At 36.2% G+C, this 70,274-nt stretch overlaps 9 protein-coding genes across 55 annotated transcripts in view; 6 read left to right on the top strand and 3 right to left on the bottom strand.

Annotated features, from left to right (window-relative positions):
• Nucleotides 1-436, bottom strand: part of LOC129576082 (probable serine/threonine-protein kinase DDB_G0282963) — a 71,690-nt gene extending 71,254 nt beyond the window's left edge. For 16 of the 32 annotated variants that reach the window (XM_055460566.1, XM_055460564.1, XM_055460568.1 and 13 more), the window contains exon 1: nt 94-373. The gene's annotated coding sequence lies outside the window, so the exon portion shown is untranslated. Of the gene's footprint in view, nt 1-93 lie in introns of all 32 variants that reach the window. The other 16 variants (XM_055460570.1, XM_055460596.1, XM_055460569.1 and 13 more) reach the window with 4 other exon arrangements.
• A 181-nt stretch (nt 437-617) lies between these two features.
• On the top strand, nt 618-4,787 carry LOC129576084 (probable Ufm1-specific protease 1). Of its 2 annotated transcripts, none has more exons than XM_055460599.1 (5): nt 618-2,081; nt 2,322-2,522; nt 3,035-3,082; nt 3,182-3,343; nt 4,121-4,787. In XM_055460599.1, the coding sequence occupies exons 1-5, from the start codon at nt 1,956-1,958 to the stop codon at nt 4,259-4,261; spliced, it is 678 nt and encodes a 225-aa protein (XP_055316574.1). In that variant the 5' UTR covers nt 618-1,955; the 3' UTR covers nt 4,262-4,787. The 2 variants fall into 2 exon arrangements, with proteins under 2 accessions (XP_055316574.1, XP_055316575.1); XM_055460600.1 differs by lacking the exon at nt 4,121-4,787 and adding an exon at nt 3,410-3,933 and having other exon boundaries at nt 1,377-2,081.
• A 15,458-nt stretch (nt 4,788-20,245) lies between these two features.
• LOC129576081 (SET and MYND domain-containing protein 4) lies at nt 20,246-23,638 on the bottom strand. The gene is made up of 7 exons (XM_055460563.1): nt 23,114-23,638; nt 22,857-23,049; nt 22,360-22,689; nt 21,903-22,145; nt 21,371-21,718; nt 21,036-21,251; nt 20,246-20,908 (listed from the first exon to the last, which is right to left on the bottom strand). Exons 1-7 carry the CDS (start codon nt 23,424-23,426, stop codon nt 20,590-20,592), a joined length of 1,962 nt encoding a protein of 653 aa, XP_055316538.1. The 5' UTR covers nt 23,427-23,638; the 3' UTR covers nt 20,246-20,589.
• Nucleotides 23,639-25,703: 2,065 nt separating this feature from the next.
• LOC129576080 (stress-activated map kinase-interacting protein 1) lies at nt 25,704-28,712 on the bottom strand. The gene has a single exon (XM_055460561.1). The coding sequence runs from the start codon at nt 28,399-28,401 to the stop codon at nt 26,803-26,805; it is 1,599 nt and encodes a 532-aa protein (XP_055316536.1). The 5' UTR covers nt 28,402-28,712; the 3' UTR covers nt 25,704-26,802.
• Nucleotides 28,713-29,136: 424 nt separating this feature from the next.
• LOC129576079 (cyclic AMP-dependent transcription factor ATF-6 alpha) lies at nt 29,137-36,687 on the top strand. Its single transcript, XM_055460560.1, has 3 exons — nt 29,137-29,463; nt 32,975-34,293; nt 34,367-36,687. The coding sequence occupies exons 1-3, from the start codon at nt 29,451-29,453 to the stop codon at nt 35,717-35,719; spliced, it is 2,685 nt and encodes an 894-aa protein (XP_055316535.1). The 5' UTR covers nt 29,137-29,450; the 3' UTR covers nt 35,720-36,687.
• A 735-nt stretch (nt 36,688-37,422) lies between these two features.
• LOC129576078 (cysteine-rich PDZ-binding protein) lies at nt 37,423-38,276 on the top strand. Its single transcript, XM_055460559.1, has 2 exons — nt 37,423-37,813; nt 37,883-38,276. Exons 1-2 carry the CDS (start codon nt 37,641-37,643, stop codon nt 38,010-38,012), a joined length of 303 nt encoding a protein of 100 aa, XP_055316534.1. The 5' UTR covers nt 37,423-37,640; the 3' UTR covers nt 38,013-38,276.
• Nucleotides 38,277-38,591: 315 nt separating this feature from the next.
• LOC129576076 (translationally-controlled tumor protein homolog) lies at nt 38,592-41,181 on the top strand. Its single transcript, XM_055460558.1, has 3 exons — nt 38,592-38,761; nt 39,888-40,146; nt 40,618-41,181. Exons 1-3 carry the CDS (start codon nt 38,734-38,736, stop codon nt 40,847-40,849), a joined length of 519 nt encoding a protein of 172 aa, XP_055316533.1. The 5' UTR covers nt 38,592-38,733; the 3' UTR covers nt 40,850-41,181.
• Nucleotides 41,182-41,483: 302 nt separating this feature from the next.
• LOC129576075 (glycerol-3-phosphate dehydrogenase, mitochondrial) lies at nt 41,484-55,913 on the top strand. Of its 11 annotated transcripts, none has more exons than XM_055460554.1 (9): nt 41,484-41,721; nt 41,856-41,900; nt 49,140-49,258; nt 49,748-49,907; nt 50,144-50,253; nt 50,330-50,442; nt 50,579-52,040; nt 52,592-52,693; nt 55,262-55,913. In XM_055460554.1, the coding sequence occupies exons 3-9, from the start codon at nt 49,157-49,159 to the stop codon at nt 55,394-55,396; spliced, it is 2,184 nt and encodes a 727-aa protein (XP_055316529.1). In that variant the 5' UTR covers nt 41,484-41,721; nt 41,856-41,900; nt 49,140-49,156; the 3' UTR covers nt 55,397-55,913. The 11 variants fall into 11 exon arrangements, with proteins under 11 accessions (XP_055316529.1, XP_055316528.1, XP_055316522.1 ...); XM_055460547.1 differs by lacking the exon at nt 52,592-52,693 and adding an exon at nt 53,329-53,430 and having other exon boundaries at nt 41,493-41,721; XM_055460549.1 differs by lacking the exon at nt 52,592-52,693 and adding an exon at nt 53,329-53,430 and having other exon boundaries at nt 41,496-41,587.
• Nucleotides 55,914-62,693: 6,780 nt separating this feature from the next.
• LOC129576074 (transcription factor Sp4-like) overlaps nt 62,694-70,274 on the top strand; it is an 18,360-nt gene continuing 10,779 nt past the window's right edge. For 2 of the 5 annotated variants that reach the window (XM_055460542.1, XM_055460541.1), the window contains exons 1-2: nt 63,003-63,380; nt 64,639-65,648. In XM_055460542.1, coding sequence (XP_055316517.1) covers nt 65,559-65,648 — 90 coding nt within the window. In that variant the 5' untranslated portion in view covers nt 63,003-63,380; nt 64,639-65,558. Of the gene's footprint in view, nt 63,381-64,638 lie in introns of all 5 variants that reach the window. The other 3 variants (XM_055460545.1, XM_055460544.1, XM_055460543.1) reach the window with 3 other exon arrangements.

Genomic DNA, 70,274 nt, shown 5'->3' with positions numbered 1-70,274 from the left:
GAAAATATAAGCTGATCAAATGTAAAGAGTAGCCCAAACTTGACAACAGAATTTGTAAGAAAAAAAAACTGAATAAAATTGAATTGCAATTACTTTTGATGATAAACTGATGCGATTTTGACTTTTTTCTTCTTCAAATTTTGTTCATAATAACGAACAATTTTTTGTGTCTCGAAAAAAAAAAACTTTTGTTATTTCAATCGATTCACATTAAAACACACGCACACTTTGAATGAAATGTCTATCAAAAATTTTGGTGATTTCGGTTGTTTTGATCACTACTCACTTGAACAAATTTGTATTTCTATTCGAACAGAAAAAAATCCGTTTCGTACGAACCTTCACCGACAAACGCTACTCATTGACTGAATGGGACACCGAACAAAAAACGCCGTACACAACAATATCACCAGAGAGAAAGACAGAGAGAAACAACACGCACATCGACAACATACAACAACACAGCGGCAAGAGTCGCTCTACACACCGATAACTAGAATCTATCGCTGAGCGCAAAAAAGCCGCACACATACACACACGTACCCAGTTTGAGTGAGTCTCGTTGAATGCGCACACAGAACCACAGATCGAATACGATGTCGGTTGTCGACTATGCTGTAGTAGTGTGTGTGTGTGTGCCGAATTTAAAGAGAGAATAAAACGAAAAAAAAAAAACATTCGCAAATCAGCATACGGTTCTATTCGATAAAAATACAATTTGCTTAGAGAATACATCATCGAAACACGATTTATTTGCACAATGTTGCTGTTTTGCTTCGCAACCGATGTTCATCTTCCACGCATCTTTTTCTCAACTTTAGACGAAGTGTCGATTTTTCAAACGTTCGGCGAGAGAGCCAGAAAAAAAATTACCCAATTTGAATTCATTAAACCAAAACCACACGTTGAAATTGTGTGTAATCAGTCGTGTTCGTGTGATAATTTTGCATAATTTGAGACACGCGGCAAAATGATGAAAATTTGGAATTTGAACCGTAATTTTGTGCACGAACACATCAAATCGTTGATAATTCGAAAATAATGCATCGCAAAACTATGTAAACATTGAATTTTCACGTGATTTTTTTCAATATCCTATCAAATTACATCGTTTATTTCATTTTCCCTCTTCTTTGTTTAATCAATTGGAAATGCTCGATTCATATTAAAAAAAAATCTAATTTGAATTTTTTGCCAATGACCATTAAACGCACTCGATTCACGTCTACGGTCGCCATATTTGTTGTGGTGCATGTATCATTGAACGAAACAGATGGTTTTCGCTATATATTTGTTATTTACATAGTCTGTCGATGATTTGATCTCTCTGTCTAACCCATCAACTCTATCGTTCAAACTCGTTTCACTTGTACTGCAAACTGTGACCAAGTTCATGCGATACAATTGACATATTGTCAAATCAGTTTTTTTCCACACTAGTTATCAAATGTGTGAACTTGGTGTGCATGCAAATAGGTGCGAGTAGAAGAAGAGAACCAGAAAAAAAATTGCAAATTCAAGAAAATAAAAGTGAATCATCTCGTTCTCTTCGATTTCTTAAATAGGATCTTATCTATAAGAAAAAACACAATAATTGTTGGGAACCGAAGAGCGTGCGATTGAGTCGCCATAAATTATCATCAACAATGTGCTAAATCAATCAATTGGACCTCGAATTTTTGGACAATTTCCAACCAAAAATTTCGATCGATCATCAGAAACAGAAAAAAAAAGTTTTTTTCGTGTGTTTTTTGATACGGAAATAGAATAAAAACACACCAACACACGCACAAACATCGATTCATCTGTTTTTGCTGGAGGTGCTTACATTTCAGACTGTGCTCACAAGTTGCAGTGTTCAGATTTTTTTTCTTTTCATCTAAAAAATACCAAACAAACGAAAAATAGAACCAAAACCCAGAGAGAAAGAGAGAGCGGAATAAAAACAACCAAAAATGACTCTCGATCTACTGCAAATTGTGCCATCAGAAATTCCCAGACCCTCCAAACATGGTAAATCGTATTTTAGCAAGGGCGACTTCAAATATTTTCACTATTGTTGTGATAACTATAATGATGTGGTGAGTGATGATTTGACTTTTTTTTTGAAGAAAATTCATTTTTTTTTATTAAAAAAACTTTTTTCCTTTGAAGTTAACAAGAAAGTTCTTATTTTCCGCTTTTGCAATGTTTTTGTTCTCGTTTTTGTAAACAATATTGAATTTAATACGAAAAACAACAACAAATAAGATTGCGAAATTAATTCAAATTTGGTATAATTGAGCAATTCACTTAATATTTGCGCTCCTTTTTTGATATAGGGATGGGGCTGTGCTTATCGGACACTTCAATCGATGTGCTCGTGGATAGCGAAAAATCGAAATGCAATGGACGTCGATGCTAATCATCATATTGGCACAAATGATATTCCCTCCATCGAAGAGATTCAACAAACACTCGTCAATATCAACGATAAACCTCCCGAATTTCTCAATTCAACGGATTGGCTTGGTGCATTAGAGGTAAATCGAACGATAAAATCGGTTTTTGATCGTAAATTGGGGATTTTGAATCGAAATCGGGCACGCATGAATCATGTGACATTGATATTGTGTGTGGATACCCGTGTGAAAATAAAATGACTAAAAGTCACACAGTTGTATGTAACTGTATGTAGTGATACACAACTAAAACTGGCTAAGTTGATTGAAATCATGCATTTTGTATGGAGACAATCACGTTTAGTTATTCTTACAGTCAGTCGACTAATTTGGGACATTTTGACTAAGAGTGTTTTGTGATTAAAGTTAACTGCAGTTGCTTATTTTGTTCGAGACAATCACTTTTAGTCAGTCAAAATGTCCCAAATTAATCGATTGACTAGACAGTCAAAAATTTTCCACACGTCATTACCCGTGTGTGTCTGAAGAAAATCTCTGAAAAAAATGTGCTTTTTCATTTACACGAATTTTTTTCTTTAAATTTCTCCCATTAAATCTAAAATGCTTTTTGCTTTTTTCCCTTCTCCATACAGATCTTCTATGTGATTGACACACTGTACGATATATCATGTCGCATACAGGTAATCGATGATTTCGATTATTCTTATTTAAAGAAAATTTGTGTCTTTATATCAAATATCTTTGAACAAGCTTAAAATCTGTTTCCTTCTTATTTTCAGCACATCCCAAGTTGCCATGACATCAAAAAGTATAGTAATATATTGAAATTTTATTTCGAAAATTTTGGCGGTTTGGTGATGATGGGTGGCGATTTGGATGCATCCAGCAAAATGATTGCTGGTATTCACATAGTCGATAACGATGCATACTTGCTTGTTGTGGTAAGTGTAGTCGGTTGATGGCATTGTGCCACCTCTCTTGTGTTTTCACATTCTTGTGATTCCCAGAAATGCGTCTTATTTTGTCCAAAACGATACAAAATGTTGTCACAATTTGAACACAAACGTCCACATACACATGTACATGAATCGCAGGCAAATGGGCACTTATAGAGGCATTGATTAAGAAGCGACACACATTCAAAGCGAGTGAGGAAGACAATTTGACGAAAGGGAAAGTAAATAGGGAAAGGACGTACCGGTTGAGATCAGCTGCTGTTGAAAGGGAAATGGTCAAGATCTAGTTCTGATGTGTCGATGTTGGAATTTGGCAACGAGGACGACGGAGTGCCCAACATATGGACGGCAGCCATTTGCGTAGAATGCAATCCATCCGCATATCAGAATGTGTTCCGATAACAAAACTCTCTTCCATCCACATACGCATACAACCTCAACTGCAATGTCGCTCGCCTCACCATCTCCTCCGCATCAAATCGAATTGCCATTTGAAAACGTTCAAACTAATGAAAGAAAAACTTATAATTTGTATTTGAAGGTGCTATTATAAGATTTTTTGTTGTACCCCAAAGGTTTTTATCATATATTACTTTATTTCCATTAAAAACAAAAACAAATATTGGTGTTGCGAACATAAGAGCTAACATTAACTTGATAACTTTTTTTACATTTTTCCATAAATCACTTTGAATAACGCAAAATATTTCTTTTTCTTCTTCTTTTCTTCGGTCGGTGTCACACACACACACACACACACAGGATCCACATTATGTTGGTGTACCAAAATCGGTGGATGACCTTATTGATCAAGGTTACATACGATGGCAGCACACATCCGATTTTGTCGATAGTTCATTTTACAATTTATGCTTACCTCAATTGAAATTTATGAGTGACTAGTATTGCATTCAATCCGTTTACCAAATTCAATGTAAATGTATTTGTTGTGCGCGTCAACAGCGACGTCGACGATCTTCCAACGCCTATTTTAATATTGTACAAATTGTGTCCATTTACTACTTTCGGTTGTCATGACGCGCCATTTTATTTCCTCCGCAGTTCTTGAATTCTTTTTTTTTTTTTTTTCTCGTTATTATCGTTGTCGTCGTCGGAAAAGAGAAAGATCCGCGGCTGGTGCACAGTTCATTTAAAAACTCAACAAGCAATCGGTTTAACACAAAGAAACACAAAGCATTCATTAAATGGTGAGAAAAAAAATTGAAAAGAAAATTAATTGTTTGTAAAGAAAATCTTGTACGTGCTTTTAGTACATTTATTTTTAGAATTTTAGAATGAGAAAACAAACCAACACAGAGAATCTTAAAAAAATGACTATAAAGAGAGAGAGGAAATTTATTTTGACATAGAAAAATATAAATATTGTTGATAATGTTGAAATAAAGGTTTAAAATGAAAAAAAAAAAAACGCATTTTTTATTTGCCGATTAATCGGATTGCAGAAACAGATTCCTTTTTAAGGAAGATTTTCTTTTTTCTAGGTTTTGTTTAAGATATCGAAAATAACGATTCGAGATAATTTCTAAATCAACAAAATGTTTTCATTGGACTTCATTTATTTATGGTACGCTTCGCTCGGCTCTGCAGCTAGGTCGCTTCGCGACTTTCTTAAATAATATGGTCGTCTATCTTTATCATAATCAAATCGACAAAAGAACTTGTTTCATTTTCACCGTCGCTGCTTGACTGTCACTCAAACGTTATAAACAATACACATATTAAAAACCGAAAGTGCAATCCTTAAACCCGTTCTTTAAAATTTGTTGCTCTAAAATTTCTAATTTGAGAATTCGTCACTGAATTCATGTTCTCGTTTAATTTTTTTTTCTATAATCGACTTATCGATTACATTATGATGACTATCGAATGGATTCGAATTCGTTTTCATTTCATTTTAAGTCGATTATTTATTAATGATTCAAGAGTTTCAATTTAAACAACATATTCCGAGTAATCTATTACGAAATTTTAACACTTGCAATATACCAATTTGAATACCATTTCTGCTTGCAATATACATCAAAACATGTGAATGTTCACCATAATATTGGGTGTATGCATTAATTTTAAAGAATTTTTGAGTTCATAGATACATTTATTAAAATAATAAAATGAATGAGTATATTAACCAATGAATTCGCCATCGTTAGCTATGACTTCTAGCCATCTTTCAGGCAGCTTGTTGATTCCTCGCTTGAAGAAGTCCTCGTCTTTTGAGGTTATGTAGTCATCAACCCATTTTCGCACTTCTTCCTCATTTTGAAAGCGTACTTCAGACAGGGCAATCTGCATCGATCGAAATAGATAGTAGTCGCAAGGAGCAAGGTCTGGAGAGTACGCGGGCTGATCAAGCCGATCCCAACCGAGCTGCTCTACCTCATTTTTAAAGATTGTTGCACGATGTGGCTTAGCGTTGTCATCGTGGAACAAAACATTGTGGTGTTTTCGAGCTATTAATGGCCGTTTTTCATCCAATGCATGAGCCAAATCATTCAATTGGCGTCGATAGCGTTCCTTATTAATCGTTTGATCTGGTTTTAGCAGCTCATAATACACGACTCCTTTCATATCCCACCAGATGCACAGCATAACCTTATCGCAATGAATATCTCGTTTTGGCTGGGATGGCGCCGGTTGGCCGGGATCAACATACGCTACTTTACGCTTGGGGTTTTCGTAATGAACCCACTTTTCATCGCCGGTAACAATTCGATATAAAAAACTGTGTTTTTTGTGCTTTGCAAGATGTTTTTTGCATGTGAGGATCCGTGCTTTGCGCTGCTCTTCAGACAGTTGATGTGGAACCCACTTTCCCAGCTTGCGAATCTTTCCCATTGCATGCAAACGTCTTGAAATGGTTGCTTGGTCTACGTTCAACTCCAATGCAAGTTCTTTTTGCGTTTGACATGGATCTTCATCCAATAATGCTTGCAATTCGTCTTCTTCAAACTTTTTTGGCTGACCTGACCGTTCTTTGTCTTCCACGTCAAAATCTCCAATTCGGAAGCGTCGAAACCAGTACTCACATGTACAAGACGATGGAGCATTAGAGCTACCATAAGTTTCCAAAAGCAAACGATGACTTTCAGCAGCAGTTTTCTTCGAACTATAGAAGAAAAGTAATACTTCCCGCAAATGCTGTTTTTTCGGCACGTATTTTGACATGATTGTAAGTGAAAAAAATTATGTTGTTTACGCTTTGGTAAAATAAGACTTACTGAAAACTAATGTAAAATGATGTGGCTTTCACGTGAATATAGTTTCAGTATGGCCCGATGCGTTATAGTACAAGTTACGCCATTTGTAGTGGAAATTCTTTAAAACTAATGCATACACCCAATATATTGAGGGATCATAATAATTGAATGCTTTCAATTTTCATTTCCAACTTTTACTTCTTGAATAACTAATGCGTAGGCGAGACACTTTGTCCCTTTCTCTGTTCATCGGTTGATTGGGATCTTGCTCTCTTCTTACTTAAACGATCAGATTTTTGACGATTTTCACTTTGTCTGTGTATTCAACTAGTTACTTCTATACTCGAACTATCAGCTTCAAGACGAAGATAACTCTTTATTTTTTTCTTCTGAACGTCTTCTTATTTGAGTTCATGTTGTTGTTTTTTTTTTCAATTTATGGGTGATTGCGCGTCATTTTTCATCAAATAAATAATGTCAATTTAATCAAAATGCATACTATGATAATTCGCCTTGCATTTGAAATTAATTTAATCAGATTATTCATGTTTGATGCAGACAGTGCTTGTATTCATTGTTTAAGTATAATTAATACGTGGTCTAATTAAATTATTCATGGCTATCAGCTAAGGATACAAATGAGTGGTCAGGAATAAAAATGACTAAAGTTGAACCACTTATGGATAACCGCAACACAATATTCTTGATTTTTAAAAGTGCAACATAAATTCTCTTCGCTTGAAAGTGAATCGTAAAATATCTGTGGACTATAGAAATCGTGTTTCACTTTAATTGAAGCAAAAATGTTCGATACACTTTTGAGTCCATTGAAATGATGAATCATTTTAATGGTGGTTTGGGTTGTGATTTGGCTTCGGAGTGAAAATTAAGTGATAAGGAGCGCGAATTACGATGTACCAATGGTTTGGGCACATGAAATACTGTATGAAAATCGAAAAGAAAATTTTTTTAACTTTTTTTTTCGATTTTTGCCTGTTTCGGATCGTCGACATGGGAAGTTTGTATGAAAACCTCGGAGCGCCGCTGCTATTGTATTGGCTTCTATGGCCAAATGTACACATGGAAATATCTCGAAAACGGCTGGGTAAATCGGCAAAACGGTCCGTGATGTCACTCCCGAAGGGAGTGTTAACACCCGGCTGGTTTGACAGCCTAGAGTACAAATCCTAGAATACATACTCCGTAGATGGCTTATTAGTAGTATTTTCTGATAGCTAGGTGGAGAGGATAGAGCAGAAGACCTTCACAAAAATTATCAATTATGTTCTGTGCAGTGGGCGATAGTAACGTATAAATTACAAATTAATAGCTATCAGAAAATAACACATCGGTCAATAAGTCCCGAGCCTAACCACCAAGTGGCAACACTAATGTCAAACCCATATCATTTTCGAAAACTACAACCTTTTTTAGGAATCCAGTCAAAATTTGAGCCAAATCCGACCATCAGTTCGCTAATTACAGCACTTTAAATGAAGCAATTTTCCAATTTTCCAAAATCATGGAAAAACTGCATTTCTCCTCTCGATTTGACACATGTATTCCAGAAGAAAAACGAGCAGGAGTACCAAACCCATACTATGATTAGTTTATGGCATCCTTAGGCTTTCGAAATCAATCATTAGATATGGAAGAATTGAATTTATGCATAGCCATAAGAGCGATTTTGTCGATAAGCCTCCAAATTGTTCAAAATATGTGGTTTTGGAAGAAATCATTGCCAAAATCCGTTAAGTGATATCGGAATTCTCAAATGTGATAGTTCATAGATTTGCTAAGGCCATAGGGCAACTAACTCAAGCTATAGTTACAACTTTGCATGGATATATGCATATGAAATACTCAATCGAAAAAGCCTTGCCGCGTTTTTGGATATGGAGTAGATAGAACAGTTTTTTGGGGATTCGAAGCCCGTTTGGAGCTGTATAAGTAAAATTTGAATAGGGTTTTGCCTTTATATATTAGAATTAATGTATTTTGAGTTCATTTGAATAGATTCGATCTATAAATTGCGGGTAGAAATCGCCAAAAACGGTTTGTAGCGACCAAGGTCGCAAAATATGAGTTCGGGCATTATTAGTGGATTTAGGTATAGAAAAATATTCGCGAACCAGTGGGAAAGATATAAAACAACATGAAAAGTCACTTATGCATCATTTTAGACCTATCCGAATGTCAAATCTTGATAAAACATAGCAAATTTGGCGAAGAAAACTATGTTGTTCAAATGCGAGTTTCATCCAGGTCAAAGAACTGTTTATATGGTGATATAATTGAACGAAATTGGTTTCAAACTGCTTCACTAACCATTGTATTTTTTAGGTCTGGTCATTCTCTGAACTCTCCACATGAATATACTTGAATACAATGCATCAGAAGAAAGTTATACCGTTTTAACGGCAAAATTGAAGCATTTTCGGGAGTCTTTCTCTCGTATAGCTGTAACTAGCAAACTGATGGTCGGATTTGGCTCAAATTTTGACTGGATTCCTAAAAAAGGTTGTAGTTTTCGAAAATGATATGGGTTTGACATTAGTGTTGCCACTTGGTGGTTAGGCTCGGGACTTATTGACCGATGTGTTACTTTTAATAAGCCATCTATGGAGTCGCCGCCCTGATAAACTATCAGTGCATCTACCGCTTCAGTACAACAACAAATATGTAAGTATATATATTTACTTATATTTGTGCATTATTTGCAAGGTATTGGCGATATAGGTGACGAATGAATAGTATTTTCGAGCAATAGTATTACCCTCCGGTTCTATGGAATGGGACTTTGAACTAATTTTTCTGCGTTTTTGGTTTTCGGGATTTTGGATTCGGCATTTTGGTTTTCGAGATTTTTTTTCGGATTTTTTTTTTCGAGTTTTTTTATCGGTATTTTGGATTCGGAATTTTTTTCAGTGTTTTTTTTTTCGATGTTTTATTTTCGGCGTTTTGCTGTTTCGGAATTTGAATTTTCTTCATTTTGTGTGGTTACCCTTTGTTTCACTATTATTTCAAACCAACTTTATGTTTCGGTTTTATTTTATGGGAGATTGGCGGGCCACGATTATTGTCACCCATTCAATTTGAAATTTTCTCTTTTTTCAGGCTAGTGTTTGACTTTTCGGATATTTTTTCTATAATCATTAGCGGGTATTATCTATGGAGCATTTCAACGATATGCTGTGCACTTTTATTGACCCATTTTGTAATGGTGAATTCACAAATTGGAAATTGTGTCTAAAGAAAACAAAAATTTGGACATTGAACTCTTTCCATTTGCAGCATACCATTGCATTAATCGAGCTTCTAAATGCTTTAGTGCTGGGCTTTTGGGCTGTTATTCAACAGTTTACATTCTGCGAATTTGGTGTTACTGATCGATTCCGTAATACACTAAGTCAAAGTATTCTATCCGTATGCTTTGCATGCGGTTCACGCTAAAAATATGCCTTAAATATATCTTCGACTCTGTATTAAACTATGTATAAAATAAGCGTAGACGTGAAAATTGTATGAACGTAGCGTGCGCAGGGAATACACGCGGTATATTTGTAGCGTAGTTTTTTTTATTGTGTTAAGTGTACACGAGAAGCGTTTAAAAAGGCAATTGGCACAATTGAGTTCTTCAAAATAAAATAAAATCTTGAGCAATATTCTAATTTCAGGTGACTCAAGGGGGATTCTCATACTTTATGGCACTTCAACAATTTGCACATTGAATATGATATCAAATTAAACTTATACTCACACCACAATATATAATTTCTTTCTTAATCGATGAATACAATTTCAATGTAATTAGATCTAAGCGGGTGTACCAATTAAAGATTAATAAAAGATTAGCACTTTAATCTAATCATAGTTTTTATTATTCTCGCATCGATTCTTAATAAGAGTCACAATATTTTCTTCATTTTGTGGTAAAATCAATTCTTCTATTTTTTTATCCCACGTAATAATAAAATTAAAAATCGGAGGGGAACGAACAAAAAGTTGTGTAATAACATGTAATAATATCAACCGGTTTCGCCTTACTGAGCATGTTTGATGCACTCCAACACAGACGCAATCCGTTTTTTTTATTTTTCCGTTTGATAAGGCATACCTTGCGTTAGCAAATATTTATATTTATTTGTTGTGATCCTGAAAGTTTAAAACCAAGAGGATGTGAAGCTGGTCAAACATGTGAAGACAGAAGTGGATGTAATGTTGAGCGTGTAGCTCAAAATATGAAAACATTGATGTCCGCAAACTTCCAGAGAATAATGGCAATTAACATTAGTACATTGATGAAGTTGCATCGCCTTATAACATTTAAAATTCAGTGAACAGTCTTTTTTACACATTTTTCTGTTTTGTTTCAATTTCATAATAAATTCACTTATCAATAATAAATTGTTTCCCATTCGCATTGCTCATGGGTGCTTCTACGTATCATTTTGTGTGTAGTTTTTACTCGAATCGAATCGTAATCCGCTAAAGCAAAGCTGTTAAATCGATTTTGATCAAAATTCATTCATCTTCAAGCATATTATTGATTAGATCCGTACATGTAGATATATTTTTACAAGGAATAACTGACGTCTAACGCCACTGGATTTCTTAAAATAAAATTTAATTTCAAGAGCGTATTTTTTGTTCGAAAAATGTGGCTACCAAAATTGGCGGGAAAACTATGATTGTTGTAAAATTTAATTGGGAAGATGATTAAGTGCCGTCGATTCACTTGGTGATCAATTGGATGATCAGCGCAAGACAATTGGTAAAGTATTTAACACATTAAGTACGTTGCCAAAATGAATCAACCGAATTTTGAACACCTATCGCTCAGCGCTGTATTTTTCATAATTGAAAAAAAAAACTTTGATCAAAGATGAAAATGTAACTTCACATCAAATAGCAAGGGATATTAAGGAACACAAAAAAGAGAATAGTTTAACTTGTTGCTATTAATAATATTCAAATTTATTGTGACATCGATTCAAATAGAGAAATTGATTAATGCAATTAGCGATGTGCGTATGTAGAAACTTCATTGACTTTGAAATGTAGTCATTGGCTGTCAGATATTACAGCTTGCGATCAGGATAACCTTATTTATCCTCTACAGAATCAGAATCAGATCCATATGGGGGATTTGAATTTGGATTTGAAGTTGTGCCTTCTATGTTGGCAAAAGATCCACGACTATAGTCCTTTCCACTAGTACCAAATCCAAAGCTTCCTACTACAACGTATGTCTTAAATAGAAGAAATAACAAAGTTATTAAATATACGAATTCTGATTCAAGTTCGTATTTTACTTACTTGGCAGATCAACAATAGCAGAAATACAGCGTAGACTTTGAAATTCATTTTGCAGACTACTGTTACTTATAACGCTTGAATTTACTCTAGAATTGAGTCAAACAGTGAATGCCTTTTATAAAGAAAATCAATCCTTCGTATTTGAGAAATTGCGATGAATCTCAATTTAACAAAATGATAACACTACAAATTTGTTTCGAACGAATAGTCTCGTATGTGCTGGAATTCTACGATTTCAATTTCACCGATTTGAAATTTCTTCACAATAAACAACTTCAATCCTATTTCTTCTCAATATATGACTATTGCAGGCATTGAAATAATCTATTTTTACATTATAATCTATGACAACAATAAAAAAAAACCATGTTTTCAATCGACGAGACAAAAACAAACAATAGTGACTGTGATCGTGTTTATTGATAATCACATCTAACATGCATAGTTCAAACTACGTTAATAGTACTGAAATAGCAATTTCAACTTTTCGAGGTCATCATTTGATTATTCCACTGCACTGCAATGCCTCTAATTAGATTTTCAGTTTAACACATTCATCGAAGTACTGAAAAACTGTAAAGGACAAGTCCCAAACTTTTAAAAGCTGATCGTCTTATGTCAAAATCAACAATTCCAGAACACGCACTCTTGAAGTTCTTCAACATAAGAATGACATAAATACGCAGAACCTTCTGAGTTACCCAACCAACGCACAAACGAAGACACGACAACGGAGAAAATACAAGCAAGAGAATGTGAATGAAATTTGGATGAAGTGTCAATAAAGGATGTACCTTTCCAACGCAGGTCGCGATGGATCAAAAGTTCGGGAAATTTTGGGACGGACCTTGTATTTGGCTTACTTGTAGCAATGAGCTATACAACAACAATAACACGTATTTCACCACTATTTTCAAGCTAATCGCTCCGTCATTTTATCGGTCAATTGGAGATATTTCCCCCGATCCAATTGATCAGTGAGCCATTGCGATGTTTCTTTTTTATCATTTAGCACAGCCATAACATATTTTCCATATGCATATTCACATGTGTGTCGTACACTCTTCGTGTGTACTGTGTAGTGTCAATTTGACACTAACAGCGTTAATGTGATTTTTGCGTTTTCGAAAAACTGGCATATAATTTTTGAAAATGACTATATTTTTTGAAAAATTTATATACGATTTGCCCATTGAGCCAAAATCACAGAGAAAAATAACCATAATAAATAGCTCGAAAACACAATTAAATTTGAAAATAGTGTCAAATTGACACTTCCAGCGGACGCGGGTTAATGAGATGAAATAAATTTTTTAGCGATAATATGAAAAACGCACACCACGGAGGACCTTTAAGCTTTTGACTGCTAGGTAAAAACTTCTTGAAAAGTGCTTGATAAACTTAATAAAATAAATACATTTTTCGATCCAGTGTTTTTCGTAGATATGGTTTTGGTATCTAGATATAGATACAGATATCTAGAAATATACAATTGCGTTTATATGTAGATATAGATATATATCTAAAATATCTATCTAGATTTGGAATATCTAGATATCTATCTATTTTTGTAGTGATAGATAAAATTAGGAAGAAATAACAAAAATAAGAGAGAACAAACTCTATAAGTACAATTTCAAGAGATATAAAACAAATCCATGTTTATTTTTTATTCATGTTCTATTTTGTAACGAAACTTTATTGTCATATTCAATTGGTTCAATAAATGACTTCGTCGGTTTTCATTTTTGCGTTCATTTTTCTCAAGTATTTCCACATTTCGTAACATTTTTTTGCAATCGATATTAATAATTGGATATTTTCAAGAACTCCGAATGTGAATCATTTTGTGATTTTTTTTTCATAATTGAATTTTTGTTGAAATATTCTAAAAAACTCTGAGTATTTTCATATTCTGTATTGATTTTTTCGCAATTGAATTCTACATGAATAATGTCAAGAAACTTCGAATGTATTCACATTCTGTGATGATTTTTTTTCGCAATTGACTATTTGTTAAAATAGTTTAAGGACACTTAAAACAAGTTTTGTGACAATAAACAAATACACATGAAAATAAATGAAAAACTACAATATCAAACAAACCGGTGAAATGTTTTTTCATTTGAAGAACGAAACGTATATTTTGTTTGTTTGTTTTTTTTTTTCGTTTTCAGGATTTTGATTTATCTACCTTTTTAACATACATAGATAGAAAGATATGACCAAAAATAGCACAATATCTAGATTTAGATATAGATATTTTTGTTTTCAATCAAATATCTAGATACAGATATAGATACGTATTTATCTAATCCTAGGGGCATTTCTCACGAAAAAAATGAATGAATTCTTATAAATTTTGAAAAATTTCTTCCGTTCGGTCCGATTCGATCAATTTTTATCTATTCGTGTAAATAAATGTTCATTTACACTGAACTTGTGTTCTGGAAGTGGGTTTTGGTGGATCTCAAGGATCGTTCAGAACTGCTCCCGGTTCTGGAAGTGGATCTTCAGGATGGGCCAGGGCATTGTCAAACCGGATCTGGTCCATCCTGAGGATCCACCAAAACCCACTTCCAGAATCGGGAGCAGTTCTGAACGATCCTTGAGATCCACTAAAACCTACTTCCAGAACACTTTTATTCAAGCCAAATCGTCATTTCAGTACATTTTCTTACAATTTCAATAAAAAAGAAGAAATAATTTGCACATTTGCTCAAATCTTTTGTGTGAGAAATGCCCCTAGATCTAATCTATATCTAATTTTTAATCTGTGCCATAGATTTTTTATCACTACGAAGAATTTATTTCATGGAAACAAAAAGTTGGCTGTGTTGGTACGAAATGCGACAGTGACAGAATTTTTGAAACGGAATGTGTTTTAAATTTGAAATTTTTTAAATTTGAACAGCTACGTGCCATAGTAACACCACTCAACCCTTCAAGAGAGAGAAAAATGTTTACTTTTTGAATTTTTACATTGAGTTTGTAGTTTCAAGAAGGTGATGAAAGAACAAATGTAAACATCTGATAGTTTCAATGCAAAACATTCGATGTGAAACGCGAAATTAAACACACGTGCACAGGTGGAATTGTAATTCCATCAATTGTTTTGACATTGTTATCTTGAAAAATGTGTGCGATAATATTTTGTGGGCTTTCATTAGAATCGTCATTGTACGTGGATTGAATCATACAGTGTGTTGCCCACTGACGTGGCCACACTTGAAAAGTATATAAGAGGATGCGTTCGATTCGCATGTCCATCAAACAGTTCTTACCAATTGATACGTTCATAGTAAACTTTTAATAGTTCGAAGCTAGAAAAATGCTGAGTCGAAGTTCTTTCACACTGCTGCTCATTGGCTTGATGGTATCCGAGGTGAGTTGACAATTTCAGTCGATTTTTTTTTTAAATTTTTCATGTTTGATACTTTTCGTGGACAATTTGTGATAATTTTTTCTGAAATAATTTAAAGAATAAAAAGTGTCCTTTTTTCAAGTTCTTCAATTGAAAAAATTCTTCTATTCCAAAAAAATGTCAACCGGAAACTTTTATTCTATTAAAAACAGTTGAAAACTATTAACAATACATAATGTATTAATCTCATCCGTTGTTCCCATTCCAAATGTATCACTTTGATTCTATTTCCACAGTTCTTAATCGGGGATGTGAGCGGAGCACCACCCAGGAACGGTAAGATTGAAGTTTCATTTATTTATCCAGTTTAACTCTTAAATTCCATATACAAAGCACCTTGTAACGAAGATATGGGAACCTCATTTATGCTAAACTTTTCTTATTTATTATAAACTTTCTTATTATTATTATTATTATTATACATATTTTAGTAAACGAACAAGACACAAAGGGAATGACAGCTCTGCATAGAGCTGCTATGGCTGGTAATTTTGGACATTTTTTTTTGTGAAAAAGAATGTTTTGTTCAATCCATTTCATTGATCTATGAATATTTTTCATATTCTTTCAGGCAAAGTGAAGGAAGCTGAAGACCTCATCGCTGCAGGAGCCGACCCTAATATTGAAGATAAATTAAATAAGACACCTCTTCATTATGCTTCTGGGAATGGTAATGTTGAATACTTGTTTTCATTAAATAAAAGATTGATTTGACCTTTTCCATCGGTCTGAATTATTTTTCAGGTCATAAGAGCGTCACTGAAGTTCTCAGCCATAAAGCAAACGATCTTAATATTAAAGATTATTTGCATGACACACCTCTTCATTTGGCAGCTATGTATGGTAAGGTTGACTAAATAAGATATCCCGACGATCTCTTCATTGATCCGTATTATTTTAGGTCACGAAGGTGTCGCTGATGTACTTCTCAAGAATGGAGCTAACGCTGATATTGGAGATGATGTGAATAACACAGCTCTTCATTTAGCTGCATTAAATGGTAATGTTGAATGCTTGTTCTTATTAAAGAAACGATTGATGTGATCTCTTTCATCCGATTTTTTTTTCCAGGTCACAAAAATGTCGCCGAGGTTCTCCTCAACAAAGGCGCCAATATGGATGTCATGACTATTTTTAAAAATACACCTCTTCATTTAGCTGCATTAAATGGTAATGTTAAATGCTTGTTCTTATTAAAGAAACGATTGATTTGATCTCTTTCATCGATCTGATTTTTGTTCCAGGTCACAAAAATGTCGCCGAGGTTCTCCTCAACAGAGGCGCCAGTATGGATATCATGAATGACATTAATCACACACCTCTTCATGTGGCAGCTGTGGAAGGTAAGGTTGACTAAATAAGATATCCCGCCGATCTCTTCATTGATCCGTATTATTTTAGGTCACGAAGGTGTCGCTGATGTACTTCTCAAGAATGGAGCTAACGTTAATAAGGTAGATCATTTGAATGCCACAGCTCTTCATTTAGCTGCATTAAATGGTAATGTTGAATGCTTGTTCTTATTAAAGAAACGATTGATTTGATCTCTTTCATCCGATTTTTTTTTCCAGGTCACGAAAATGTCGCCGAGGTTCTCCTCAACAAAGGCGCCAATATGAATGTCATGACTATTTTTAAAAATACACCTCTTCATTTAGCTGCATTAAATGGTAATGTTAAATGCTTGTTCTTATTAAAGAAACGATTGATTTGATCTCTTTCATCGATCTAAATTATTTCTAGGTCACAAGGATGTTGCTGAACTTCTCATCAAAAAAGGAGCCAATGTTGATATTAGAAATCGTGAGGATCTAACACCTCATCAGTTAGCTCTTGCCCATGGTACTGCTGACTAAATTTAATACCGCTTTGATCTTTTTCATTGATCTGTATTATTTTTCAGGTCACGATAATGTCGCCGAACTTTTCGGTAAAGGAAACCGAAGATAAATTGGAATAGATTCAATATGCTGCTAACAATGTAGTGTTGGTCTTCGAACATATTCGAACACTTGTTCGACCGTTCGTAAACATAAAAAGAAACTGTTTTGTTCGTTCGGAAAGTTGAAAAAAAATTATTTTGTTCGTTCGTGAAATTGAAAAAAAAATATTTTGTTCGTTCGTTCGTTCGAAAATGTTTTGTTCGTTGTTAGGTCCGAACAAAGTTTTTTTTTTTCATACAAAATTTGATGTTGTTCGGACCGAACAACGAACAAAACATTTTCGAACGAACGAACGAACGAAGAAAAAAATTATTTTTCAATTTTACGAACGAACGAACGGACGTTCGAAGCCAACACTACAACAATGGTAATATTGAATATTTTACTTTTCCGTACACTTTGTTAAGGGAATTGAAATGGAAAGATTTTCTCAATCTACGATTAAATCTATATATATAAAACTGAATGTTCGTCTGTGTGTGTGTGTATGTAGCCAGTTATCTCTCCTTTTTTATTCATGGTTCTAATGTTATGCAAGCCGTTTGATTTCGCGCGGCCTCCAGATGGTTCTTATAAATGCCGTTTTGATTTTCGAATTAAATTTTCAAAAGTTTGAAGAAAACAAATTTTTTCATTGTTTTTCCATATTACATTTATGTGGATTGATGGCAAAGAAATATTAAATGCGTATTGTTGTAAAAGAGATTTGATTTTATTTAAAAATAAATAAATTGAAAAAATTAATACTTCGCATCAGGACAAACCATACATGAGTGAAATTTGTTTTTAATGAAAGAGACATCAGGACACAATGGGGAGAAGACACACGTAGATTGGCTTAAGATGGAGATAGAGTAGCTTGGAGAATTGTGTAAGCTTGAAACACTGATTTAAAAACGACCGAACACCGAAAAGTATTAATGGTTTCAAAATGTTTATTGTTGTTGCAAGAAAGATTTATGCGGTGGAACAGAAAATGGTTTATCAGAATTGAATTTTGGCAGAATGTAAGGCAACCTCCAAATATACATCGCCAAAATTGTAATTTTCCAATCCAAAAACAAAAGGTTGCATCTTCATGGTTGTGGAAGATAAACAATAGGTTTATTGGTACGAAATATTCGTTAACTTGCCTCAGCATAATAGTTTTGTCGAGTTGAAAAATTGCTTTAAAATGTTTGCACAAATGCTTTTCGAAGACAATAGTTTCATCGATCTTGCGAACTCATTTTATGTAACAATATCGTTATTGACCAATCTCTGCACACTATCTTCGAATATATCGAAACAGGCGAAAATATTCGGACTTATTGAAAAACTCGAAACCATCATTGAAACGAGTGAGTTCAGTTTACGAACTTAAAAAATTGAATTATTTAAAAAAAAAATCTTTTTTTCGGGGCAAAATAATCGAAAAGTTTATAGCGGATTGAATGTAAAAATTGAAAAGTGGTCCGAAATCATTTACCCGGCCTTCATTTACGTATCAATTTCATGTATTCTATTACCAAAAATATTTTTGAGCTACTATCATTACTTTTTAAACGATCGGGGAAGTGATGCTTTCAATTTAAATTTTCTGATGTTGTAAGTTTACAGTTTCACCCCATAAATTGGTTAAATACAAAGCGTAAAATAAAAGTAACAAATAAGTTCCATAAATTTGACAAAAATTTAAATTAAATTTAACAAAACTTGCAATAAAATTAATATTTCTTTCAATAAAATTGCCACGTTGAGAAATTAATTTTGACAAAACGGGCATAAAAATGACATATTTTGCAATAATTCTGACCAATATTCGTTGGATATTGTTTTTTTTCTTTTCAAAATTAGGCAACTACCATACACGCGAATACTATTTATAATGTTTGAAGACATTCGTTGCAGAATAGTTCGAATACAAAGTGCATAGCGTCAATCGTTCATATGGAATGTTTTTTTTTTCGCTATGAAACGATAGAACTACTTCAATACTTGCATTTGAAGTGTATATGCCATACGAGACGTAGAGATTAATGGGTGTAATGAATTACTAGTATTACAAAAGTTGATTTCAAACAATAACGCAGAAAAAAAAATCTAAAAACCAGTATTGTAATAAGTTGTGATTGAATTAATTAAAGCCCTAACCAGAATTAAATGAAAGTCAGCGATCAATCTTCTTAGAACACTCATTATCAACACCCACAATGTGAGTATTTGAACATATAAAAAAATTATCATTTTCATACATCTAGAAACACTTTTGCTACCCAAAACAGGTAAGTGCATTTTAAACGCGTTTTCTATTAAACACTCAGATCATGCAAATTATGCTCACCAGATTTGTGTGATTGAATGTCAACGATTCGATGGTGACAAGTTGAATAAACTATTAGAAAAATTATTACCAATTCTTCGTAAGGATCGTAAGAAAAAACTGATCATGATAACTGAATACAATATTAATTTTATGTCAAATTTCAACGATATCAGCATCTTTACAATGGAAGACACCAACATTTCCTTCGACCACTTGACGCTAAACTCCCAAAAAAAAAAATTGCGGAAATAAGTAGTGCAATATCAAGGGAAAGACACATCACTCGATACAATTTCACCAGAACTTACCATTACTCCAGACATTGTATTGCGATTGATTGAAGATGATAAAGTTTCCATAGATAGCTATATAAGTACGAAGAGCAATTAATACAAGGTGCGGAAATAGTACGAAATTTCAAAAATTCCGCGTATTTTAGTTACAAAATAAACTCCACTTTACATTGATTTGCTATATACCTCAGTGGCGCTAGTATCGTGAATGGGAGAAATTGACAGCTCTTCTTCCGAAACCTGAATTAATATTAGTACTTCGAAATAGATAGATAAACTATAGATTAGTTGCAATTTACATCTTTCATTGTTCTTTTGAGTTAGTCTTGAAGATTTTTAACATAAAATAATTGTACTAATCGTGTTTTTCGTATGAATTATACAATTTTAGTTGTTAAAATTTCAAATTTGTATTTATGAAAAAAGAAAAAATCCAAATAAAAACGTTATTTTAAATAAAAAGTGTTTGCAACATAGAATTGATGGATATATTTGAAAAAGGCGCTGCGTGGCGACCCAAGAAAAATTGATATATTTTTGAATGAATTTAAATTTAAGTATAAAACTCTTTGAATTAAAATTGTATGTTTCTAATGTAATTGATTGTGAGTTGTTTTTTTCTATTGCTTTTTGGATTTTCAGATGTGATTCAAAGCTTTAAATTTTGGTAATTTTTACAAAAATTGTATTTTGTCTCCCTTCAAAGGAAAATTTCAAAATTCGATTGGTTTATTCCACTTGAATTCGATTTCCATATTCAAGTAGACACTCTTTGATCGCTTGTTGGCATTTGCAATAGTCTTGGAACGGTGGTGCGATCACTTCGTCGAATATGTTCATCATTTCGATGTATTTTTTCAGCGCTTCATCGGTATTGCCCTCGTTGAATAGACGTTGAGCAGTTTTTTCCAGAATTTCCGTGTCTTGAACCAATTTCAATCCCTTCAAAATATTCGTGAATTCACCACATTGAATGCACTGGATTATGAATTCATTGCAATCGGCTGGTACTGGTATGACATTGTTACACGGCTTTTTGCCATTGCATCTGGAAAAAACGTATCGACATTTCAATGAATTTGAATAAATAAAATGAATTGCAGTAAGAGTTGGTGACCAAAGAAGGAGAAATGATCATTTGGTCTATACTAAACTCATGACTTGACTTGACTCACTTGAAACGAATTTCATTTGTGTTCATATCGCCAAAGATCGGCCAATTTTTCTCACAAGCCTCACATGCACAGTCAAACCAATAGAAATCCTTTAGCTTCTTCTGTCGCTCTTCTCTCGTATTCTGGCTGTAAAGCGGCCCGTAGTTCTCAGAGATTTGCTCACCCGATTTTAGATTCCGAATAGCAATCACGTGCGCGGCAGTGTTTTTGAAGTACCTATTTCCAAGACGAGAATAGGAAATTTCATTCATGAAAATTTAATTCCTTCTTAATTCAAAATATATTTTGAAAAAGCAAGAGAATTCTTTAGGCAAATCAGCATGTGTAAAACGAACCGAACAATGCTTGGATTGCACGAGTGATTGAAGAGTGCCAATGTTGTATAGAGTCCAGCACCAATTGCAACCGTTTGTCTAGCTCCCGTTTTGTTCGACTTCAGCAAATCGAAAATTTCGTGCGAATTGAATTGAAGAATTTGCAAATTGCGTAGAATCAAACCGCCGATGAAAACCTCATCCTCGGTGCACAAATCCTCTGTTTTGCCACTGTCAAAGAAATGGTTCGCTGCTAAAAATTTCACCAAAAACGATGCCATGAACGCATACTCCAGGAAACTATACGTCGGCCGTTGCTTTTCATGCCGAACCATACAATACACGCGACGATAGTCATGCGATGGCAAGCTAAATGTATGGAAATGGGAAGCACATTGATTGTTTTAGAAAATTTTCTCGTTGTTTTCTGTTTTCTCCATGCATTTTCTGACAAATTAAGATTTTTCCACTGAATTTCCAATAAAACATAGCAAACAAACACCCTAAATCGCTTTCAAGATTTTAAATCCAAAAATATTTCAATTCGACTCACTTTTTGATCTCATCGATACTCAAGTTATCTTTCAACTCCTTTCGAATGTTGCGCCAGTACGAGAGCGGCCGTTGAGAAATCAAACGCATCGCCATTTGACAGTTGATCGATGAACCGGAATTCCAGATGGTTTCTAGCATGCCGCATTCGAACTTGTGATAGCCGTAAATCGCTGTGTTTCGGCAATTTTTCGAACAAAACACCACATCGATACAGGTTGGACACGGCAATGGTGTTATCGATCTGATTGAATACGATACTTTTTATTATTGATTGATGTAATTGATTTGGATAAATGAAAAAGTGGTGTTTAAGTGTAAAATGCACAATTAGGTTCGCTCTGAAATGGTCAGATTATTATCTAATGAAATTGCATTGACAAAAGTGTAGAAACACAACCACTAATCGTTAAGAAATGAAAAAAAAGATGAAATTGTCGGTCAAAATAAAAAATTACCGTGCAAAGCAGTGTTGGCAATGCGATTTGGAGAAACGTTCGAAGAGTGTAGCGCAAAGAGCTTGCTCAACCAAAACTTCTTCGCCAATTTTCATATCGCGAATGGTTTTCGTGAAACGACCTTCCTGTTCGTTCTGGTCGAATATAACCGATTTATTCAATTTCGTCGGTGATATTGTCGATGTGGGCATCTGTGTGCTGGCACTTTTCATTTTCTTTTCAAACTCCACTTGCTGCGGCAGCATTTTGATCATGATCTGTGCATCCTTTTCCAGTTTTCCACGCTTTTCCATTGGTAATTTTGAGTTGTCCAAATGCGTTACGGTTTCTCTGGATTGGAATTGTTAAAGAAATTATTCATTAAATTTCTCTTTTCCATCTGGTTCAAACTCGAAGTTAATAATTTGGTTAATTCAGTCAAAGTGCAACAGATCAAAATTTAATTCACTCCATTCCTGATCAGTGAATAAAATGTCAATTCCGGTGTAAATTCTTACTTGAATGCATCCAACGCCTTCTCATAGCACTTCTTCGCCAGATAACAGCGAGCCGTACGTTCCTTGAGTTTGTACAACATTGTGACTGGATAATTTTCCTCAGCCAATTCAATGTCTTGCAGTGCATGATCGAATTTTTCCATGTGATAAAGTGCGGCCGATCGATTGGCCAACAGAATCGAAAAATCTTCATCTAAAAAATTACAAAAATACCAAAATAATTCACGGCAACATCGATTTTGAAACACTCTCCTCACCGTTTTCCGATGGCAACAGCAACAATCCTTTGTTGTAGAAATCGAGTGAGGCGAGCCAATTTTTTTGTTGAAACGCTCGATTGCCTTTCAGTTTGAATTCCAGTGCAAAATCAGCATTTTTTATCGATTTACTGTAGAGTGTCACTTGAAATTCCTTGATGCTTGGCTGTTGTGATACGAAATTGTAACGAGCTTCATCGTCTTCTAAGTTTGCAAAGTTTTTCACTTGTTCCGCATTCAAGCCGCTCTGTAGTTTTTGGTAAATTTCCTTAATGAATCCACTCGACTCATTTTGCTCGGAGAAACGACCCATTTCAAAACAAGAAAATTACTTTTGTATTCGGATTGAGTTTAATTGGAAACAATCGGTCTCTTTCAAAAAAAAAAAAACAGTCACACTAAAAACAGAAAAAAAGGAGGAAAACTTTTTCTGTCGGCAAAATTTTCACTGCATGAAAACCAGGGCGACCGCACAAAGCCGAAAGTGAAACTAAAACTGACGTCAGTCTATTTTCGAAACACACATTTCAACAAGAAATTTTATTGCGCAACGCATTCGCCGACCGCTTCCCAGCTCCATTCGATGGAATTGCGCCTGCGTCATCTTTATTCACATGTATTTTTGTACTTTTATTCGTCGAATGATCATTTTCTTAATTTTTCGGTTGTTGTTGATTGAATACAGAATCAAAAGAAAACTACGCAAGGCAAACACATAGAACACAACGTCCATACGCATGAAGTGATGAATAAAACGCCGAAAATCAAGTGCAAGAATGTATTTGAATTGGTGTGGAGAGCAAATCAAATCTGAAATTTGACATGAAAACCAAAACATGATATTCAGCTATGAATAAAGATGCGAATCCAATCTTTGAACCATAGAAAAAACAATGGATTGTTAAACATCAATTGCCATCGTACCAGTTGATTTCTCTTAAATGCTTGAAACCTAACGAAGTAGAGAAATTTAATTTTGTCAAGTTGTTGTCGGAGATATCAAGGTACAACAATTTCCACGAAGTCTTAAATGATTTGACATCATAAATCGATAAATTGGTGCGTCGTAACGAAAGCCGAAAAATATCCTGGAATCGTTTAAATGTAATTTCATTTATTTCTCCCACATAACTTCCAGAAAGATCCAGATAGCGTAGATTTATTCCCAAATTTTGTATGATTTCAGCTGCATTTTCGAAATCGTTATCGCCTGCGATAAGGTATTTTATGGAGTCCAAAGTTTGCGACAGTAAAGTCACATTCAATCGTTTCAATTTGTTTCGCAAAATGTCTAACTTGTCTGTCAACGTTGATTGGAATCACATCAAAATGTTGCAAATGTGTGTCTGCCAAATTTAAATAGAAGACTTGCTCAAAATGTTCAAACGTGTTGAGATTCAATGTTCCGATGAAATTCTGCGAAAGGTCTAATACCCACAGATTTGGTCTGAGAATGTGTATAATTTCTATAACGTTATTAAGTATAACGTTATTAACGATTTCCAGCTGCTCGCAACAGTTGCAAATTTTTCATAGATTTTGAAAATAAACTGATAAATGTTTATCGTTGATGGCTGGAGAGCTTTTGAAAATCCAATCGGTGAAGTTCTTTGATTTTATTGTGAGAAAAGTCCAACTCCGTCTATTGTTTTGTGTTATTAAATAGAGACAAGTGCATTTCCGTTAAGTTATTGTGAGACACATTTAACCGCTTCAAATGTTCGAAATTCAAATGTAAGTTGCCTAATGTCGTATAGTTCGAAAACGAAATGTCCAACGTGCGCACATTTTGATATCGAATAAATTTTGTCTCGATCGATTCGGCAGAGCAGATCTGAATTTTTAGCACTTCCACAGAAGAATAATTACAATCATAATCGCCGACATAAAAAGATTCATTGCAAACAATGTATCGTGATTCATGATTTTGGCTAGATATAACACCAGGAATCACAATATAGCCATGCACTTCTTTGGCCAAAATCAAAACCAACGCACAAGCTATAACAAATCTCATTTTATCAAACAGGAGCCGCACACCAATTCAAAATTTTACGTTCTCGGATCAGATTTGAAATTGAAATTAAACAGGAATCTCATTTATTGTTCGCCTTTGTATGTTTCAATCGTATTTAGTAAGCAAGACTTTCGTTTATCAATTCCAAGAGAGAGGGTTGCTTGATAAATCTTAAAATATAACAATTTAAGAATTCAATGAATAATTTAGCTTTGCTTTATATGTCTTCACGTCAAAAAATCACTTTCAGCTAAATATATTCGTTATGCTCAATTTTATCTCCCGAAATATTGTTCACAAGATTTCATGCCGCTGTTTTCGATACCTAAGGAATTTCCGTTTATTTCGTCCATTCAACAGTTCACTGTTGAGTCACACCTCTGGCATTTTCTTGCTCATTTCTATAGCATCAACATTTCCGTTCCTTTTATCAAAAAATGACTTCATTATAGCGATCAAACCACAAACAATTTCAAAAATGTGTTTTAATCATTACTAAGCAATTTTTTTACCTACATTTAATGTTACTCATAACGTGCGTCACTGCGTACTGAAAATAAAAAAAACTTTCAATTTATTCATTACAATAATATTTTTATTCATAATTTACAGAAAAAAATAGGTAATCTTTTGTTTTAAAATTAACTTATCTGAAAGATTTTTTATTTTGCTAAAATTGTACTTAAATCTTTAAAAAAAAAATACCCAGTCGTACATTTGATGCATGTTCACAATTATTTAAATAAAACAATATTAGACTAATCGAACAAAAATAATCCCATTATGCACGCAGTTATGCTGCATTTGGTGCAGATAAATGTCTAGCAGTAGTCTTTTGTTTACATGATTTTGGTGAAATTCGATTCAACATTTAAACACAAAATTAAACCACATTTCCATCTATAGTTATTCAAAGCACCTAAAGTCATATTTTATTTGTCGGACAAATTTTGAGTTAAATCGAAAAAATCGGAAAATATGAAAATCAACTTGACTTTTTTTAATGTTTACTGTAATACAATTTCCTAACATTTTTAACGTGTTCTTACGCTATCTTGAAATTTATGTAATGAATACTCTGTGTTTTAATCCGAAGAAATAAATGAATTTACAGAAAAGGCATAGAAATGATGGCATACAATTGACTTGAAGGAAAAAAAATCAAATAAACAAGCATTTGAGATGGAATTTTGTATGACTTCTTCCTCAGTTTCCATTTATTATAGGGAAACTTAGTATTTTATGGCTGACGCTTCCTCTATTCATAAGACTTCAAGTATTTACCTTAACACGCTTCATGGTACTGTTTAAATCGATACAATGATTCTGTGAGCCAAACGGCTAAAGATTGTAGTATTGACCAAAATTTTAAGATCGCTTCATCGATACATATGAAAAACAAATCCAAAAAGGTCATCAAAACGGGCAGAAATCAGATTGGAGAGAAAAAAATGCAATAGCGATGAGAAGAAGAAATTGTCTCCTTTGAAAAGTGAAACACACTCAATTCGTCCATTTGCTTATGCGCCCAATTTGCGAAAAATGTTCTTTTTTTATTAATACAAATCTTATAATTAATTTAGGATAGTTCTTTCTACCTCCCTCCCTCTCTCTTTCTCTTTCCCTTTCGTACGATTCAATGGCGAAGAACGATAAAAAGCGCGCTTTCAATCTACTTGAATGAGAAGGTGATTTTTTTCTTTTTGGTTGCGTTCGGATGTCGTGACAAATATTCGCGTCGATTTGAGCTGGACCGTACTTCGATGATGTTATTAATTTTCTCGACAATTTCCGCTGCCGTCACTGGATTCGTCACGAAGTCGTAATGTCGAAATGACGAATTGGCGTCTGAATGCTGCGATTGAATCGATTGTTGTTGCTGTTGTTGTAGCAATAGCACATCGGGCGCTGGTCTATATACAATGCGAATAACGATACGGCTACGTGCGCTCTCTTCAATATCACACCACACCACCGATTCCATGCTGTGGCTGATGGGTTTTTGGCGAAAGAATTTCGAATTTTGCGGTTGAACGGGATCAATTTCGAGTTTTTCACCGGAAATACCGAGCTGAATGTCCGTTTTAAAAATGCCCTTCGTGAACATTCTCACGCGATACGATCGATACAATGGTGCTTCCATTTGTATGGTATGGCCTTTCATTCGCTCCAAATCCTGTTGATTGGTCGCTGCCGATTGGCTCACAATCGAATCTTGATTCGGTCCATTCAAAATGCTATCCGTTTCGGAAATGGGTCGGCTATCCTGTCGCATCACTGGATCCGTATTTTTGCGTTCGACCAATGCCAAATGGCTAAACCGAAACTTTGAGCACGGTTCACGTAGGTCCAACGGTGGAAAGTCATCAATTTCGCCATCACCCTCCGTAATATAGAGACCATAATTTTGAACGGATAATAAAGGTACATCAGTGTATGTAATGCTGCATTTGTAGCAAATCAAACCGATAAATTCTTGAATACGTGCCGTTGCCACCACACAAATGTCCATCGGATAGTTTTGCTGTTCTTTGGGCAGCATTGTTAAAAAGATTTTAAACGATTTGGTTGGTACACTCATTTGATTGCCATCAAAACGGGCATAGGTTTGAAATTTATTCACCGGTTGACGTCGTACTTCTTCCAGCCGTTGAGCCAGCAACGATTCCGGTTGCTTGGGTTCGGTTGTGGTCGAATCATCATTGGTATGGCCATTTGTTTGTGTTGTTGTTGTTGATTTGTTGCCAAAATCGATGCGACGCGTGAATAGTTCATCGATTTCGGTGTCGGTGAGTACAGGTACATTGTCTTCCAATTTAATGCTACGCACTTTAGATGCACGCCGTCGGCTGGCATCCAATTTGTCATGCTTTTGCGATGTGGCATTTGTATGCTTGCGCAAACCATGATCTTGATCCATATGAATGTCATAGGATTGTGAGAGCGGATCCAAATCTTCGTCATCGCTTTGATCAAGCCCCGGATACCATTCGTAGTTTTCATCGATGCCCGTCCGATGGTTATGATGATGCGAATGATGGTGATGATGATGATGCTGATGCGGATGGTGATGGTGATGCGTGGATTTCATGGATGTGGATGAGGTATGGGACACTTGTGGAGTTTCTCGTCGCGCCTTACACGCCTCAATGTATCGACTGGGCAAATCATCCGACAACATTACCGCTTCACACATCCCCGTATCGTCCGTTCCAATGTATGAATTTCGAATGTGCGACAATAACCAATGTTTATTATTGTATGTGGCCATTTTTTTCTCTCTCTTTCTATCTTTACACACTCTATCTATCGTCCGCACACTCACGAATTTTTCTTCCGTCTTCTGTTTTTCGTTTTTTTTCTTTGTTTAAAGCAAACTAACTATTTTCTAATCCCTGTACGCAAATCAATTGCAAACACTGTCATTTAATATGGACCAAATCGCACGAAATTGATTTGTTTTTATAAATTTCTCGCTTTTTTGCTGTGCTTTGTTTTTGTTTTGGCTTAGATGTGAACACAATTTTTTTTTTCTTCTTATTATTATTCTTTTTTCATATATATTCTGGCATTGAGTTTGACAGTTCTGATATTTGGTTCGGACAACGCAATTGACACTTCGCATTGCGGAGACATTTCGATGTTTGAGCTGTTTGTTGTTTTGAGGCTTCACACCACAAACGTAATAGATTCTGGAATGAATTTCACTCAATGAACGTCTTAACTTCTTTATGAACGTCGTTGAACGGACGACTTTTACTTCAGTTGATCGTATTTGAATTCAGAGTCGACACAATTTATTTTTTTTCTAACTTTTTGTTATTTTCAATATTTTGCAGACAAAATTCTTCCAATTTTACAACAAAAATACCCAATTTTGTCTAAAACACTGACTAAAATCATCCACGAGAGCATGAAATCGTTCTTTTTTTTTCATGTGGATCAATGAAATCTAGTACTACATACCATAGCGACTGTTGTATATTCTCGTATTCTCCACACCCCAATAGGATTATGTACGTGTATAAAACACTATAGCGCATACGATTGAACTGTCAAAATATGACTTTAAATAAATAAATTCCCTTCAGTGTGTTATTGTGTGAAGCAAAGTGCAGTCAAACAAAATAACTTCATTTTTTCTTTCAAATTACTTGAGCACACACACATTTGGTGTTCAACGAAGATTGGCATTTACAATCATAATAAAGTGATATAAATGGTTGTATATTTTTGTGTTCGATTTCGAATGAGTGAATTTTAAACCGGAGCAAAAAATCGAAAACTGTGAAGCATCGAATCCGGTTTTTCCAAATAAAGATGAATCCAGACGGTGAGTCAGTCAAGCATTAGAAACTAAAACAAATATGAAAACATCGAGACAATTGGTCATACGATGGAATAGATCCGCGTGTATAGTAATGAAAAAGTCTTATCTTATGGTGCATTATAATGCAACTGGCCCATTAAGACCAATTATGTCTTTTGTTTGGTTAGATAAACGAGATAAACAAACAAGCCATTCTTAGCGTGTGTTTGATAATGGTCGAGTCCATGGGAGTAAGAGCGAGTGAGCGATTGAGTGAGTGAGGGAAAAAAAAGATCGAGCGTAGAGGAACTGGGAAAAACAGAACGATGTCGTTATCGTTCGCTGATGACTTGTGATATTATTTGTGTATACGTAGTCGAAGTTACTCTCTCTCTCCCCCTCTGTTTCTCACTTGTTCAGCCTGACTCGACAGCCGAAGTGCTTTTTCCACAGAAAATTTGCGTCTTGTTTATTGTCAAAGTCATTGCGTCGCCAATTTTCCGAAGAAAGAAACGATATGTATGCGGCCGTGTGCCAAAAACAGACTTTTTTTTGTGTTTACACAACGCAACTCAAAATCAGCCTTGTTTTGTTATCCATTCATTTTAACGGGGCATTTGATGTTTCACTTCAATTTCATCCTTTCAAGTGCCTTAGTTGTACTCGATGGGCTTCGTGTATTGTGCATGTGCGTGTGCATGTGCCTCGTGTGTATGCCTGAGCGATGTGCCACCTGTACAAACTGCTGAACACACTTTGCTCCATTCGAACGGCGGATCGTTCTTATCGCATCACTTGCGCTTTTTTCGAGAACCTCTCGTATCACACAATTTATTTTTGGTCAACCAAAAAGAAGAAAAAAATGTGTGTTTGATTTGTTCAATTATAGATTGTGTCATCGCCACCACCGTCGCTGCTGCTGCTGCTGTTGCTGTTCTCTCATGTTCTATGCGCTTTGCCTGTTAATAATTTCATCACGCGCATTTTCATAACGCGACCATTCGATTTTTGTTGACATTTCAATTTCATTAAATTGCAATTAAAGAGTTTGTTGACACCTTTTGCTTTTTTTCCCTCTCTCTCTCTCTCTCTCTCTCTCATCGCTGTTATCGCTTTTCCATTTCTTTCGTCTATTTCACTGTCGCTGCTCTGCCGCGTTTCCATTTCGTTTTCCAATCACAGCCGAGAATCGATATTCAGCTCCAATTTCTAGTTTCCTATACATATTTCAGCGGTATCATGCATCACAATCTACCGGTTCCATTCGACTATACGTTTTTTTTCTCCAGTCATACTGGAGCTCATTTCTGGTTTGGTTCAGCGATCAATTGTTCTGTTTGTTTCTCATACATTCTTTCTTTTTTTTCATTTTCGCATTTTGAACGACAGTCATTCGGTTAGATCATTTCTCTGGTGAGTGCGCGCGCGCGCAACTCTTTCTTTCCAGCATTTTTGTCTTTTGTCAATTCTTTTTAGCTCATCAAGAGATTTAGATGTTAATTTGTTGCGCCTCGTGAACTGATCATAACTTGTGTACTTGCTAAATATTTGCGTTCGTGTATCGATGGTTTTCGTTCTCTGTCTCTTGTGTGTGGCACGCATCGTATAAACCAGAGACTGAAATAACCCGATCTTCTGCCGGTTTTCGGATCTTCTGAACGGAAAAATGCTGCTCTAGTTTTAAATTACGGATCCTCAGAAATTTCAAATGAAACAAAATTTATGCCCAAAGAACGCATACAAAATACTCTTTGATAGAAAATATTACAATAAATTAGGTAAAATTGAATTTCATTAGACATCATATCGAAATATTCGCCTCGCTTCAGTCGCCACGTACAAACACTAAAATTGTTGGTCAAGATATGGCAAATATTAAATTCGTTATCGCAAAAACGGTTCACTTTTTCGAATTTTTTGTAAACACCTGCATTCTGAAGTTAGTCGGAAATCGAAGTTGGATGATTGAATATCCTAAAACACCGATTGTGAAGAAATCATGGCACTAGCATGCACTAATGTGCTGAGTAGGCATTCATATTGAAAAAAATAATTCCCAAGATCGGCAATAAAATTGTGGATGAATGATAAAAATCAATGGGAAATATCAAACATTTCTTTTTTTTTTCCGTACAACAAATTGAATCTTCCAAATACAAAAAAAAAAAAACGAATCTATAATTCAGAGTTCCGTTTTGTTTTTTTAAATTGCAATCGGAATTTCAGATCTTCTGAACACAATTTATGGCGTTTTCGGATCTTCTGAAAATTTCTTATTTCAGTCTCTGGTATAAACACTAAGCCAACACAAATGCGCACTGTCCATCAAGAGCAAAAAACTAAAAAAGACCAAGACCAAAAACAGCTACAACAGCTAAGCACACAAAGAATAACCATCTTGTGGTGTATACACCAACCATAACCACCATCACATAGAAATTTATATTGCTCGCTTCTCTCTCGTTCTATTCGTTGGAACTTTTATTCATAGAGAATCGAGTGAATGCCGAGATCACGGTTCTTTCTACACTGCGTGGACTTTCTCAACTGTAATATTACACACAACCAATTAGTTGTTGTTATGTGTTTGGTAAATCATAATCTCTCTCTCACCAGCGTTCATTGACACACGCAACAAATTCAGTTTTGCTTCTAGTTTGGTTCGCCGGTTTATGGTTACGTGAAAGCCGGCACGGGTTTATAGCCACTTCATACACAACCATGTACAGTTTGAATAAATCGTAGTGTTTCTTAAGACGCAATTTCTTCTAGTTTTTCATATTTTTTTTTATTTTTTCATTTTCTTTTCGTTGCAAAAAAATTGAATTGAAGCAAAAAGTTTTAAAAAGAAGCAAGCAAATACTTGGACAAAGGGGAAAAAACAGACACAGAACAAAATTAAGAAGAAAAAGAAAAGAAAAATCATAAAAATGTGAATGAAAAGCAAAATAAGGAACCGAAAATTGAAAAAAATCAAATGCAACGACGCTTAAAAAGCCCTTTACTTCGGACTGGAAAAGACTTTTATTCTATTTTTGTGAACTTTTTAGTTTTAAACAAAAATTTCGTGTGACACACCAAGGAAGAGAGAGAGAGAGAGAGAGAGAGAGCCAAAAAAACGAGTGATCGTTACACTTTTGTTTGGGGTCATTTGAATGCGGGCAAACGCCTTTCACATGCAATGAGCTCAATAATTAATATCGAATTTGAGCGTCAGAGCGATGATAAATTATGCTATAGAAAACGCTTTCGCAGCAAACGTGGTAAGCGGCGGTTGTGTTGTTGTTGTTTATTTTTATTTCCCTCAAGCCAATTGTCTGACGGGCCGTTTTTTGATTTTTTGCGTCGTAATTTCTTCGCAAGTGAATGTAAAGCACTTAAAAATTTATGACTAATGACAGTTCTTGGATTTGATTTGTTCGAAACCAGATACAATTTTATTTAACAAACAATTGGCCAACGCTACAAACAATTGAATTGCTTGTTTGAAAACATATTAATTAAATGGATCTATTGTTCTTTTTCGTTTGTTCAGGTGATGATGATTTTTTCTCCAATTTGCCGATCGACGATTCGAATTTGATGTTAGTCGACGATATATTGGATATAATCAAAAATGAACCAGATTTGGAGAAAGCCGACATGGATCAAATGCCAATGGATGCCATGTCAAATGGTTCATATGTGTCTGTAGCCAATGAAGTGACTGACACAATGATCGATCCCAATGATTTTTTCAACGATATCTACAAAAGTGAAGTGGATTATTCGTCGACATTTTCATCACCATCGTATCGAAGTACACCATCACCGACGACCAGCAACAGTAGTCGCAGCAGTTCGGATCAATTGAGTGTCGATTACAATTCGGCCAATTCAAATCAATCGGAGGCTTCGATCAATTTGTACAATGCACAAAATCAGTTTCAACCCAATGCCACGCAATTTATGCAAACAATCGCACAAAATTATGTGAATTTGGATACGCCGCCAATTTCACCGCCCGTCGATAATGGACAGACACTGTCTTACATTCAACCGACACCAGCAGCAGCTACAGCCACTCCAATTGCACAACCAATTCCAGTGCTCACCACCGCTGCAGATGCAAACAATCAGATCAATATCATCCAAGGCACTCTCATACCCATCACAGCCGTCTCTTTGTCCACACCACAGAATGGCACCAACATTTTGAGCACACACAATTCGCATGTGAAAAAAGTGAAAATCCAACCAAAACCATTGGCCATCGCAACGAAACCGAATCCATCGGCAAATATTGTCGCAAAGCCAATTGCCCAAGTGAATGGCACAAATCTTGCACCGAAAACCATATCGGCACCGAAACGGATTGTCATCTCGGGAAGTGATTACAAATCACTTGTGCTCAAATGTAAATCACAAAAGGCAGCTGCGGCGACGTCAGCGATTGCACCAACGCCTGTTGCATCTGTTCAATCCAACGAAGCGAATATTTTGAAATTCGTCACGGCAAACACAACCACATTACCAAGCGTCAATACACAAGCCCCAGCGAAGCTCAATACACAGCCATTGATCACGAATGGCCACGTCACAACCAATGTTGCAAACAATCGCATCCAAATTGCACCAATCAACAACAGGAGCAACAGCAGCAGCAGCAGCAGCAACATAAGTAGTAGCAGCAACAAGAAGCCAAAGCAAAAATCACTGCAAGATGAAATCGACGAACGAACGTTCAAAAAACAAATGCGCATGATAAAAAATCGTGAATCAGCCTGTTTGTCGCGGAAAAAGAAGAAAGAGTATGTCAACACACTGGAAGCACGTCTGATGGACTTGAACCAGGAGAACCAAGAGTTGAGATCGGTAAATATGCATTTTTCTCATTTTTTTTATCCATTGAAAATGACTGATTTGATTTTCACTTCCACAAATCCAGGAGAATAATGCATTAAAAGAGCGCCTTGGTCAGATGGCGAGCAAGATATGTGACATGTGTGGCAATTTGATGACAACGGACAAGAGTTCCAAAGCCATGGATACGATGTCGGTGCTGAGAAGTGTGCCGAAGAAGAACGCAGCCTTTTTGTTGGCATTCGTATTTATGGTGTCATTGAATGTGGGCCCATACATATCACCGCGTGTCCCGAATCTGGCCACCTATCGACCGGGTGCTGAGAATTCGTTGTCCGTGCCACAGCATCACATTGGTGCACGTGGTTTGCTTTGGATTGATGACGATAATGAGAGTACAAATACGTCAAATTTAGGCGACGACAGATCGGAATCGCAACGATCGTATCCGATGTGCCCGGTGTCGGTGAATCAATCGGAGAGTATACGATTGGCCAGTGAATTGCAGCGTTGGATTGGTGACTTGCCGGAATATTTTAATTTAACAAAAGTTTCATCGAAATCAAACGATGAATTGGATCTCAGTAAAATCAATGATTTTTTGCTATCGGACAAAGATAATGCCGCGATTAAATCATTTTACAAGCAAATGAAAGATGTACGTGAATTGCAGAAAAGGGCCAATGAAATTGATGCGAATGAGAAGAAGAAACGTGATCGGGTGTCGATCAAACGTCGATTAAGCGGTTATGATGCGACGAAGAGGACTGTAATCGGTGTGAATAATGAGCAACAGCCCAGTGCTTCGCATGTTCAAATCTTTAGTCCGGCATACAGTAATGCCATGAAGTATGCAACATTCTTTGAGGAAATCCATCGACAGGACGATACCTTTTATGTAGTAAGTTTTCGCGCTGATCATTTGCTATTGCCCGCGCTGGCGCATAACAAAACATTCCGGCCGAAAATGTCACTCATGCTACCGGCTTGGAATCTCAATAACAACAATAATGCCTCGACCGATGGCATTGTAACACTCATGCAAATCGATTGCGAAGTCTTGAACACCTCAATGATTCGCATCAAAGAGAGTTCCATCCCGGAAAATCTACGAAATCGATCATCGACCACATCGACGTCATCATCAGCACGGAATTCAGCCGATTCCGTGGTCAACGACACATTGAAACCACCACGCAATTTAAAGGTCAGACAACGTCGACGTCCAAATCCAACAATGTCTGCACAAGAACCATCGGTTGATCCAGCCAAAAGCAATATCACCACCACCACAAATAGCACCAACATAAACAATGGGTTCAAAAGCCCGGCTCTCGACGAATATGATGACACCAAGAAAATGACAGACACCGTGAAAAATTACAAACCATACTTTTTACGCAACAGAGCCGAACGCACACAAAATATTGGCAATTGAGACAATGAGCCCACAATTTTAGAAACATTGTTGGACTTTTTTTTCTATTGTTTTCTTGATCTTCTCTAGCGAATTTAAGTCATCGAAGAAAAAAAATTCGTGTCAATTTCTTATTCTCTTTTATAAAATCTGTAAGATAATGTATTACGTTAGATAATTTCGTTTTCTTTTCTGCTTCAACTCTCCGTTCTATTGAACGTGAGCGTACATTTTGAAGGCATTTGTTTAAATTTTTCTCTCTCTAATTCTTACTTTTCATTTTTGCAAATGTTTTCAAACACAACGTTGTCTTTGTACTGGGCTACATCGATTTGATGCACGATTTGAAAATATTGAGAAAAAAACTGTATGTAAATTTTACACGATAACCATTTGTTCTTTGCTCAAGCATTTATAATTTATGAGATAGTTTTTAGGCTAAATTTCACAATAGCAAGTAAGATATTTTATGAATTTAGAACTACGACTACATCGACAAACATGTTTTTTTTTTTAAAAACCAAATCGATTGCACACACAAATGGGAGATATTTTTTTTTCTCTTTTCGGTCGGATTAATTGTTTGGCTATATTTTGAACTTGGGTTTTTTTTCTTGAAATTTTTTAATACCCAGTTGTTCTAACGCAAAAAAACACAAAACTAAACTAAAATGTACATTCGATCATTTTGATGTTGCGTTAAACATTTCATGGTGGCTTTTATTTTGGAACTTTTGAGTGATACAGTTAAGATTCACCTTTTTTGCTACGTTCGATTTTACTTTTCCACATGACCATATCGTGTAAGGATTTTTTTTTCAAATCCGAAAATGGTTTGGTTTTGCACACAAACACACACTTTCCAAGTGATCTAATTGTAATACGAAAAAAATGTTTTAGGCTTGAATTGATTTTGAGTGATTTGTATTTCATTAGATTGTTGAACAAATGATGAATTCGGAAGAAAAATAAAAATTTGATGAAAATTATTTCTTGATTGGCTTTTTTTGAAGGGTCAAAGTGCCGTTCGTTTGTAAACCTACCTACCTTCGGAATTTTCAAATTTATTTTATAAAAAAAATCGTTTTCTTACTAAAATTCAACTCAATCTGCTGGAATTTTGTTTTTTCGCTCATTTTTTTTCTTCTTCTCTGCATTTCAAAAATTTGTGCAAAAAAAATATGGAAAATTCAGAACGATTCCCATGGATAAAATAATGGATTTTCACATTTTTTGCTTCATAAAATGAAAAATTTGAAGAAAACAGAAGAAAATCATTGAATTCTTTTTAGCTGCGACACAAATTGTCTTATTTTCTACACCGAAGTAACTATAAAAATAAAAAAAAAATAAAATTGAAATGGAATATTCAAAAAAAATTGCAATTTTCATTTCTTCGATTTTTATAAAGAAAAAAAAAAACGTTTTTGTCGTTAAAAATGAAATTTAATTTTCTAATGAAAAATCTTTACTTTCAATTTTATTTCTCAGAATTCTTTCAGAAAGAATTTTTCTTTTAAATTTCTTTTTATTTGAGAAAAAAATGAAATGATTCATCAAAAAAGAAAACGATGTCTTCAACAAGATTAATTTTTTTTCCGGAAAAAAATGCTGAAAAAAATCAATCGAATTTGAGTGAAAATTAAATCAAAATAAAAAAAAACGTCAATTTTTCCTCTCATATGGTGATGTAGATTCATGATTGAGATTTTTTTACCATCACAGTGGAGGCGTTCATATTTGTGTTTTTTAAACGCATTCAACTTCATTCATTAGCGATATGACACTCGCATTGACAGCTAGTCCAATGACGACGACCACTAATCATAACATAAACAAATTGAACCAGAGAAGAAGAAGAAAATCATAAAAAGAATCACAGAGATTGAAGTAAATAAATTTGATTTAAATCTAACCGAAGCGAAAAGACGACGACCAGAAAATGGTGTGTGAGAAGTGTGAGAAGAAATTGGGCAAAGTTATAACGCCGGATCCATGGAAATCGGGTGCAAGAAACACAACCGAGTCGGGTGGCCGCAAAGTCAATGAAAATAAGGCGTTAACTGGTGGAAAGAATCGCTTCGATCCCGTCGGACAGACACTTCGCCCGTGTCGGTAAGTAGAGAATTGACAAAAAATAGAGTAAAAGTGGAAGATTTTAATTTCATTTTTCATTTTGAACAGAATTTGCCGAACGAAAGTGCATCAGGTCGGATCACATTACTGCCAATCGTGTGCCTATAAAAAGGGTATTTGTGCAATGTGCGGCAAGAAGCTACTTGATACAAAAAACTACAAACAGAGCTCAACTTAGGGATATTCTCACACTTTGGACATTGGAGCCAACAATTGATTATTGCAACCAAACTTTTAACTAGAAATCATCAATTGAACTTCATCAGTAACTTAATTCACATTCACTGTCCGATAAAACACCAGCATGATATCGCAACGTTTCTAGCTCCAATTTAGATTTAAGTCCACTAATTTAAGTAATTTGCTGTACATTTTTTGCTGTTTGTGCTAAAATTTATTTTTTTATGATTTTGAACTTGAATAAAAGGATGTAAAGACTCTGAAAAAGTTTGGACTTTTATCGACTAAATCGAACTCAATCGCTGATTGGATTTATGGTGAATGAAAAATACATTCTATCGTTGAAAAGGCTTTGGAAAAATAATTTTTCTCTCGACCAAAAAAAAAAAAATTGTAATGAATGAAAAAAATCAAGAAAAATTCTCTTTCAATTCGTAATGAGTTGTTCTCATTGAGCACAAAACCAAAAAAAAAGAGCCGAATCACAACTGTGAACGCACCGCAATGGAAACCTAACCTCACCAATCGGTGTGTGAGCGCAACCAGATACGTGTTGTTGTGTCGTACATACGTATAGCGGCAACTGTCAAAGTGATGACAAGTTAAAGCCTCGACTCGTTCATTTTGTTCAAAACGTCCTTCCGGATCGGTACCTCTTTCGTTCAAGCAGAGCGTGTTTTTAGTGTTATTTAGTGCAAAATCATTCTCCATCTTCCAATATGAGAATTTATAAGGATATTTTCACTGGTAAGTTGCATTCAAAACAAACTATCGAATCGTTTTCCATGAATATTTTTGGTGATTTCGTGCGATTTCATTGAAAAAAAAATGCAACAAAAATCCATCCAAAAAAAAAAAATTGTGACCGAGAGGAAAATGTCGTCGCCGTCTTTGCCGCTTGCTTGATCGTTGTGTTAAGACGGCTGGATTTTGTATGCTCTATGTATACGAATGTAAGCGCTATTGACGCCAAACGGTTGAAACGTAAACGGTTGCTCTTTTTTTCTCTTCCATCAAAAAAAAGGAAATTATTGCATTGAACTGAATAATTTCGATGGATTACATGTTTCACATTATCCATAGTGCATCGAAATTTTTCGGTGATTTCATCGTCTGGACTATCAATTGATGACTATGCTAAGCATATTGCTATGTGTATGTGACACAAATTTTCTATTGCATATTGAAACATTCGCATTTTATCGCGCGTTTCTAGCTACGTCTTCGCCCTACAAAAATGTAAAATGTGTGTCAAAAATCGAAGCGAACAGATGAAAATCGAATAGCATATAATTATTTTGCCGAAAGTGTATGCCGATTTTTTTTTTGACAAAGAAATTGAACTAATGGAATTTACCGATTGATTTATAACCTCAAATTTAACGATGAATTTTGCGCCTCAATTCATTTTGTGTGAAAAAAAAAACACTTTTCAAATCGAAAAATGTTTTTAAAACGACGAACAAATCATTTCTAATCAAGAAATCTTTTCGAGGCTAATCTTTATCTCGGTGCTCCTTTCACCTCTTTCACGCTTGAATTCGATGGGTTGTGCGTTGATAGCTTCAGGTGTGAACGATCATTTCAAGTGAAAAACTTCCACATATGCAATTGCAATCACTGTTGAACAAATGTTCAACTTTTTCACACATTTTGTCGAGGATTTTGATATGATTTCAAGAACACAATGAGCATTTTATTCAATTTCAAGGGGAATTTTTGCAGTTGAATGCGGTTTTTTTGTTGCTTTGTGAATTTTAGCATTAAATTTAAATCTTCAGTACTAAAGATGCCCGCTTTACTTTATTTTAGCACCAATCGACTAATGCATTTTTTTATTACTTTCTCTCTCTCTCTCTCCCGCTCTCCATAGGTGACGAAATCTTCGCCGACACATACAAGATGAAACTCGTCGATGAGGTCATCTATGAAGTGTACGGTAAATTAGTGACCCGTTCAGATGGTGATATCGTTCTCGCGGGTTCCAATCCATCTGCTGAAGAGGCCGATGAAGGTACTGATGCCAATGTTGAAACTGGTGTCGATGTCGTATTGAACCATCGTTTGCAGGAATGTTTCGCCTTTGGTGATAAAAAATCGTACACTGCATATCTTAAGGATTACATGAAGAAGTGAGTTTTGGGACATTAACAAATTTTTCTTTTTTTTTCCTTTCTTGTTCTCTGTCTTCCTTTTCCCCTATCGTTTTTTGTCTTTCTTTTCTTGTCTCTCTCTCTCTCTCTCTGAGCGTGCTGAGCGAGAGAGGAGCTCAGCAAACGAAAAAAAAACAAAAAATTCGAAACATTAAGCAATACAAAAATGTCCAGAAAACGGCTTAAGCAAATTTATCGTATCATGATACCGTTTCAAGTACTGTTGAATTTCAAGTTCAGTATTTGTACGTGCTGCTCTTTAGTTTTTGATTGCTGGCTGTTTGCACGACAGTTTTTCAGTTCTTTCTTCTGTTTCTATTCATTTTTTTATTAATTTTTTTGCTCCTTCTTACTTTTGTTTGAAAATTTCCATTTTTTTTAACGAAAAACAAAAAATAAAAAATGTATCAAAAATTCTAATACCGTAATGTTTCCATTGTTTTCTTCCAGATTGATCGCCGAATTGGAAAAGCGTGCCCCCGATCAAGTTGAAGTGTTCAAGACCAACATCAACAAACAAATGAAGGAAATTTTGGGCCGATTCAAAGATTTGCAATTCTTTACCGGTGAATCAATGGACGTTGATGGTATGGTTGGCATTTGCGAATACCGTGACATCGACGGTGTATCAACGCCAGTGTTTATGTTCTTCAAACACGGTCTCGATGAAGAGAAAGTATAAAATCGCAAATTCTCAACAGCAACAACAACCACAGAAACAACTAAACAGCAACCAATAACATCCGGAAATTTCATACTCCAATAAAAAGATACAAAAAACACAAACAACACAAAAAAATCCATGGTTTTTTTTTTCAATTGGCAAATTATCCTATTTTCATGAGGAAAAGTATTGATGTCTTTTTTTTCATTTGTCTTGGGTTCAGTTTTTATTGATTTTTTTTTTGGAAGGTGGAGAACAACAACGAGTTTTGCGCTACAAACGAAACAAAAAGAAAATACTGAGATTATATCGAACTAAATAAAAAGAATCTATGAAAATCCGAACGAAAATGACGTTTTGTTTTGATTTTTGGCGCGCATGAATTCAGCTGTCAATGTCTGGATGAGGATTATAATTTTCCCTCGATTTTCCACCAGCTCGCTGCTTCGGCATGTATACCGAAGGAGAAATTATTGTTTTTTGTTCGCTATTTTCAGCCGAAAATGTACTGAAGTACACAGAGACGGCAGCAAAGGAGGCAAAGTGTATACACGCAACGACTGTGCACACACAGTACTACACTCTCCGCAGTCCATGTGACGAGTGCGCGCAATACAACCCAAAATCGACTGAAAGAACGAAGCGAAAAAAAGTGTGTTGTTCTTACTTCTTTCAATGTGACACAAATGTCATTTTCAAAACACTGATAAATCCACACACCATCGTTTTCGCCCAGTGAAAGCGATATCATTGCAGGTGCACGCAACACTTTTTTTTTCTTCTGTTTGGGAAATATTGCATTTGCACCTCAGTTGAACAGTTAATCAAAGCCGACGAATCAATTAACAAATATTTAGATCAATTATCGTGAATTTGGGTTTATTTATCAAGTAGGCGCATTAACGGGACGGGTTTTTGTTTTTTCTCGGGGCGATTCTTTTGCATTTGCACATTTGGAATTGTTTAAGTGTCGCACAAAGTGTGTGTTTACCATTATCATTAAGGTGACTTTTTGTTTCAGCAGACACGGGATTTGTTTAGTTGGCTGCTATTGACTGTGTACAAAAAGGTAAGCAGAATGTATGGCTCCAGAGTAATGGAGCTGCTTGAAGTGGTTTTTTTTTTTTTCAAAACATTGGCAACAAAATCGATACGCACATTTCACGGATAAACCAAACCGTACCAACAAGATGCAAAAGCATTCGCCGCACGACGCAATATGGAACGATTGTGTTTTCTTCAAAAACTCAAAATAAAAAAAACGAAGTCAAGCAGTCTAAATTTAAAACCCGGCCAAAGTAACGGTGTCACAGTTCGTTGAAATAGACAATTTTTGCACATCGAACAGCATTTGATTGGGGCGCAAAAAGAACCGACACGACCAGTCAATACGATGCGGTTGCATGTTGTTGCATTTTACGATACACATGAAATTAAATTAAAAATAGTCCACACGCCTACTGAATGCACACAGCTCAGTCGAACGACCAGTCATCACGAAACTGTTGAAGATTCGCTCGAATTATTATCGATTTACTTGGAACATTTGTGAGGGAATTTTTGTCGGGCATAGAAAGAACGATTAAACTTCTGCTTTTTGTTGTTTTTCGGTTATTTTTTTCACCGATTTTTGCTTTCTTCGTGTTGTTTCGGGATTTTTTTCTCCATCCTATCTGATAATTCGGGCTTATTTTGTTAATTTTTGTTATTTTGTTGCTTCTTTGGTAGATTTTCTTTATTTTTGCCGAACGTCATACGAAGACTATGCATGACAACATGACTTTTTAAATCATTTTCTCATACTTTCGCTGATTTCTTTTGTTCCAAAACTAAGTCCGAGATTTAAAGTGCAATAATGGTTGGGATTTTTGGAATTTAATGATGGTTTTTAGCCAGATTTGTCCATATCTATCAATAGTCATAACTAAGTACGCTGAAGTACGTTGATTGCTGACAAGATACGTGTGGTGCCGTTATTCAATGGTTCTATTGATTGAAAACGTTGCATAAGAATAATGCAGGTCATCGGCATCCATGGAAACGCCGATGGAGAATGCCGAACCATCATTAATTGTCAGTTCTATCAACTTGATCTAAATTTAAAATGAAAATTGACCTTTATCAACCGATTGGTTCGAATCCACCCGGTCGACATTGTTGCTTCGTCTTTATCGCGTTTTGATTTTGATTCGTTTTTTTTTAATTCAACAATTATTTTGATTTTAATTCATTTTTTGGTGCCGAAATTTATTAGCTTGATCCATAATTTATGAGTAGATGCCTCAAGAAGTCTTCTGTAGAAGAAAAAAATTCTGCAATTTGAACCAATAGGTATATTGAAATGTAATAAATAACCGACTTCAAATAAAGAATGAAAAACCGAAACATCGAGAGAAAAAAACTCAGGTCAAAAGCTCTGTTTCGACCGCTAACCGTTTCGAAAGCTTAGATTAATTTGTCATGTGGTTGACAGCAATTTTTTTTCCAACAACTTCGTCATAAAATCTCTTGTTCTCTCGTTTGTGTTGTCAAATGTACAAGTACATACAACATCGATGTCAAATGAGTTGTGTGTTTATATCTCATATGACACAAAGCATGTGCTCCACACACTCATTGTTGACTGTTTTTTCTCTCTTTCTTTCTCTTTCTGTCTCCCTTTACCTCTCTCTCGCTCGATCTTTCTCTCCCTCTGAACGAAATTCACTTCAACGACACACAGTATATGTAATTTCAGTGTAAAAAAAAAAAATCTGTCGGTCGGTTGTAGATAACAGCGGCGACGGTATAGCATTACACAGCTAGCCGCCACCAGAAAAAAGTGTATGTTACGTGCACGCGGCTTACTGTGCGGATTCACGCGCGCTCGCGCATTTGTTCACCACGCTCTCATTCTGACTCACACCGTTGCCACTGTATCGGCGGCGATAGGGAACTGTGCTTCTGCTCACACACAAATTTACTCGAGTCGAGTTGTAGTTTTAATTCGGCACCGACCACAGTTGAAATACACCAAAATACGCGTGCTCAACGAGAAGAACATTTTTCGAAGCCGAGTAGTACGAATTGCTTTTCGCATTGAACACACCGTGTAGACATTTAGAGAGTGAGACACAACCTTTTTTTTTCTTGGTTATTATTTTGTATTGTTTTTATTTCTTTTGATCCATTTTCTAAGTGTTTTGATGATCATGTTGAAATTAAAAATTGTAAAAAATATGATTTTTTTCATCACTTCGAATTGACTTGTTGGTTTTCATCCCATCTTTTCAAAAAAAAAAAAAAAGAAATAAATTCTCAGAATTATTATGTGTGTGAGATCTTGTTGTGTACGACGTTGAAGTGAATCGTATTGAAATGAGCCAATTTCACAAATTCAAGAAAAATTATTCGCATTTCATCCGTTTTGGCAACGCAAATTAATGAAAAAACCGAAAAAAAGTTACACATTAAGCGAATAAGAATAAGTGATTTTTCTTTCTTGTGTGTCATATGTCACCGCATGATCGAATTGAAAACGGTTTTTCACATGAATTACAGCCCGCTTTGAAGAATGAACACCCAAAATGAAAATGTGTGCCAATAAGCGCGACAGAGATGAAACAAAGCGAAGATGAAGACACGGTTTGGGTTTTTAAATAAGAAAATGTGGCCGATTTTAGGCTTTGTTGCTATTGTTGTTGGCAAGGCTAAACGACGGTGATTCTATTGTTTTGTGTGTGCCGAAGCTATAAGAATTGTATGAACAAAAAAAAAACAGATCGACATCGATGGCAGCCGCAGTAACAACAACAACAACAATCGCATCAAGCCGATGTAGTAAATTGCGATAAAAGTTGCGAAAATAAAATTCGTGAAACATTTTATCAAGATATTTTTTTTTGTGGTGTGTATTTGAAAGAGTGAGAGAAAGAGAGCCAAAGAGAGGTAGAGAAAGACGAAGAGCGAGTAAGATCGTTTTTTTTTGTGTGTGCTACGGGATACAATCTCTCTGTGTTCAATCCTTTATCGAATATTTGTGTCGGTAAAATCTCGTTAAATTTATCGCCGCTGAAGCTAATTGGCCATTATAAACGTGTAAGGTGGGCTACACGCATCACAAAAAAAAACCGAGAACACGAAGGAAAAAAGGAAAAAAAACCGCAGAGAGTAAATTTAACCATGCCAAAGGATCATAAAGCTGCAATTACATAATCGGGTCTTTGGTAGTTATCTAATCAGGAATGTGTTTGCGTGAGAGAGAAACAAAAGATCGAACGTCAGATCGGTGTTGTTCACACATTTTTTAGTTTTACGCTCATTTCTTCTTCTTTTCGCTTTCGCAACTCTGTGAGCATTCTTGAGCCGCATCCATTTCGTTATGCAACTCATTTCTTTTCATTTCTTCGTCACTTTTGCTCATTAGTTCACGTTGTCTGTCTCCCATTCCATTCCGACCATTTTGCAAATTGCACATCATTTCGTGGCCAGAGTCAGCTGATCAATTGCTCATTGTGACTTTTGCAAAGAAACAAGTTCAGGAACTTTAAATATCCAAATGAAATCTATTCTGAGCGTGTCATGGCACTCACTTACTCACTCACACACACACATACACTCACATGATCAGCGAAATATCACAGAGACGCGCGAAATCGATCTCACTGATGAAAACACACAGAGTCGCACGCGCGTAATGAAACTGTTTCATTTGATTTACAAGCGGATTGAGTCGCGTGTGAGAGTATAAGATCGAGGCACGCGTATGAATAGGGCCCACGCGCGCGCACACGCGTTCAACCTTGAATATAATAATCAGAGAACAGCACACACATAGAAAAATACCGTGTGTATTTGCTACAATTATTACTCATAAATTTCCTTGTTCGATTCGGCTGAATGTCTGCTGTAAGTTTTGTGAATGGTGTCACACAGAGCCACTCCAGCAAACCAAAAATGATTTAAAACTCGTAATCGCTGATATTGATATTTTAAAACGAAATCTATTTTTACAGTCGAACCGATCGACAGTGTCGATTTGACAGTGGCAAATTGACAATCGGTTTGACACCACAGTCTTTGAATTATGGACTGAAAATCGTTGTCTTATTCTTCTTCTTCTCCGTATTCTTATTCTCATTCTTATTCTTCTTCAAAAAGTCACCCACATGAAGTTATTCTGAACGGCAATAGGAACTTTGTTGTCAGCTGTGTGCTCCATTCAACAGGTGCATAAACTCCATGCTCACCTCAAAACGTCTTGGAACAAAGGCTATTTTTTAGCCATTAAATAGTGAAAAAAAATGAGCTTATGCCACACGCGACAAATGTTCTAAAATTAGACTAATAAATTTGGACTCTTAAAACAATGGGTTTTCAATGTGCCCAGGACATGTGTACTTATTTCCCATCAGAATATTTGTATTTATCAAGCATCGCTTTGTCCCATTGACGGCTCTGATTAGACCAACAACACTGTGATTAAAATCATATCTCGCATTCAATGATGTAATTGCATCAATGTCAACCAAATTTTCCAAAACCAAACAACAAAATTTAAAATATTCCAAACGAAATGCGATATCAAATTGAGAAAATATTCCAACAATGAAAAAGTTAATTGAATTTGCATTGTATTAGATCGTTCGCATGAAATTGGCCATAATTTACATTGAAACGCCTCATTGTTTTAGTTATGTCTCCTTCTCCTTCTCCTTCCCTCTTTTTCTTGCCCGAATCGAACTCTTTTCTACCTTTCTCTCGCGCTCTATCTCTCTTTTACTCTCTCTCTCTCGCTCCCTCCCGCTATCTTTTTTCTCGTAAATTAGCCGCAGCATATAAAAAATGAAATTGAAACGTTAATTTTTGCGTTCGTTCGCGCCTTGATCGAACTGTCTGTCGGAACAGGCCATGGAATGAGTCGAACACATTTCCTAACATGGTCGATTTAATTATAATTATTTTATTATGAGCGTGTAATTGAGAACAACTTGTTGAACTCTCTGTTATGCTCCTATACTCGCGCGCACACACACACACACACACACGCAAATTAGAGCTCCCACTAGGTGGGAGTGTTAACAATGTAAATACGCGTAGCCCAACAATATAATAAGGAGCGCAATTTTCCTTTTTTTTGCCAATGAAACATAAAAAATGACACGTTTCAAAGCGGTGGTTTGGTCAAGTGATCTCAATTTTCGCGATAGCCCCCAAGCTTTGAACACTTATCGATCAATAGGTGCGAGCGCACTGTCGCAAAAGAGATAGACAATCAGAATCGGGTAATGGAGAGAGAGCCCGAGCGACTGAGATGAATGAATTGAGTGGAAAATTATGTGAAGTCGGTGCTCATGTGAACAGCGTATGTAACATGACAACGTTTGTCTACTTTGTTCGATACGCGAAAAGTATTTGCTTTCTCGGCGGCCCGACGACGACGACGACGACGACGACGACGACGACGACGACGACAACGTTTTATTGTGTGTTGACGACAGCATGATTTGAGTTTGTGTGTCATTCATATACGCCGTTTATGACGACACTTGATACAGATTCATTAAAATGACTACGGCGAATTTGAGTTGGTTTTTTTTGGGGTATTCGGCATTCACACACTATCCAGATCTAATAACAATATGCGTCAGCAAAATTCAGCCACACATATTTTTGGAACGATCTAACTAATCTATTGTTGCTATCATGTCGATGGCCAACGTTGCACGAAATTCAAACGGAGGACTAGACGGAGGATTCCCATTTTTATTCGTATAAACATACATTGTTTTGGTTAGGTTTGTTTTACGCTCTGATCGTTACGTATGTCACAATGGACCGCGATTATCAATCTCTCATTCTAATAGTGTCCTTGCAAAGACACATATCGCGAGCGGTGTCTCTGATCGCGTAAGATGTTTTTTCAGATGCTAGATGAACGTGGTTCTGTTATGAGATACATTTAAAATGAAAATCATATTCGGGTTTTAACTGGTAACACATTAAATGATAACCTAAACAATCAGACCTTTGAACAAAATCACGTTCATTCTACCAGATAAACTATCAGCTCGTGATGCATTGTTATCGCGTGCTGTTGCCGCCTTTTGCTCTGTTTACATACATGTTCAATATATACACACACAAAAAATGTGATGTGTAGCCAATGAAAATAGAGAGAGAGAGAATGGCACACGATTATTCAACCAAATTGCGGTATTATTGTGAAGAGAATTATTCATTTTATTGTTATTTGTATGGCAACACGTCACATTCTCGGCAACGTCTATCGCATTTTTATGAATGGAATGACTAATTTATTGTTTTATCGCCGTCTATCTCATTTTCTCACTCATTTGCTATGCACGCTCGTTGCTTTTCCGACTCGTTTGCTCTTTTTCTCACCTTTTCTCCGCATTTTGATCGCACAGCGCGCCCATGATAACGAACACAATTCGAATGCATATGCGAATTGCAATTGTGCATTCGTTATTATCATCAATATCCAGCCAATTTGCACTTGCAACGACTGGCATTGACACTGACTCACATTATGTGACCAAGTGATGAGCGCAACTGATTTTACTCGTTTATTCTGTTATTCAATCGACTTTGTTTTTTCACAACAAGAAATGAATAGAGCCACTCAATTGTTACGCTGAGATTTGAGTTGAAATGGAGCAACGGACTATTCTCCGTTGAAATTATAATGATGTTATTCAATGTTTGACAATCCAAATGCGTTTAATGAGTCAAGCCGTGCTTTGAATTTGAATCTCTGGAAATCCAAATTAAAATCTAGATTTTGTTTTTTTTTTGCTTAGAACAAATTTTCTATTATATCCGCAGCTTTTACTTCCGTATTCTTTTAGCTATTAAAACGTTGAGAATGTTCTTGCAACCGACAAAAGCCGTCACATGTTTAGTCATTTATTTTCGTCACACAAATACCAAGTTTTTGTGATTTGCAAGAGAGAAGAAAAAATCATTTTGCAAACATCGTTCGTAATTCATTGCGAATAATACAAATTAAGAAAAACACAAGTGAAAAATGTCATGTTGGCATCGTTGCCAAATCGTCTGGCTAAGTGTCTCTTTAACCTGCTTGAAATTGTTTAAACACTTGAAATTCGCAATTTCGTCATTTCGAACGAAAGCCAAAGGACACACATTCTTTTCGAGTCATTTCAAATGGTCACGTTTCACAAATGGGACTTATTTTTTTCGCAGTATCTCTTCGTGGAAATTGATCAGACGTCATGTTCACCAATTTGTTCGTCGAGAATGTTGATTTAGCATTCATTAAAAATGTCAGTATTTTCATTCATAGGTAATCAGTGAGTTGCAATGGCGGCAAGGTTTCGCAAAGTTGGCGTAACAACACTCGGTGCATGCGCTGGCTTAGGCCTCGCTGGATGGGCATTGAATCCATTCGACAGACAATATGCAGTAAGTTTCTATTGCTTTGAATCGCAATTGAATTCAAATTTGAATTGTGATTGAGTTCTAGTCGCCTACGACTTCGAATCAATTTTGATTCTTTGGAACCCTTTGAATCTTTCATTTTTGAAGCCATTCATTTTTCTCATTTTCAAATCGATTCAAACCGAATTGGATTGAAAATAAGACAAAAAAAAAAAAATTGAACCCAATTCTGGTTTAAAAGCGAATTTATAAGTAAATTCCCACAGAGGGAGAAATTAGGTTGGTACGATTGCAGACGTTTGATTGATGACGTTTGGAATACGTCGAAAAGCAACTTATTTTCTCTGACGGTTGCGATTTGTCCAACTTTTTTGTAATTCTGAAAGGGTACTTCACAACCGCCATATAAAAAAGTTGCTTTTTAACATATTCCAAAAGTCATATGTAATCGTACCAACCTAATTTCTCTCTGTGCGTGCATTCAAATGTTTTCGTCTTGCTTTTGTTGCACAGAATGTAAATGCAGCCGCAATAGCAACGCCGCGGGTTAAGCGAAAGCTTCCTCCACGTTCTGAACAGGTGAAAACGTTGCAAAGTGGCGAAGAGTACGACGTAATCATCATTGGTGGTGGTGCAACTGGTGCTGGATGTGCTCTCGATTCTATCACAAGAGGTATGCAAATTAGCGTTTTTTCTCTATTTTTTTTTTCTTCATTTTTTCCACTTGTGTTTTCATTTTCTCGTTTTTCGTTGAAATTTTGAATTTTTTAAATTCATTTCTGAATTTGGTTTTTACTCATTCATTAAACATTCATCTCAAGTTTTAAACAAATCATACATGATTGATTGTGATGCAAAATTACACAAATTTTCCAAAGAAATTCTAACAATTTCATTTCAATTTTCCAGGATTGAAGACGGCATTGATTGAAGGAGATGACTTCGCAAGTGGTACATCGTCGCGATCGACGAAATTGATTCACGGTGGTGTGCGTTACCTGCAGAAAGCCATTTTGGGTGTATGTTTCAAATCGATTTTGTTCATTTTGCTCAGTAAAAATCTAATCATGCTTTTGTTATTGCGAATTTGTTTAGGCTGACATTGAGCAGTACCGAATGGTGAAAGAGGCTCTTCATGAGCGAGCATCGATGTTGCATTCGGCACCACATCTAACACATCCCATCCCAATAATGTTACCGGTGTACAAGTGAGCAACAAAAACATTTTTTTTTCAGCACATTTTTTCCTTTGCATGATTTTCTTTTTTAAAAAAATCCTGAACAAATTTTGTCTGAAAAGAAATGTACTAACTTGAATAAATTTTGTCTTTCCCCACTATCCAGATGGTGGCAGCTTCCATACTATTGGGTCGGTATAAAATGCTACGATTTCGTTGCTGGCGATCGAAATGTAAAGAGTTCCTATGTGCTGTCGAAAAATAATGCGCTCGAACTGTTCCCAATGTTGAAAGGTGATAAATTGGTCGGTGCCATTGTCTACTATGACGGTCAACAAGATGATGCACGTATGAATTTGGCGGTGGCATTAACGGCAGCTCGTCAAGGTGCAACCGTCGTCAATCACACCGAAGTCACATCGTTGCTGAAGAAAAAGAACGAAGAAGGCAAAGAGGTGCTGTGCGGTGTAAAAGTGCGTGACACAATAACAAACAAACAATGGGAAGTAAAAGGCAAGTGTATCATCAATGCAACTGGCCCATTCACCGATTACATCCGTAAAATGGACGATCCAAATGTGAAAACGATCTGTTGTCCAAGTTCCGGTGTTCACATCGTATTGCCTGGTTACTACAGTCCACAACAAATGGGTTTGCTCGATCCATCGACATCCGATGGTCGTGTGATCTTCTTCTTGCCATGGCAAAATCAAACAATTGCCGGCACCACCGATTTGCCATGCGATGTGACCCACAATCCGAAACCAACCGAAGATGAAATCGAATTCATTTTAACCGAAATCAAAAACTATTTGAACTCCGACGTTGAAGTGCGTCGTGGTGATGTGTTGTCGGCATGGAGTGGCATCCGTCCATTGGTATCGGATCCAAACAAAGAGGACACACAATCATTGGCCCGGAATCATATTGTGCACGTAAGCCCATCGAAACTGGTGACAATTGCCGGTGGCAAATGGACAACATACCGTGCCATGGCCGAACATACAATGGACGCAGCGATCAAAGCATGCAATTTACAACCGGAAAAAGAGTCTTGCCAAACCGATGGTATGCTGTTGGAGGGTGCTCATGGTTGGACACCAACCATGTACATTCGTTTGGTACAGGATTTCGGTTTGGAATGTGAAGTTGCACAACATTTGGCACAATCGTACGGTGATCGCGCATTTCCAGTCGCTAAAATGGCATCGCTCACCGGCAAACGGTGGCCAATCATTGGTAAAAAAGTTCATCCCGAATTCCCATACATTGATGCCGAAATTCGTTATGGTGTACGTGAATATGCATGCACTGCCATTGATATGATTGCTCGACGCTTGCGTCTCTCATTTTTGAATGTACAAGCCGCACAAGAAGCATTGCCCACCATTGTTGACATTATGGCCGAAGAATTGAACTGGTCCAAAGAGGAGAAAGAACGGCAAATCAAATCGGCCACCGAATTTTTGACCAACGAAATGGGACAGTTCGTGAATCGGGCATCACGTGACAAAATTCCGATTAATCTATCGAAAGACGAAATTCAATTGTACATTAAACGATTCCAAATCATCGACGCAGAGAACAAAGGATACGTGTCAATCAACGATATTCGACGTGCACTCAAGGTAAGTCGTTTTGGTGGCCAGTCAAACGCCGTGGCCGAACGTAGAAAATGCTTTGTTTTTGGATTATTTTCAGCCGACAAGCGAAACGAGGATCAAATTTTTCTATAAATTCTCTCGATTCCATTCAAAGATCGTCTCTTTTTTTCCGCACTTCAACATTTTCAATGCATTTTTCAATTTCGCATTGTTTTTGTCCATGAAAATTAATTTCGATTCGATTTAATCGGAAATTTTGCATCGTTTTCGAATCGTTTTGATTATGATTCGCATCGTTTTTAGTTGTGAATTTATCCAATATCGATGCATCTATGTAGTACCATGGTACTGGACAGAAACTATCAACTGTTAGCCAATGACAGTTACTGCTATCGTCATAAATCAAAAAATTGCCTTCGTCAAATTCAATTTTATCACTCATAATTATCGGATTGGCTCATATTGGCTTCCGGAGTCACATTTTACTTCCAGCATTGTCTCCACCGATGAATGTCTAACGAAATATTTACATGAAAAACAAAAATTGAAATTGCATCTTTCGCATTCACATTTAGAATATTGAAGGGATTACGGTAAACGACGAAAATCTGCATGAGCTACTCAAAGAAATCGACGTCTCGTACAACGGTCGATTGGAAATGTGGGACTACTTCCAGGTTGGTAAAGGAATGCAACAGCAACGAAAGTGATTAGCTCACACCATATTTAGACAATACGAACTGCAAAACACTGCTTTCGAACTCTTTCTCATTTGGCGCCACTCACAGCATAAATGATGTGATGCGAAAAAGGATAGAAGAAGAAAAAGAAAATCAAGGGGGGCTTTAATCAGTTACATTCGTTCCATCGTTTTTTTTCACATTCAATTTCACAAATCACCGGTTTTTTTTCTGGGACGTTTTCCTAATCACAGCAGATCTTAGACAAAGAGCATAGATAGCTAAAATGCAGTTCATCATCGGTTTCATCAGCGAATCAGGCCAATTTCACAACATCGTTCAATGGTCACTATCGCCGCGAATTGTAGAATAGGACACGTGAAATTTGGGATAAAAAAAATGGATTCTTTTTAAACAAATGGGTTAATTTTCATCAATTCACACGATTCATTCAAAACGCCATTTCCATATCAAATGAACAAACATCTCTTCTTTCTTGGCTACTTGATCCTGGTTCTTGTCGACTTGTTTTTCGGCCGTTTTTTTGGTTTAATTTTTACATTTTTTTGATTTTGGATTGAAACTACTCTACAAAACAAAACAAAAATCGCCTCAATTCTTATACCATTTAGAGTTTCGGTGATGCTGAGGTATCTGGTGAAGAATTGCATGAAATTCTTCGTGAAATCGATACAAATATGAACGGTCAGGTCGAACTCGACGAATACTTACAGGTTGGTAAAATGCAAACACACGACGTTAGTCGTTTAGACACAAAATCGAGGCACATGACAATCCTCTGCTTACGACATACACCCACACTTAATACAGACAAGACCGAGAGACACAAGCCTGTTGCAATTTAAAGAAAAAAATACACACATCTAAATTCAAATAATCGAATGACCCATTGATTGCAAATCTGTACTAATTTGATTCCCCTTTTTTATTTCAACTATTTTGACTTTATTTGATGCAACAAAACACTCTTTTCACGTTTTTACTGTTTGTTCCACTCAATTTTTGATATTAGTTGACATTGTGAAATCGATTTTCGATTGGAACTTGACACATAAATGACAACTGATTTCTTAGCCATTGTTTGCACCTTGTTATTGCACTCTTTTTCCCATGTAGTTTCTTTTCGATTATTTTTGTCTTGTTTTTTTTTGTCATTTTGAACTCTCATTCAAAGAAATTGTTCGTAGTTTGAATTATTTTCATTGGATTTGCCGAAAGTTTTCTTAAAGGACATGAAAAAATGCCATTTTTGAAACGAAACTCTTGATCAAAATTAAAGAGTTAAAAATTAAAGCCATGAATTGATCCATCAATCAGTCAAAACAGTCAAAATTTTCGATTTTTGTATATAAATGCACGTTTAAGGTAAAACACACCAATCGTTCACCGTCAAATTGGTTTCTATTATTTATGGTCAATTTATTTTTTGTATTGGTTGCACCTCAGTCTCTGTGGGGTTATGTGCTAGATTTTAGTTCATATATTTCTTCGTATCGAAGGTATTCAGATCAAATGTATGAATTTTATCAGAAAATTCATTTCTAATCATTCATTCATGTTCTTCTGAACGAAAACAATTCTTTTTTCTTACTTATTCATCGATTTTGTTGATACATGATTGTTTGTTTTACAATGTTTTTGAAACATCGTGTTAGTTACACTTTGAAATTCGGTATTTGAATCACAAAAAAACCACAGAAAAGAACGATATTTTTGAATTTATTGCCGAAAAAAGAATTTTTGGATAGAAAAATACCTTAATTTGATCTGAATCTGTCAAGTTGAAGTGAAAACTCACCTTTGGTTTCGAATTGAAGAAGATCAAATCCTTGGAACCTGCCAAAAGGCACAATTTTCATGTGGCCAAATACGCATAACGTGGTAATTTAGTTATTGAAATTGAAATTAAGTTGAAATTCGTTTTCTTTGCCAAAAATTTGCTTTTTTCCTCCAAAAATTTGCTTTTTTCCTCCAAAAATTTGTTATTTTTCTGCAAAATTCGTCTTTTCAAATTTCGAAAAGGAAATTGGTTGTTTGCACGGTTAATAAATAGTACAAAAAAGGCTTAGCGGGTGCTAAGAATCGATCAAAATTTATGCATGAACGCTGAAATGGGAATTCAATGCGAATTTTTGCATTATGATTCAATTTCCAGCGTTTATATTCTCTTTTTCAAATTTTACTAAAAAAAAAAATAAAAATAAAATAGTTCAAAATCGAATGAATCTAACGAATGTATTGGCCTATTAAGTTGATTTTATATCCGGTATTTGGAGCACAACAAACTAATTAAACCAAAAATCCATATCATTTGCTCGCTTAACTAAAAAAAAACCACACCAAAACTTGCATGAACTAATCTAAAAAACACAAAAGAACGAAAGGAATGATATATGTAGTCAGTAATTGTTCGAAAATAATAGGTTTTAAGTAAAAATCACTAAAGTTTGCTCAATTTTAATGCAAATCCTTGTAGTTGAAGTCAAATGCTAATGCAATTTTTTTTTCTGTTCTTCTACGAATGAACGTGCGCGATGCAAATAGATGATGTCGGCAATCAAATCGGGTCACGTGGCCTACTCTCGATTCGCGCGAATGGCTGAATTGGAAGAAGAGAAGCACGAAGTGGAAAAACTCAAGAAGAAGATCACCGTTGATCGTTCCGGAGGTGGACTGTAGAGAACAAAACATGTGCAAATCAAAATCAATCGATTTTTAATTAAGATTTTTAAACGTACGAAAAAGCGAACACAATTTTTTTCAATCCCACATTTTTCCTGTCTCCACATACGCACACACACACACTCAAACAACAACAACATTTGATCTTTACAAAAAAAACACATAAAATGCTAAACTTTCTAAATAACGTTTTTTATTTCTTTTCTTCTGACAAAATTAAGAATGTGTCGACACAAAATGTGTGTGTGTTTATGATTACCATTAAATTGTATGAATATAACTGAAGAAATGAACAAAAAAATCAACAACAAACAAAAAATCGCGCATAAAAGTCATATTTATCAGGAATCAAATCCTTTGTAATTTTTAACTTGTCCAAAAGTGACCGACGACCAGTGGGTCGCGGTCGTGGTTTACAATCATATATGATATAGATATATAGCCATTAACGGCAAATAAACAATAAAAGAAACATGATGATAAATGAAATAAGACATTAGTACTTATCAGTGGATTTATTTATGGTCTTTCATTTGTTTTTTTTCTTGTTTTTCGTTTGTGTTACGTATTGATGTGAAAATTATTGTAGAAAATCGTCTTGAAATCGGGTAAATATTGTCAATAATAAATCATATTTTTTCTCTTGTTGATACACCATATCTTTTTACTTTGTACCTAGCTTGTTTAATAATTTCGGGAGGCAGTTTACGTTTGATTAGATAGAAAAAGTCACACGAATTATAAATCATTTCCTGCAGGAAAAGGATTTACTAAACGAATATTAAGCTTTCTTTTCCACTTTTTTCACATTCAAATTCTTCATCCCACTCAATGATTCTCACCTTCTTTTTGATATTTGAACGTATTTTTTTCGTCATTTTCAACACTTCGAGGTGGATGGCTCTTTGAAAATCTGAGAATTCTGTTCAAATTTTGCATTTCATGGAAATTTTCAATTAAATTCCAAGCCAATTTCGATTCAACTTCAAATAATTCATTACATACTATGTAGATAACATTTTTCTGGATTTTGTCGGTCTTATTTGAGAATCTGAGCATTTCTTGAAAATTCATCGATTAAAATTTTGTTCGACCAGAAGAAATATTCTTGACTTTCACCAATTGAAGCTGTTTAACTCTAAGAAATTTTTGATGGAATTTAAACATTTTCTATACGCTCTGAATGAGATTTGTCAAAAAAAGAAGAAAAAAATGGCCAAGAGAAAGGTGGCCTTATTAATTTTGGACAAGACAAAGCTGATGTAGTTCTTAGAATCCACCAAAAATACCGAAAAGTGTTATTGCTCTTGGAATCCCCTTAAAATGTTCAATTTCATTCCTTTTTTGAAGTTGATTTTTCAAAGTTTAGTCCAGTCTCAAGAAGAAATAACAATTCTGCAATCCAAGGAAAAATAACTTGAAGGTAATTATCGAAAAATTTGCGTTTTCGCGAAAACTTTGGTTCACACCGCAAAATTGAAGGCTTATTTTCTGCTGTTTAGATCTAAATCTATGCATTTGGTATTTACTTCAATATACCAAGAAAGTTTCGTTGATTTTATGCATTATTCCGCAGGGAAATTTGGACAAAAGAAGAGTGCTAGATAAGCAATGAACATTTTTCACACTTTGCAGGTGGAAAGTTATGGAATTTTCATTCATAGACACCTATCATTTTAGGGAAAACTAAAAAAAACATCGAAAAGCATAAGAAAATGAGTGAAAAATGTCAAAGGAGACGAAAAAGGCTAAGAAAATGGTAAACGAGCGTAGAGTAATTCCTCTTCAGAAAGAAGAAGATATAGTTCCAACTGTGGAGTCTACGGTGTGGGCCAAAACTGCAATTAGAAACCAGTGTTTGCCGATGATTGGAAGAAGGTGGGTGCTGTTCAAACGATTCGTGATGATTCGAAAACGCGATGAGTGTTGCTGATTTTGGAACTGAATCACAATGTTAAACTATCGTCAAATTTGTTGGGGAGTTGAAAATTCTCATTGAAAATATTCGAAGTTGTTTTGGAGGATGTGTGTATTTGATTTTGGTATGGAAACCGTCACACACACACAAACACAGTGGGCTGTGAGAGTAAACCCCCATATCGTTTTTGTGTTACTTAGTAGCTTTATGTTCGACTTGGTGTTGCCGTCAATCGTCACATTCCTTGTGGCAGTGTTTTTCATTCGTTCGCTCTTCTCTTTCTCTCTCGTTCTTGCTCCTGTTTTTGTGTCCATTTCTCGTGGGCTGCTTTCACTCAAATTCCCCGTCCCGTTCTCACTTCCATTCATTCGCTTTGGTTCTGTTTCTCTCTATTCGCTGCACAGTGCACACACTTGGTCTCTTCCCTTTTCCGTATCGCATCCACATATTCGTTAGTACGGTCGTTTGCACACACATCGAGAGCGCGGAGCGGAGAGAGCAGCAGCAGCAGCAGCAGCGTCGTTGTTGTGCGTTTAATCGATTCGTGTTACGCTGTGTGTCTCCCGTTGTGCATGTGGGTGTATGTAGTTGTGGGATTTTTAAAGCCCATTCTCGTAGATAAAGTGAGTGAGCGAGTGAATGACTGAGTGAAAGAGAGCGAGAAACGCGGCGTGCTTTTGTGTTTGGAACAGGGAACGAAATTTTTTCGTCTACTACCTCCTGTGCACAATCAAACCTCTCTCTTGTCGAATAGGCCACCCTCACAATTTACGATGAGCGTATTCCAATTTTGTGTCTTTCCTTCGTTTCACCATTCACTTTTGCCCTTGCTTATCTTGCAATCGTTTGAATGGTCGGCGCTGATTAAACGAATGAACGAATCCACCGATGAGAAAATCAAACACACGTGTTTCTCTTCAATGAACAACACCAGATATTAAAACATGTTTTATTTGCTCATTTCAGCTCTTCTTACTCCGACTACATTCGACTTTCTGTATTTTGCGTGTACACATCCTCGTCTCGTGAATCTATATTTATTCGAGGAAATCAGCGTTTTAAAAACACACGCTGCATTAATTAGGTTTTGCTTTACAGCCCAGTCATACGCCTTCGATACGATTTCCTTTTGCGTGCCTCTCTCTCTCTTATTTGTTCTGGTTTTTTCGTGTTCTTCTTGTTAATTCTGGCGCTTCCTTCATTCTTACACCTTTCATTCGCGGATACGATACTTGCCATGGCTACACAATTTCATATTCACATTAAAAACGATGGGCGATGCACATTCCATGCAGGCGTTTTTGATGATTCAATGGAATTGCTGCTCTTTTTTCTCTATCTCCCTCTCTTTGTCTGTATTTCTTTCTCTATCTCTCTTTACTTTTCATCAATTCTTGGATTAATAAAAACAAGAATAAGAATAATCTCCTTCTTCGGGTGTTCCATCCATTGATTTTCGAGCAGTATATCATTATTTTCACTGAATATCTCATTAATGACGCAAATTTTTTCGAAGTAATCCATGTACTTTTCGTTGAAAATGTTTTTCCATTCACGAAACAATACGCTGTTATTACGCATTGTTAGAATTACATATAAATGAATTCAGTCACTTGAAATGCAATCTTTGAATTCAATCGTTATTTCCGCGTATGATTGGAGTGATGAAATATTTCGCTTGGGACGAAAATTGAATAGAACGAATGACTTTCTTCGTTACTTTCAAGTGCTTAATGTGAAACACGCAGTTAAATAAAAACATTGAGCTGTTCTTCCATGTGTCATTTAAAAGGAATTCAGTGAGATTTGCTTCAAAAAATGATTTGGTATTCCGTTCAGCAAGAAGCTGTTGATGATGAAAAAGCGGAAAAAGAGGAAAAAAGCAAGGCACGGCTCTCTTTTCGACTTTCTTTTATTGTAAAAAGAACTTTAAGCAGATTTTCCCTTCTTTATTCAGCACTAGTTTAATATTGATTTCGAAGAAAATTAAATTGAATCGAGAAAAAAAAACAAATGAAATTCAAATCGAATCAAAACAATTGTCTAGTTCACACCTGAAAATCAAATCCTATTCACATATCCATGGATCATTTTCCGCTGAAATAGTCTCATATTTAGGAGAGTCTTTCGAATGGGTTGTGATTCAGACAGTATTTTCTGGTTGGTTTTAGTTCAGCCACCTCTGCAAGAATTCGTTTCCCGCCAAGTGGCAACGGTCTAACAGGTCGAACCCAGATTCGGTGTTTGGGGCGACCAAATTTTTAATAATTGTGTGGGCTAAAAAAGAAGGTGGCAATGAGGTAGATCCTATTTGGTGCACACATGCAAAAATCAAGCAATGTGCTCGCCTATGCGATGAGAGACGAAGCGTCAAACGGTTTGAGTACATTATATGATGGGCGATACGAGAGGTCCAATACCACACTTGGTGTACGCGATACCACACACAAACGCACACACTCCCGTACACTCGTTCTCGCTCACTCTATCGTCGCTGCTAAGCAAAAAAACCCTGCTCTACATATAGTTTACATTTGGGTGGCATGACGGCAGAAAAAAAAGGAAACGCGAAATGCAGTTCAACGTGCGTCTATGATATGCGTGCGTGCAAACTTTCACAAACAATATCGTGCGTATGTTTTAATTGAATCGGCGTTTGTTGCTGCTGCTGCTGCTGTTGTTATTATATTGTTTAAAAGAAAGAACCGCCCCATATTATGAGACACTCGCTCGCTTAATGATTTGCAACTAACTCCGAAATGGAATTATGTTCTGATGGCCGGTCGGCTTCAATTCGCTCTCTCCGGTCTATTCATTTGTGCGTGTTTTTTTTTTTCGTTCGGAGGAGAGAGAGAAAGAGAGAGAGAGCGAGATTGAGACATTAAATCCCAATTCAAAGGATGTTCTGATAGCAATCTTCAAATGAAAATTCATTACACGTACACACCGTGTGTGTTCTTTCCATTGCGAGAGAGAAAAAGCGGCGTAGTTTCAAATGCCCAGACGATGACGACAAACGAGAAACGGGTTGCCAAATCGAAATTCATTTCCCGACAGCGATTCAGTTGGCTTAACGAATTAGATGCCGTTGAATGGGTAGGGCACAATCGTACACGCAATTGTTTATATGTGCATACATTTTGTGTCGATTGCCAAAGCCGAGCCTCTCGCCTCAATAGCGATTTGCTGCTTTTCATTTCCCAACATTGCTATTGTGTTGTTGCTGATGATGATATTACTATTGCTGCCCTTGCTGTTGTTATTACCTCTTCACAAAGTTGACACAATGCTGAGCTCTGTGGAATAGTCCACCTTGTTTTTGCTTGAAGTTTTTTTCTCGGGATTTTTGAAAAAAAAAAAAAACAAGAAACACCGTGAACGAAAGTACAGTTTTCAAAGCCATGTGTTTAACATGTTACTGGATTTCACGAGGGTTTTCGAACAATGCAACTTTTTCGAGGGTTCCAAACAAGCCAGCGAAAAACAAAAATTCAACGTGCCACTAACGAAAAAAAAGGGTAGATAGAGTCGAATCGGTATATTTTCATATTTTTTACGGCGTTTATATGACGATGCAAAAGATTAAGTTATAAGCGATTCTGTGCAAAAGGGAAATATAGAAAAAACAACAGCAAACAGCCAAAGGTTTAGACCATAAAACCGATGATCTGCATCATTAGGGTTAATGTGCAGAGATAGAAAAAAAACAACGATTGCCCAGGTATAATGCGGAAAAAACACGGATTTTATGGCATTTTTTTTCCCAAGAAAACACAAAGTACCAATTACATTTGTCAAAATACAGAAACCAATCTGCAATCATAAAACTAAAAATTACCGAAAATTCGACTGAAAATCCATGCATTTCCATAGAATATGTGATTAAACGAGTGAATTGTTTGAAATGTGATGGTAAAAGTGAGGCAATCACAGCGTTCTCAAATTTATTTAAACAAAAAAAAGGTATGTTCATCGAATGAAAACCTATAATTTTCGTTGTTGTTGGTAGCGAGAGCGAGGCGTTCATATTCCGTTCACTGGCTTCCTTCTCTAATCACGCTCGACGAAAATTGGGAGTTTGACAAAAGCGAATCTCATTCTCATGTCTCAAATTTGTTGGTGGCGTTGGTTTTCTCGTTCGTTGGTCGAATATTCGAAGGAGCGAATGAATTGAGTAAGTCAACCTAGAGCGGGAGCGGGAGTGAGAGCGACAGCAAGAGAGGAAGTGAGAGTGAGCGAGCAAGCAAGAGAGGGAGAGAGAGCGTGAACACACAAAACGAGCCCAGTTGAAACATTTTTACAACAAATGGGTGGTTTATTTTGGTGTGGTATGTAGAATTTTGTCGAGGGTCTTTTTGCCTGCGACGAAACACACAGGCCGACACACACGGTTTTTCTTCTGCACACCAAACCCAAAAACGCTAGTATAAATTGTGTGTTTGATTTGACTGGCGCTGGGTTTGGGTTTTCGTTTTTTTGGCCGCGTCTAGTTTTGCTACAGAGTGTGTTGTAAAAGGTTGCCGCTCCGCTATACGACCTGATGCTATCGTTTGAATGGATAATACAAATACATCAGAGAGCGGCGACGGCAGCAGCAGCAAATGGTTTAAAATACGCCAGCAGGCGAAGCACATCAATGTTGGAAAATTATGAAACGACGGCAACAATTCAACGACCGTAACAAACAAGCGAAACATCGAACGAATTTCGCATTATTTTATTCTCGAGTTTTTCGTGTTTCGGGTACGAGAGACCAACCCAAACGCTATTTCAGTGTAACCAGCCTATACACACATGTGTATTGAAAAAAAAAAACAAGTCACCAAGGCAGCCGACGAGCAACGTTGAAACGTTGGAAAGCGTTCAAATGTTTTTACACAATCGACGAATGTAGTGGTGTGTTCACCTCCTCGAATACAAGCACAGTGACGTACATGCTTCATCGTTCATGTTTTTTGGGTAAATGTAGAAAATGTGACATTGGTGAAGAGAAAACTCCATGAAATTGGGACTTTTTTTTCTAAGAAAAGGGCTATTTATGAAGACGATAAGGTCTTTAGGCGATGAACAAAAAATTGACTAAAAAATTGATACTAATCAAATTTGAATCACCAAAATGATTGAAGCAAATGAATGACTCAAACATTTCATTGTCATAGGGGGCTTTGGTACGCCACTGGATTTGTGGCTGGCTTGAACTCAAATCGATCGTAAATGAATACGGTCGTATACATGGAAACGCACAAATGTGAGTCGATAGTGTCGACAACAAAGCAAAGCGACGACCTCTTCTTCACTTTATTCGGCATTCGAAGGCAATCTTCATTCTCTCTACCTCTGTGTTCCCCGTTGTGTGTGCCGCGGCCCGTGTGTATCAGTGCATATGTGTACGCATAAGTGAGTGTGCGTTCACACAAGCCGTATTCGGTTGTTGCTGCCGTTATAGTCAAGTACAAAGGCGGTTGCATATGTATTAGCTGCGGTAACCACCGCTGGCTTGACTTTGCTCGTACACATCGTATGTGTTTGCGTGTGTGTGTGTATTTGGTTCTCGTTCGTTGTCGCATCGGCAATGTTCGGTTAACACACACCATTGCACGTACGGGTGTTCGCCCAACATCGGGCTGGTTTAACAAAATTTCCAACATTTAACCGACCTACCTACCGATCGAAACTAAACATCGTGCTCACTATTCGAGGCAGCGCGTAGATGGAAACAACCATATGCCGTTTTCTGTTCGCTCAGTGTTCCGTTCTCTGTGTGTGAGACATTCTTCCCATTTGTGTGGTGTGTTTTAAATTTATTATACCGGATTATTATTATTATTATTTCTGTGAGTCGTGTCTCTCCGTTTCTCGTGCTCAGAGAGAGAGAGAGAGTGAGTGAGTGAGGGAGAGTGAGAGCGAGTGAGTGTTTGGTTGGAGCAAGAGTGCCCGTTGGCATATACCCATAATAAAGGCGACCCGAGACGAGTGTTCGGTGTGTGTTTAACGAAACAAGCGAATGAGACACATTGATAGCATAGTCGTCGTACAGTTGGCGCTGTTCATCACATTCTCATGGTAAATTTTTACACTTAACAAATCCTATACGTATATTTTGCATTGACTCTACTAACGGCAGAGACACAAACAATGAGAGAGAAAGAGAGAGCGAACGAACGAGAGCATTTCATTGTCGTCGCTCTCTCCACGATACACGAATACAACTTTTTTTTCTTAGTGTGTGGATTCGTTTGAAGAAAACGTATGAAATGAAAATAAATGGAAAAAGAAGAAGTAGATTTATCAAAACATAAGAGATTTACCGAAATCCAGCACAAAATCAATCAAACGTCCACAACAAAGAGATAGAGAGACAACTTTTGTGAACACAGTCTCTTTCTCTGCTACCCAAATGTATTCAATGAACTTTTGATTGTTGATGTGAACGAGTGTCAATATCGAAAATCATATGGATCACATTTAGCTTTGCTTTTGTATGAACACATTTCTATATTTGACACATACACACTCAGTTTGTGAAATTGCCCAGCCGAACATTCATTTCCATATTGGATTTCGACGATTTTTTATCATAAGTATCATAATTGAATTTATTCACATGCAACAATTCAATAATGTAATTGATGGATACCCAAATGCGCACTTTTTAATAATGAAATCAACAAAACGCAATCGTAATCGACTCGAGCGAAAGTCACGACTCAATTAATTTTGCTCAGAAATGCATCGTTTTTTGTGTTTGAAATTGTTTTGGACTCTTTTTTTTGTGGTCAAAAATTACAATTTGGAATCAATTTTACGAACTTTCAATGAATTTTACGAATTTTTAACCAATTCAAGCAAAAACAAAATTAATATGTTCATCAAAAATATTCATTACATTTCATCCATCTTGAACAATTCAAAAAAAAAATTAAGAAAAAATGTAAAATTTCTACCCAACAAATGGAAACAATCAAAATCCGAATATTTCAAACAATTCTTCGTCTTGAAGATAATGCTTGAATTTTTCCGGAATTTGTTGCTTTTGCGATTTAGCCGATGTTTTCTTCTCGTTCGAGAGTTTATTCAGGCAGTTTAATTGAGACTGTAACACACAAAAATACCAACATACTGTCAAATTGGTTACTTTGTTGACATTACACATATTTCAAAGTGAAGTGTAATGGTTCAAGTCAATAACAAATTCGGTCTGATCTAAAACAGAAATGATTTTAAATCATGAATTGACAAAAGGAACGCTAGTCTTACATATTTCTTTCGATAAAATATCGAGTTAATTTTGGTAATTTTATTTTATTTTCTGTCCTTGCAGAGAGCATGAAATATATTATGGAATAGCCGAGATAAAGTACAGAGAATGAAAAGTGAAGCAGCAGCAGCAGCCGCAGCAGTAGTAGTAACAGCAACAACAATAACAAATCTGCCAAACGTAAAATAGCTAAACATAAGCTGAATAGAGAGAGAATGGAATAGTGTGTTGCGAAGAAGAGACATTCGGTGTTGTATTCATGTGTATTTTAGTGTCGTTTGCTCTCTCATTGTCCGCATCGCAACGAAGGCAGCAGCAGCAGCAGCAGCAGTAATAAAAACATTTACGGGACGTAGTGTGTAAAATCGAGGGAGAGAGAGAGAGAGAGAAAGAGAGAGAGAAACCGAATATATTCGGCACGGTAACGCTTGCTACTACGACACCCATACCATTGCGTTCATGGGCATAATCGGCAAGTGAGAGAGAGTGAGTGCTGCATACGAGATTGCGAGCATTTGTGAAGCGGCAAAAGTGTTTTAACTGTGTTGGTGCTGTGTGTATCGTAAAAGTGAACGCGCGCGTTTGTTGTTGTTGCTTTGACATAAACAGCGCGCTGTAAATGTGAGAGACACATATTATCCGATTACAAAATATTGATGTACTTTGCCTAGACTACAATTGCAAATTGCGAGAATATATGAGAGGAAAAAAGAGAACGAACGAACGAATCTGTGACGCATACACACGCAACGCAACTTTGTAAGAAAAATTACTCGAGAAAGAGCGAAAGAAGGAAGAGAGAGAGAGAGAGTGACTGTAATAAGAAAGAGAGAGCGACTTTTTTGCTTAGCTAACAATAAAAAAAGACGGCGCGAAAAGAACCAAGAACAGCCGATTGTAACAATAAGACGGCGATTTTCTTTGGAGAATAAAAATACCGAACGAATTTCTTCAGATTGTGTGTTTGGCAGACTGGATATTGAATGAGAATCAAGACAAATAAATCACGTAAAAAAATGATCAATGGTGATAGTTTTAAGCAGGAGCTAGCATCCGAATTGGATAATGTGCAGGTAATTTTATCAAATTCCTTTTCTATATCTCGGTTTTGTTTCGATCTTAAGTTGGTTTTTCGTGGCTCATCTCTGTGGCGGCGAATTTTTGAGTGAATGAGAGAATGTGTGAGTATGATGTGTTAAAAAATAAGTCGAATGATTGAATGAAGGATGCATGGTCGTTAAATGAATTGTGTTCGATTGTAGTGAAAATGTAGTCAACTGGTGATGAGTGAATATGCTGTAAATTTTGATGTGTAAATGCAAAACTACCTCTCTGGTATGTGTGCCAATTTTCACGCCGCTGATAAGGATTTATAAACAAAACGGCCGCTGTGACAGTGAACCAAAACAAAGTGAAGCCGCATCGTGTGAGCTCAAACCCAAAATCATCAACAACAACGACGGCCGAAAAGAAAAACACACATAAATGTATATCGTATAGTATTTTAGGGAGGCAGACAAAAAGCAATCGAAAGCATGCAAGTGAAAACGAATGAGAATTACAAACCAAGCCGAACCGAACCAAAAACAAAGAGCAGCGCTTGTGAAACGGGCTCCAACAACTCGAAAAATTGAAGACACACTATTTGTGGGAGTTTCGGCAACGCGGAACGTATTTTAAAATACACGGTGTATTTGTATACACGGTGTGTCGTTCGGTTTGATCTAGAGGGCTCAGCACTGGCACTGCTGGTGCTGCTGCTGCTCACAGACACTCCAAACCGACCGACAACACACCGATAGGGAGAGCGATAGTAGTACCGCCGATATTAAGAGAGAGATATGGGCGGAGGCTCTTAACAATCAAAACGCGCTCACCACTTTCGGTGAACTTGCATGTTTTCACTTGATGCTATTATCAAATATGTTGCCAGGCTGTTTGTTGCCCACTGCCATACATTTTTTTTCTTCTTCTGCTATTCGGTGTTCTTTCGGCTTGTGTTGATATTTCTCATTTGGCCATTCAGTTCAAAGTGTTGATTCAATCGAAATGCACATCTTTTCGTCAATCTCCGTTGCCGTGTGGTTTGGCTCGAAAAATACCCCGTATTTCATTCAAAAGACTCTTCTTTCAGAGTTCTATTCTACTCTTAAATCATTGACTCTTCGGTTTTTGAATTTTTTTTCTTACGAATTTGTCGCATCTTCGGTTTGCCTGGCCGAAAATTGTCTTGCCAAATAAGACACATAGAGAGAGAGAGAGAGACAAGTCAACTCTGAGGAATTTTTCATGTACCAAGTGACTAGAAATTCGGAATCTCAATTCGATACTCTCATCGCATCCGTTCGAGCACTGAATATATATATTTCGTTATTATCATTTTCAATCAATCTGAAAATAATGATGGAATTTAAATGCCTGCCTCAAAGGCCTTAAGTATATTTTTCTACGCGTCTTTTTTTTAATAAGCAAGCGAATGGAGAAGACGAAGCAGAAGAGAAGAGAAGAAGAAGAAGAAAAATGAACGGTCACATACACATATGCATACATAACATGATACGGAGATTGATTTCGTTACACATTTTTTTTCTTCTGTTTTTCCATCGCGTACCAATATTGTGAATGATGTGTTTGTGTGTGTTTTTCTCCACATTCAGCCCAAGCAGCAGCAGCAGCAGCAGCAGCAGCAGCAGCAGCGGCAGTAGCAATCTTTTGGAAATCTAGTTGTTAGCATTTTCATAGTCGTAAACGATGAGGCAAGCGAGAGCCTCACACATGCTCAGCCCGAGTGATGTTAATGTCGAATGTGAATTTAGCGCTTTCTGTTAAATCTAACAACAATAATAATCTATGGAACAATGTATATTTATATATTGAAGCGTATCGCGAGCGCATTTACTGGTCTTAACGAAGATTTTTTGTTTTTTCCTCTTCTTTTTGGTCGGTTGATCGTTTTAGAACGCACTGTCGTTGCGTTTTACTGTACCGCAAACCAATTTTTTGTTCTCGTATATGCATGTAATACAAGATGTGTGTGCCGCCTTAACCGGAGAAAACATCGTTCAATGCATACAACATGTGCTATTTTAGTGTGTCTCTTTGCATCGTTCTCTGTCGATTCGGCACAAACACACTTACGCAGTTAGCAATGCATGCGTTTTTCACCTTTTATGGGAAAACAACGACAGCAACTGCAACAGCAGCCAAATCTATTGTTTTGTTTAGGTCGAACACACATCTTTCCCAACACAGACACACACAAACACACAGACACCAATCCATATCATTCTAATTGTCAATTAATTTTCACTGATGAACCGATGCACTTTTATCCACATTCGGAAGAGCTCTTTCATTGCGTCGCACCGCATTTCTATTACACAATGCACAGCCACAGGCATACACACACTCATAGTGCAACACACTTCCGACTTTTATAGCTCTTTCACCGTTTTGTCTACGTAGTTTCGTTTCATTTTTTTTTTCTTTTCATTGCAAGCCATAAACAAATTTAATTAGTTTTCCAAACGCTCAGGCAATTCGATTTATGTATCGCACACGGGAACATAAAAGAGGCAAGAAAATGAGTGGAAATAGAGAAGAAGAAATAATAAAAAGAGTGAAAACTATAAAGAACTATAAAAAAGATGTGCAAGAATATGCATTTCAAACAGAAAAACATTAGAAGAAAAAATGAAAAAAAAAACTATGAATGTGATTACGACGCTGGCAAAAGAAAACGTCATTGGATAACAGAGAACATTGGACCAATGATTGCATCAAGTCAATTGCTAGACATTTACGGGGATGCGGTGAATAATGCGACAAAAGCCGTTGTTTCGATTCGGTTGTAAAAAAAAGATGATTTTCATAAGCCGCCATAAAAAGCAAGTCGTCGAAGGTCTTCTTAGTGGCAACGCCACACACGAATCATAAAAACAACAGTAGCATTCGTTATTCTATTTTGTAGCAAGATCACAAGATATATTTAATTGAATTGAGAGCGCCGATCGGTATTTGCTCGTAGCGAAACGAAGCTCCGAATCATTTACATATGTATAAATCAAGCGAATGCATAATTGGATGTATAGATATTGCATTGTGCACACGGTACACAGCACACAGCATCGTGAATGCGCTGCTGATAAACACAATCGCATAAAAATGAGTAGTCGTATGCCTCAAGTGTATGTGTGTGTGTACTGTTGTTATTGTTTCTCCATTCGCGCGCGCTCCTTCAATCGCTTGGTGAGAGATGGGAATGTGCGATTCCGATGCACATCAACTGAGGAGGACAAAGCAAATGCAAAAAAAAACAAAATGCTCGCGCTGTGGAAAATGTCCACGGTTGAAACGAAGTCGTGCGCTAACGACAATTTATAGCAGATCAAAAAGATACGATGATGTTTTGACTCTCTAAATAAGGTGAAACACACTCAATCACGGGCCAGCAACACTCGGACCGAACGCAGCGACCAAACTGCATGAAAATTAACGTATGCAATTTATTTCGAATTGTGCACTGGCCGGGTTGCGTGAACCGCAAACGCGCGCGACCATTCGAGCACATAAACCATCTCTTGGACTCTTCTTGAGCATTTTACATTGACAACTGTTTGTTTCGTACCACTAGCTGAAGTTCAACTAAATTTCGCATCACTGCCAACTTTTTGGGTCGTTTTCTCTTCAAGACAATCTCTTGTACCTACAATGCAGGTTTATATTGAAAGATTTGCCGAGTAAATTCAATTCGATGCATATTACAAAACAACGGGATGCTTTTTTCTCCTTGATCGATTTCATCATCTAAGCAAGAGATTCAAGCAGAAGGCAACCGATAAATTGCCAACTTGTGAATATGCAGATAAATGATCGTTCCGTTCGGAACTGTTTATAGCATGCATTTTTGGTTGAATTTCGTTGAATCGCTGACTCAAGTGACGCTGACAAATGTCTTACCATTCCCCAAATCCTTTTCCATGCTGTCTTTTTGCTTCGAGACACGAATTTCGAGTACAAACCAACCAATTTTGGGCGACTCGAATTTGAAACAATATGCAAATAAATCGGACTGGTTAATTGGCTGTGATTGTATCTCACGTGCTTATATTGTATGTACGTGTAGACTATGTTTTTAAACGTGTGTTTTTTTTTCGTTCACATATAAATCATGCATTGTGTTGACCTCCCACTCCAATGGCTACGTCCATGGATGGTGTGTGTGTGTGTGTATGTGCAATTCATTAAATTTTCTACCCCACTCCGATTCAACGGATATAATCGAATTGGTTGGTCAATTAAAATAAAACCACCCCATAAAAAGACTATCGCAAATATTACCACACTCCAACCAGAATTTCGACAAACCGTTTGCGAATTAAATATATATTGTGTGTGTGTGTTTTTTTTCTGCTGGCACGGAGGATGTGCTGTTGGGTAGATGTGTGTACCATGGTGCTACCACCCCAAAACTATACAACGTCTCACTCTCTTTCTCTATCGATTTGACGGTGTAGCAAAATCACAACGACGCATCTGCTGTAAATTCACATGGTTTGCAATTTGCAACCGATAAGAAATAGAAAACAAATGATTGGTGGAGTATGCAAAAGATGGGTGGATTTTTGGATAACACAAACAATAACTCAAAAAATTGCTTGCATGTGCAGAACCAGATTGCAAGTTTAATTTTTCATTCA

Source organism: Sitodiplosis mosellana, unplaced genomic scaffold (assembly GCF_009176505.1).
Source record: "Sitodiplosis mosellana isolate CC-2019 unplaced genomic scaffold, AAFC_SMos_1.0 Smas_scaffold_6170, whole genome shotgun sequence".
Classification (NCBI taxonomy): domain Eukaryota; kingdom Metazoa; phylum Arthropoda; class Insecta; order Diptera; family Cecidomyiidae; genus Sitodiplosis; species Sitodiplosis mosellana.
Note: the sequence above shows the minus strand (reverse complement) of the source record. Positions and strands in the feature narration are given on the sequence as shown.

What these genes read in the sequence shown, in the direction of transcription:
- LOC129576081 (XM_055460563.1), bottom strand. Translation starts at nt 23,426, where the DNA reads ATGGGTCGTTTCTCCGAGCAAAATGAGTCGAGTGGATTCATTAAGGAA. An exon ending in AAGGCGTTGGATGCATTCAA is followed by an intron (nt 22,690 to 22,856) that starts GTAAGAATTTAC and finishes ATTCCAATCCAG; the next exon opens with AGAAACCGTAACGCATTTGG. An exon ending in AGTATCGATGAGATCAAAAA is followed by an intron (nt 21,719 to 21,902) that starts GTGAGTCGAATT and finishes CCATACATTTAG; the next exon opens with CTTGCCATCGCATGACTATC.
- LOC129576080 (XM_055460561.1), bottom strand. Translation starts at nt 28,401, where the DNA reads ATGGCCACATACAATAATAAACATTGGTTATTGTCGCACATTCGAAAT.
- LOC129576075 (XM_055460554.1), top strand. Translation starts at nt 49,157, where the DNA reads ATGGCGGCAAGGTTTCGCAAAGTTGGCGTAACAACACTCGGTGCATGC. An exon ending in TCTCGATTCTATCACAAGAG is followed by an intron (nt 49,908 to 50,143) that starts GTATGCAAATTA and finishes TCAATTTTCCAG; the next exon opens with GATTGAAGACGGCATTGATT. An exon ending in ATATTCGACGTGCACTCAAG is followed by an intron (nt 52,041 to 52,591) that starts GTAAGTCGTTTT and finishes ATTCACATTTAG; the next exon opens with AATATTGAAGGGATTACGGT.
- LOC129576084 (XM_055460599.1), top strand. Translation starts at nt 1,956, where the DNA reads ATGACTCTCGATCTACTGCAAATTGTGCCATCAGAAATTCCCAGACCC. An exon ending in ATTGGCTTGGTGCATTAGAG is followed by an intron (nt 2,523 to 3,034) that starts GTAAATCGAACG and finishes TTCTCCATACAG; the next exon opens with ATCTTCTATGTGATTGACAC. An exon ending in ATGCATACTTGCTTGTTGTG is followed by an intron (nt 3,344 to 4,120) that starts GTAAGTGTAGTC and finishes ACACACACACAG; the next exon opens with GATCCACATTATGTTGGTGT.
- LOC129576078 (XM_055460559.1), top strand. Translation starts at nt 37,641, where the DNA reads ATGGTGTGTGAGAAGTGTGAGAAGAAATTGGGCAAAGTTATAACGCCG. An exon ending in CAGACACTTCGCCCGTGTCG is followed by an intron (nt 37,814 to 37,882) that starts GTAAGTAGAGAA and finishes CATTTTGAACAG; the next exon opens with AATTTGCCGAACGAAAGTGC.
- LOC129576076 (XM_055460558.1), top strand. Translation starts at nt 38,734, where the DNA reads ATGAGAATTTATAAGGATATTTTCACTG. An exon ending in TTATAAGGATATTTTCACTG is followed by an intron (nt 38,762 to 39,887) that starts GTAAGTTGCATT and finishes CGCTCTCCATAG; the next exon opens with GTGACGAAATCTTCGCCGAC. An exon ending in CTTAAGGATTACATGAAGAA is followed by an intron (nt 40,147 to 40,617) that starts GTGAGTTTTGGG and finishes GTTTTCTTCCAG; the next exon opens with ATTGATCGCCGAATTGGAAA.
- LOC129576079 (XM_055460560.1), top strand. An exon ending in AGAACCAAGAGTTGAGATCG is followed by an intron (nt 34,294 to 34,366) that starts GTAAATATGCAT and finishes CCACAAATCCAG; the next exon opens with GAGAATAATGCATTAAAAGA.